Source organism: Bombus flavifrons, chromosome 5 (genome assembly GCF_040668555.2).
Source record: "Bombus flavifrons isolate JBK064 chromosome 5, iyBomFlav1_principal, whole genome shotgun sequence".
Classification (NCBI taxonomy): domain Eukaryota; kingdom Metazoa; phylum Arthropoda; class Insecta; order Hymenoptera; family Apidae; genus Bombus; species Bombus flavifrons.
The window spans coordinates 6,760,697-6,832,785 of record NC_138446.1 but is presented as its reverse complement, the minus strand read 5'-3'; the positions used below and the strand labels follow the sequence as shown (position 1 = coordinate 6,832,785).

The 72,089-nt window shown below is 36.9% G+C and overlaps 3 protein-coding genes across 4 annotated transcripts in view; all 3 read left to right on the top strand.

The window, feature by feature from the left end:
* The first annotated feature begins 20,902 nt into the window (after positions 1-20,902).
* LOC138179787 (uncharacterized) lies at positions 20,903-53,586 on the top strand. The gene is made up of 30 exons (XM_069112926.1): positions 20,903-21,284; positions 21,710-21,831; positions 28,466-28,539; positions 28,612-28,748; positions 28,836-28,924; positions 29,456-29,526; positions 29,631-29,686; positions 30,374-30,575; positions 31,214-31,618; positions 32,518-32,725; positions 32,813-33,001; positions 33,489-33,649; positions 33,900-34,001; positions 34,096-34,213; positions 36,739-36,871; positions 38,059-38,290; positions 38,360-38,569; positions 38,645-38,756; positions 38,892-39,063; positions 39,145-39,299; positions 41,284-41,412; positions 41,493-41,726; positions 42,228-42,479; positions 42,563-42,891; positions 43,006-43,268; positions 43,552-43,738; positions 44,164-44,355; positions 44,489-44,700; positions 45,599-46,441; positions 50,759-53,586. Exons 1-29 carry the CDS (start codon positions 20,903-20,905, stop codon positions 45,775-45,777), a joined length of 5,307 nt encoding a protein of 1,768 aa, XP_068969027.1. The 3' UTR covers positions 45,778-46,441; positions 50,759-53,586.
* LOC138179990 (F-box only protein 7) lies at positions 48,066-50,716 on the top strand. 2 transcript variants are annotated; one of them, XM_069113330.1, is made up of 5 exons: positions 48,066-48,365; positions 48,444-48,704; positions 48,776-49,042; positions 49,533-49,617; positions 50,383-50,716. In XM_069113330.1, exons 1-5 carry the CDS (start codon positions 48,190-48,192, stop codon positions 50,452-50,454), a joined length of 861 nt encoding a protein of 286 aa, XP_068969431.1. In that variant the 5' UTR covers positions 48,066-48,189; the 3' UTR covers positions 50,455-50,716. The 2 variants fall into 2 exon arrangements, with proteins under 2 accessions (XP_068969431.1, XP_068969432.1); XM_069113331.1 differs by lacking the exon at positions 49,533-49,617 and having other exon boundaries at positions 48,070-48,365; positions 50,383-50,709.
* An 8,578-nt stretch (positions 53,587-62,164) lies between the features above and the next one.
* The window catches only part of LOC138179967 (phosphatase and actin regulator 2), a 374,817-nt gene continuing 364,892 nt past the window's right edge, over positions 62,165-72,089 (top strand). Inside the window, exon 1 of the mRNA XM_069113276.1 lies at positions 62,165-62,610. Within this exon, the coding sequence (XP_068969377.1) occupies positions 62,562-62,610 (49 nt within the window). The 5' untranslated portion in view covers positions 62,165-62,561. The remainder of the gene's footprint in view (positions 62,611-72,089) is intronic.

The window sequence follows — 72,089 nt, the reverse complement described above, 5'->3', positions numbered from 1 at the left end:
TAATCGGTGCGCGTGCACCCTCGCTGCGTGAGCGTGGACGGATCGACTAGCTCGCTTGTTCGTCCCGTTGTCGGTGGCCGTTGTCACACCGCGCCGCGGCGACTAATTAGCCCTTGCAGCCGGATTAACGATCAGCCACGCCACGTGGAACGCCACGCTCGCGTACAGAATCGCGAGTACGCTATTCACTCGCCACCACCAGCTTCACGATTTCACTCTCTGCTGAGGATCACGTGTACCTAATCGCGTGCACGCGTTTGTCGTGCTCGAGGTCGAGATTTCCATATGGCAATCGTGAAAGGAAACGTGGCTAGCATTTTGCAGGGGGACGTAAGGATGGAGAGTGGACATTTTGGAAGAAGAATTAGGAATGTTGGCAATAGCCTACGAATTTTTATGCACTCTTTTTATTCCTATGAATATAACTAAAGAAATGAACTGCAAATAGAAATTTGTTTATCTGGAAAATATTAGAATAAATACTCTATTTTGGATATTTTATATATTCTTGTGTGCATTTTTGCATTATCAAATTTGCATTATCAAATTAAAGATTTTTACCATTGATCCAAAGGAACCCAAACATAATGTATATTGGAAAGTTTTTAAGGCAATAAAGCGATGTTTAATAGATATATAGATGTAGATGATAATTTGAAATGTTTGAATTTGACATGTTTGAAAAGGTTAGGATGTGTTTGAGAAGGGGAGAGTATCGGCGATATATTTTCAGAAATATTCTTGCAATTTCGAATCCATTTCGGTATGTATATTTATCTACAAAATGAATTTGCTAAAGTTAGAAATGATATTCTATATGGAAATGGTAATTTGAGTTTTCCATACTGTTGTTCATAATTATGAGAATGTAGGTGCAGATATTTTTAAACTATATATTTTTCATATTTTGCTGTGGGCAAAATTAATATCGAAAGGATGTAATATTTGTAAAAGCTTCGTGCTGCATATGCTCACACATGGATTACGGCAAAAAAGCACACTTTACCAGAGCTTCCTTTGTTATTTCCATTTACGAGATCCATTCTGCAAAATCTCATTCCATATTTGTAAAATCTGTTCCTTACCCCGTATAATACAGAAACCAATTAGTATATATATATAATCAATATTATATTAGCTAAAAGTGGGCTCACTAAACATTGACGTTTATTAACATGATGGATAATCAACTGTTTAAATACTTTCGTAACTTCTATGAAATGTATGTTTGTAGTAAATATCTTGCAATTTTCATATACATTTTCGTCAGCGTTTTCGTTCGTTTACGTATGCGTCAGAATAGTAATGTTTAGATTCCTGTGCATTTGAGCGCACGTAAGATACAAAAATCAATAAAAGAGAATATAAAGACATAATAAGTTACATAATAGTCATATTTAAGTTTCAAATTAATCAAAGAAGGATTTTTAAGGTACTCATATAAGATTTCTCTCAATCGAGGCAAAATGAATATCACTGAAACATTCAACGTGAGAGTACTCATATCTCGCAATTTTCTTCTCCTTTCTCCCACATCAGTGTATGTTCACCATGCGACGGTTGAATTAACGTGACAATGCTCGTGCCGTGTCATTAACGCTGCGGTACTCTGCAGCTTATACGACCTGCTCTCGACGTCGCTAATAGAATGAATACGCGATCGATGAAAACGTACCATCGCGATTATTCCTCTGACCGCTACGTGTGTCCATTTAAAACATTTGCCTCTGCATTTCTTTAAGCACACACTGATTACTTTTAACAAAAGTTAAAGAGCTAAACAGTTTCACGCGCTTATCTTAAATGACATTTAAATGGTATTAAATGGAAAAATGGTACGATTCGAATTGAAAGCCAATATGAACTTAAAAGAAATAAACGTCAAAGCGTAGAATTGTTTCTCTGTAAAGATCTTACTCTGATCTTTGTAAGGGAATCTTACAGTAATTAATGAAATGCTATCGTATATTCTGCTACAAAGAAGATGTGCACAACTTTTTGGCAACGAAGGTTTATAAGAAATTAATTAAAGCAATTATTAAAAGGTTGTAATATCGTATGCTCGACTGGTAACGAGACCTAATCTATTACATTTGCAATTTTTTTCAGCCTATAGTCGAACGGTATAGCGAAATCTTCTGTAGGCTACAAAAACATAAAAAAGGATGCCTCGATGGATTCAGAATAGTAGGAGGATAGGAGAAGAAGAGAACAGAGGCTGAACGACGGAGGCTGCAAATTTAATTATCCAATTCGGCTGCAATCCGTAGCTGCACTAATTTTCTATCCGCCGCCGCGCGTTGTCCACTTCCTCGCGTAACAGGCTGCACCCCTCGATCCTCGATTTTCCCCTGTCGAGCTACTCCTTCCCGCGCACCACCACGTCCAAACCTGTCGCACGCAAATTGGATTGGACGAGGACGCATTTCGCTTCTGGACCGATTCGTTCGTTCCGTCACCCCTGTCTGCCCAACCCCCTGACGATCAGGGGTGATTTGTCCATAGCCCCTCGTTTCTCGCCCCTTCCGATAAGCCAGGCCCATCCGCGGGGCCGATCTATCCAGTTAGCTATGCTAATGGTAATTATCTTCATTAACGAACCGTTAATTAACCGGCACAAAACCTTAATCAGTCTGCGGACCTATCGGTGCTACGGATTAACCTCGCGATGTTCTCAGTGAAGAGTCAGTAGTATGCCCATCCTGCTGCTTGCTTCTATGTCGATTATTTTAAATAATAGATATTTCAAACATCAATCTTGTTTTATTGATAAGCAATTTGGTAGTTCTAAATAGATTTTTATGCACTTATAGAAAATTGAAAAATGCAAAAATGCACAGAATGTATATAATATGCAAAATTATATGAAGAATACGCAAAGCTTAAAATATGGTAAAACAATGTTCTGCTTCTATTCCTTTATTATTCTACTCGTAATTATATATTATGTGGATTATTCATCGTTTCAATTCTACAAGCGTATAAGTGTAGAAAACTTTTAAAAATGTGACAATACGAAGGGTTATTTTATTATTGTAAGGATCAAATTATTGTAAAGAGTTTCCTTACTCACTCAAATTTGGCTTTGTGTTTTGCAACTTCGATATTGAGGGATATTTGGTTTTATTACAAAATTCTATTTTTCTTTCTTACTCCTTTTATCATCCTTCCGATCCTTATACGAATTTCTATGCGTACCATGGCTGTTTCTGTTATTTTAATACGTATATAACTGTTGTTTGGACGAAGTTAAAGCCATAGATTCAAAGCTTTAAGCGTTTAAATCACGTATATTTCTTGTATTCTCTGTCGCTGCAGGAATTGTTCGCCAGTTAGAAAGTTAGCGCTTACATATGCACTTTGTCAGAATACATGTAGGTAATTCCACTCAGAATAACTGAATATATTTCGCATGCAATTATTACAGAGTTTACTGAACGAGCTTCAGGGCACACAATGCTCTACAATAATATTATCTTGATTATGAATATGTTACAGAATATTGGTTGAAACAATATCTTTTTCGAGCAATTATATATTTTAACAATTATAATGCTTAACGAAGTAAATTTTATTCCGATAGATAATTATCACTAATTATTTTTCTGTAAAACTCCTTTTAGAATGCCCTCAGATGACAATATTGTCAATATTTCAAGGTTCTTAACGAAAATGCAATTTGTCAATAAATATTGACAATATTTTATTGACCATTATTGATCCTTTTAGTTGAGAACCTTGATATATTGACAATATATGTATATAGATAACTTGAGAGCAACAGATTTCAAAATTTCAATTTTAATTTCAAAAAGTACAAAGCACACATTTCATATTCATCTATATTTCGAAAAATCCCCTATCGTTGTACCTGATAAATAGTAAATTAATTAATTTTTTTCTAAAGAGCTAATGAATGATAAATTCAATAATTATATTTCCAAATTTCAAGAATGAAAGTAATAAGAATTTTATTACAAAACTACGAGATTTCATGAAATTATTCTAATTCAAATAGTCTGGAACCTCTCAGACATAGAAAAAGAAGAAGGCTGACAATTTCTTGGAAACTCATTGGGGTGCGGAAATTTTTAAATTCATTTCACCACGGTTAAGAAGCGAAAGGGTTTCTACAGAGTAGTGTGCTACTCCGGGAGGAAATCTGTAATGAGGAAGGATGTAATGAATATTTTAATTGCGATAATTGAAGCGACTCATTGTCCATCAGCTCCTGACCAGAGGGCGTAAAGAAATCTAAAATTAAGAACTCGTTAGGGCTCCTCGACCCGCCAAAGTGTCTCTGGCTATTATTTTTTTCTTTTCTTTTCTTTTAAAAAAGAAACTGGGGAAAAGCGATAAGTGACAATAGATGTCGACCTAACTCTTGGGCAAACTTTTAATGAGAAATTTCTCTGTAGCCTCCGGATAACAGTTTGAAACGATCCTACTAACTGGTATCGAGTATCGGTTGTTATTTCTTTGTTCATAAATCCCTTCAGTGACAAGTCTTTTTTCAAATCACTTTCTTATTTGTTTTGCTTCTTTTCCATTTGATAGTGACGAAAATAAAAAAGTGCGGAACTGCACTTGTATTTTTCACTTCTATTAATGTTTCATCGAATTGAAATTTGAAACATAAATTTCTTTTGCATTATGTAGAAACTATTATTCAATAATGGATAAAGAACATACCTGTTCTACACATATATCGATTTCGTTAAATAATACGCGCACTCAATACGCGCTCTGACTGCTATCTAATGCATTTTAGATAAGGAATCTACAGGTGCCTACAGTTTCATGTTCTTTGCCATGAAACTGGACGGTGAAACTAAGCAATACAGGAACAGAAATCAAAAGATAAAATAATCATGTAATTATATTGCACTATGACGTATGTGGCCATTTGACAACTATTGCATTTTTATACAGGTAAACCCAGCTTGGTTCATTGATCATCATCCATAATATAATTGAGAAAGAAAAATCGTCGAATTATAGAGAATCGGTGAGCCATATCCTATCCTGAATGATCACCAAAAGATTTAACCATATACACATATATATACTCAAATCAAACACACTCATACAAAAGTAAAGAGAAAGAAAGAAAAAGGCAGACGTATGGCAAAATGAACAGCGATCACGAGAAAAATCACAAATCGGGGCAGTTGTTGTTCTCTGCAATTTGTCGCACGCGAAACGGAAAATAATATAGCGGGACGGTGCAGGCGCGCTGGTACCGATCGGTTTCCGGTGACCGACTCGCAGCAGCGCCAGAGAATCAATGATAATCGAATCTGGTGGGCGCTCCTGTCGGGGTGGTTTAAAATGCAATTTCATACCTAAATTCATCGACTTCTGCGTCGGGACTTTACGTATTCCCGGTCGTAGCTCTATGTTAATAGCACACGAACGCGGAAGCTGCGAAGCATAAATCGGGTTAAGCCGCGGTTAGAGCCTGGTCCCGTCGCGAAATGGGCTACACGCTGATCCAGTTAACCCCGGAACCATCCACCTCTACTTCTGTTTCGACCGATAAATAGAATTCACATGCTCGTTGCGTGCAACTAACCCGCCCCCTTAAACCTGTTCATCAAGTTTGCAAACTAACACGTGAATTGCGGAATCGAAACTATCACCAAAAATCGAACGATACTTTCTTCTACTACTTTAATTTCTCTTTAGAACTTAAATTTTTATCCTGCGAAGACTATGAAAGAAATTTTATAGAACAGGGATAGAATTTTTTGGTATAACTTATATTATATTCAGACAAGAAAGAGATTGTTTTGTAAAGGGTTAAGTCAGATACGAGTAAAATTGTGGAATTAGAAAATAAAATTTGGACAGACTACTAATGTTTAGTTTGCTTGAAAACGCGATTCATCGACTGCAGATTGATATCTTTGTTAATATAATTAAGAAAATGGAAGTTAAATAGAGATTTGTTTTATTCGTTTAATTTCAAAGCATCACACGTATATGATTTATCGATCTCTTTACACGAAAGAGAAAATTTCCCAAATTAACTATCATTATATCCAATCATAAATATCCATCCAAACAATTACAGTGCCCTCTACGTTCCACCCCTATTTTATTACAGTCAAACTGGATGATCGTGCAGAAAGTTTTAAAATCGCATTCCACAACGGAAAGAATTCGAAACTTCGGGTGCGCTCCGAATTTAATACCGAGCAAATTGGCAAACTAGAGCTCAGCCAGTCATCCTAGATATATCTTGGAGTACGCTACACAACCTACACAGATTCACGCGCAACGTTCTCGTGCCACAAGTTTGACTTTCCGCTGTGCAAATACCGGGGACGCGGCTGATCTGCGAAAATCGACAGGTCGCGACAGGGGCTTAAACGTTCCGGCCGTAATCGATGTAACGAATTTCCATAAAGGCACACGACATCGCCCTATTACTCGTTTAACTCGCGCCGATAAATCTAGGAAAATTCACTGCTCGCAATATCGAGCACAATTACCACTCGCGCGCGTCCTCCACACGTGCGTGTTTGCCACGCGGGATGAAAAAACATATGGCCGTGGTGTTCGTTGATCGATCCTCTTGACATCCATTCGAGAATACCTGCTGGAAGTAGGTCGCCTGTGAAATCCCTGGGATATGGTCGCGCGATATGAGAAACTCTTCCGCCAACGTTAATTTACATTGGTAAAAATGTCGCGTTGCTAGTTCGACTGGTGGAATGTCAAAAGCGAAAGATCAGCTTTGCCGAGGGAATTTTCGTTCCTACCATGTGCACAACTCGCTTTGGAATTTTTAGTGACCCGTTAGAATTTTCAGCGTGGTGAAAAATCTGCGAAGGTCACTGGAAATGGTCGATCCGATATAACGTGGGATGTTGAAATTAATAATTCAAAAGGGGTTGCTGGCGACGAGCTACGAAGGGATGTGCAATACGTGTTCCGGAAACTAAGAGAGGTCTCGTTGCCTGTCGAAGGATCTTCAACAAAACCGCGGCACGGTATTTTCGCGAGATCCCCGTGATGTAACAACGACGTAAGTTTCCTCGAAGAAAAGTTTCTTTAGTGTGAATAACATGAAATGCTTTAGAACTTACCGCGTGTCTTTTCTCCTTTTTCTTACTCTGCTGTACTCTTATTTTTGATGAGCAATTCTTTTTTTTTTTTCTTTTTTTTGGTAAAGTATTTATTAACACTGATATTACTAAAACTATAGAAGTGATTTCAATTATAATCATTTATATGGAAGATTTTTGAACACACAGTTTTTTATTATCATAAAGATAAATACTTACAAATACCGCTCAAACACTTAATGATATAAAATAAAGAACAATGTAAATGTGACAATAAAACTCAATAACGGCAACGATTGAATTTTGCACTCTACTTTTTGCAATTTTGGTGGTAATGTTGCTGCCAGGTGAAAAGAGAATTCGCGTTTCGTCCCGGGACTACCGGAGGACTCGTCAATAAGGCTATACCCGGTAGTCCCTGCCTTAGACGTAGAGGACTCGTTGTCGTCGTAGTAGCCCTCTGGTGTTGGCGGTTGGTACCCGCGGATCGCCCGGGAGGTGTTACGATCGCGTTGATGCCTCGACCTGTCGGTGTCCTGTTGGTACCGATCCGCCACACAATTTTACAGTCTAAATATCTCGACAAGATGTCATGCTACTTCATTTAAAGGACCAATAACGCGGATTAACTACAATCTAGGAAATCATATTACGAATGAGAATTATAAGAAGATCATGATAAGGATAAGCACATTTTCGTTGACTTTTTTCATTTTTATGTCACTTTATAACTAAAAATGAATATTCTAATGGAAAATAAGTAAAATTGGAGAGAGCCTGCTGGGTTCGAAAATCTAACTTTCGAGCTGCCTTATTACAACAGATTCTTTTGTTTTTTTCCACAGATTGATTTTCAATAAAACGTGAACGTTATAGCCATATTTAGGATTGTGGAATTCAGCAGACGAATACCAGGAATATTTGCCAAAGATACCCGCTTTTATTAATGATTTTTGCGATCAGAGGGCGAGATAAAAATTGTCTGCGACGGCAATTACGCCGCCGGCAAGAAAGTGGAAATGAAAAACGGAATATCATATAAATCTTGGCCACAGGGAGGAATAATAATCCCGCGGGTCTGTTTTACATTCTTTTTAATTTATTACCCAACATAGAGAGCGTTACCCTCCATGGCACACGTTTCCTTTGTCTCGAACCTTCCCGCCGGCTTCTCGCGGATTTCATCCTATTTAAAAGCATCTTCTCTGCATTACGTTCCGCGATTTTTTCGCCGTAATGTACGCGATACGCTACCGTGGAATAAAGAAAAGATAGCTAGGCGGCTGCGCGAATGTAATTAACGTACTGCCAGCTTTCGCTGATGAGGCGTTCGATGATTAGAGAACACCGTGGTCGCCTGTAATTATCGTTCGGGTAATTAGCGCTCTCGCAGAATCCGCATTATGGACGATAATTTTATGTTTATTTAATGTGAAATTCCGAAAAATTTAATGGCGACAGAATGTTTTACAGTGTCAGATATGTGGTAATTAAATTGCTAATTTGTAGTTTAACCCTTTCACTGCTGAAACCGGAATTACACATTCTGTGAAATACGTATCCCACCACGAGTAGCTCGTAAATTTATGGATTTCACATAGTGTATAATCAAACAATTGAAATATTTATTTCATTCACCACCGAGCGTCTTGCCACAGAAATAAATATTCAGCAGTGAGAAGGTTAATGGAAAAATTCTACATTATCAATTCACTCAGAAAAGTTAATATAAAATTCTGGAATAATACAATAATGACGACAGAGCGTTTTATATTGTTGCCAAATATTTAGTAGCTAAAATGGTGAGTCGTTGTTTGATAGAAACATTCTGTATTATTGAAGATATAATATTAACAATATTTATAATACAGTGTTATTTAATTAAAAAATAATAAAACAATAAATACACAGTCGATGTGACTCCAATAAAACATGTTTTCCTCAAATAATCTTCATTTTACTAATTATTGCGTGGCATCGTTCTGTCTATATGACTTTCTTTCTTCAGTCGAGAAATTTCTTCCAAGATCAAAGAAGTACCTGGATACGTAACGCGTTGGCAGCGTTAAATATTTAGCCGCGCGGTCAGATTACCATGCTCATCACATTTTTCATCAGATTCTATCCCCGGCACTTTCCACGATCTTCCAACTATGGTGTTGTTTGACTAATAACACTGGCCTCGTTCTTGTTGTACTTGCAAATATTGTCCAGAGTCGGTAACCGCTCGTCGGAAGGACGGTGACAAACATTTTCACGCATGCAAAATCAGTTTGATTTCCCGTCACTTGTATTTTCCATATTCGATCGGTCTAGTTTCGCGTGCAACGTAAATTCCCGACATGGTTGACTATGTTTGCATTGTACTAACTATGTACATCGTAGCGAGACTCAAACGTTGAAGAAGAAGAAGAAAATGCATATTAGCATTCTTTTACAACGATTGTATTTATGGAATAATATCCATTTTAACGATCTATGATATTCATTTTATTTTATTTTCAATTGGAAATGTATGATGCCAATATATTTATTTTTATGAAGTCAATGAAAATTGATTTCTACTTTGTAAAGAGCAGAACATATTTTATGAATTACGTTTGACAAAATTTAAAATACTTTTTTTTTTTTTAATATTTTTGATAACTTTGAATATACACACCTATACGTTATTTTTGCGGAATTAATAAAAGTTAGTTTCTAGTTTGTAAATAGCCAGCACTAAAATTTTGGAGATTCCGATTTTGTTTATGGCTAGAATTATGGTTACGATTATAATTATGGCTGTGGCTAAGATTATGATTATGATTATGATTATGATTTCAAGACTACGAGCCTTTCACGAGTATACTTCAAACGCTCAGCTGCGGTATGAGCTTAGAAGTATGTTAACCATCCTTATAGACTGTGTGTATCATTAATCATGACTAGAAGTGGCGCTTCATGTGAGCATGGTGCACTCTTTTGACAACTTCTGGAACTATCATCGGTCATGTTCACGAGTCTATTGTAAAGACAGCAACAAGTAGTTCTTGGCTATTTGCTACAAAAACTTTGCACATAAGCACTGTAAGCATTGTTAGTATTCCAACTTTTAAAAGTATCATCCGTGCAATTTAATAATTAATTAAATTTATTCTCTGCCACGATATATTTTCACGATCCCAAAAAATAAAATCTATTTTTCATAATAACGAATGCAGAACACTATCTTATGGAAAGTAGCAGTGAACAGCTTTATACCACTACGTATATTACATTTCGTATTATACCAAGGTTAATTTTATGAGCAATAAATTACTACCAATAGATGATACTAGCCATAAACCTTCAAACTTAGGTATATAATCCAGCATTATGGCCGTTTAAGATATACTTGGAAATATAAAATATGATTCCACCGGCCACAAACGAGAAGCGATGACTGGTTGGTTACGTTTATCGTCGATCAGGTGACGATGAATCCCTCCAAGGCTGATGAAATCCGGCGACGGAACACAGAGAACGACAAAATGGAGGCGTTGTACGTGGGCGTTGCATCAGACGGAATATGCAATTTCCTGTGCTTGGCTGGCAGCTTCTGTTCTCGCTATTCCGTCGGTCCGGCCTCTTTTGAAGCCGACGTTCTTCGAATATTGCACGAGCGTCAACGACAAGTCAGAGAGGCCAGCAACCCCACTTTGTTCTCCTCATCTCGTTTTACGGCCGCTCCTCATATCGGGATTGCATGCTCCCGTCAGGAGTCATCGCGCCATTCTTCTCAGTTCGTCTGGCCGCCACAAATTTCAGGATTATTCGCCCTTCCGTTTGGCCCCTCGGTCTGGACGTATCAACGAAATTCGCGGAGAAACTTAAGACTGCCATTTGGGTGCTCGTAAACACACCGAGCGGTCCCAGGGAATGAAAATAAGCGCGAGAACATCCCCGTGTCTCCCGGACTCGTCCACCAATCCCAGTTACGACCGTCTGTGCCCCTTAATTTTTGTTTTCGTTTTCTTTCTTTCCTTCCTTTTGGTTACTTTTGTTTCGAGGGCTGAGATTGCGTCCAGAGAGGGTTAGGATTGCGAGAGGTTGGGTACGCGAAGAAATTATATTGTGTCTTTTGTATTTTCCTTAGCGAACGCTCGCGGTGGAGGCTGGAATTATACCGCAGTTGAAAGAACATGAATTTATGTCATGAAATGTATTTCTGTTTTTACCGTTGTTGCGAGGAATCGCTGTTTTATCGTCATAGCTAAGATGCGTATTTCTTTACCAAATGATAAAATGGTTTCGTTGAAATGGAATAATGAAAGCAATTTATTATCGTAACGCTTGTTGGAATATAAAGACGCTTATTTTCGGTAAAATGTGTTTTTATTCGGAGCTAGCTAACGATCCGGACGCTATGAACTAGCTAAGCTAATGTAAATTTAATAAAAAAAAAAGAACAGTTTTATCAATAATATCTAACAATGACTGACATTTATCCTAGAAAAAGGCGAATAAAGAATAATATAAATAAAAGAGAATCAAGCCTGTAAAAATATTATCGTATTCCTTGTTAAAAGAGAAGTTCATCTCTTGTTAAAAAGAAATCGAAAAAGGATCAATAGATCAAAGAAGTCAATGATTTATCCTTAGTCTTTATCTCACACCGATATTCTCGAAGACAATTCGTGTAATCGTTTGAAGGAAAATTCCCAAGAGAACGAGAGGATTACAGTTACTCCAGCGTCGTTGTTTTTATTCAATTTCAAGTGCACGGGATTACACGGTGTAACAGGGCGACATCGTTTTTTCTCTGGGGCGAACGTTATCTCATAACGTGTTATCTCCGCGAGTGATTCATCTTCATAAGTTGTCTCGTGGAACGTGTTCCAGGCAGGATCAGGGAAATGCGATTTAATCTGAAACCCTGGCAAGGATGAGGTTTCTATGCTTGAACGAAAGTGGGTCGTCCTCGACCTAGCTGAATTTCCCTGCAAGCACGTGCTCCTTTTTCATCTTGTCTCTTGTCCCTTCTAGGCTCTTCTTTCAGACGGAAATTCTCTTACCATGGAGATTGAGTTCAAGAGTTGCGCGCTTTGAACACGTTGAATAGGAGTTTCGCGTGATATTGACCCGCGAAAAAGCGAAGTGTCTTGATTTATTGAGAAATTCAATAAACAGCAGTAATATGTTACGTATCAATATATATCATACACATCAATATTCTATAGGATAATTCGTTGATTTTACGGTATAATCATATTTAATTTGTTGTTCCAGAGGAACATCCCTTTCAGGATTTGAGGTGAAGAACTTATAATCCAAAAGATTAAACAGGGTTTACATCTTGTTTCTTTTTTCAGCGAGTATGCTAAAACTTCGATGAAGAATAGAGTTTGTTTTAAAGTACAATAAGAAACTTGCATTGGAATTACGTAGTAACGGGAAACTTCGTTGTTGAAAGTTTTATAGCAGACGTGTTCTTAAGTTATGCTGTCAATTAGGAAATTATGCTACACTTGTTTCAACAGTGCTTCAATTAAGTAACAAAAACGAAGAAGATACTATGTATTTAATATATTATATTTTTAATATGTCGATAACTGAAATCTTTTATCTTCTCTCGTCTTTAACCCTTGATAACATCACATAACTTAAAAGTTATAGATCCATCTACCTACATTGTTTAATCCTTGTTTTATTTGTTTATGACTGTATCATTGCACCGTATTGTTAGCTTTTAGGTCACAATGAAACGCTATATAGCTATATAGAAGGTTAATAAAAAAGAAATACGTATAATATAGACCAACAACAAAAATTTTTGAGAACTTCAAGAAAGTGTTCATCGAACAATAGGAGCTAACTGACAAACAAAATTAAAAAGGAAAGGAAGCACTTGCATTCTTCCGCGGAAGTACTATTCGCGAATGATTCATCAGCGAAATGCAATAAGCCCATTGTCCGCCACATCGAAGGATATTACGTTTCCAGGGGTCCTGGACAAAACGAGCGAAGAGACAACAGCAGCGCACGTTGCACACAGGCCTCGTATATGAAGTGGAAACACGACCGACCGAGACACGTCATTTAAGCGGCATTCTTAGACCACTTTAGGAGATATTGCTCTCTTTTCTCGTCCTCGCCTCGTACGTAATTCGTCACCGCTCTGTCCCCTCCTGTGCCATCAGTAGCCTCCAACACGAAATTCTCCATACAGATAGAAAAGACGATTTAGCCTAGAACCTCGACGAGTCACGATATTTTTGTGCCATTTACGAAAGTAGACCTTTTTTTTCTCCGCCCCTTCGCTGCTCCTTTCTTCCCTACCCTAAATTCGACCACGCGATACTTTGTTCCTTCCCTTCCATATTGGTTCTCTCTTTGGAAACGCTTTCAGCGATGTCGTAATATGATACAAACCCACCGAGAAAGAAGTTGGAAGCTCTCCATCGGAGAGAGGCTGAACCAAAGGAAAATAAACACGATACCATAATTGGAAGAAAAATCTCGAGTTCACGGGGGATCGATCACTGAAACGCTTTTACTCTAAGATCTACGAGGAGATCGGTGTAATTCTCTGTTGTACATAGGTACACCGAAGATATTTATGCATTTACGACAATTGTAAATACATCGAAATGTATATGGATATAAACGAATGCAAAAATATACAAAATATCAAAAATGAAGTACATGCTATTATTATTGCATTTAGAAAATAAAACATTCTTTCATTCAAGTTGCAGGTGTTCGTCTGTATTTGAAAATATATGAATATGTGTAAACACTGACAGAAAAGAAAGGAAATTGCGCGAAAAGATATCCAGAATTTTTCCGCATCCAAAATAGCATTCCACGCAATTTTCTCCCGTCTTGAACAATTTCAAGTTGAAACTGTAGCTTTCTTCTCAAGGACTCTAATACTTTCATATTTCGCTCGAAGGGAAACTAGGCCAGGACCTTCCACAACGTGCAATGAATGCGAGCACTCGAAAGTGAGAAACGCGAAATTCGTCCGGTTGGCTCACTCTCGTTTTTCTTTTCTTCTCGCATCCCCTTCTTTTGTGGCACATCACAATGATGAACAATGAGGCGAGGCTGAAGGATTTCAAGAAGAGAACGAGACTGTTTGTTTGCTTTGTTGGGGAAATATGGATGCCGTCCTTTTGGTCTTTCGTTCGGACCAATCCTCTTCCTGTCTCTTTCTCACCCTCCCCCTCTTTTCAACCCCTCCCAACTTACATAACCCACCCTTCCCTTTTGGTTCACCTCTTTTCCAGCAAGTGTGGACCTGTCGGAGTTGCGAACGATAAATGTTTACCTCAAGTTTCCGGGAAGCAGCGACGCCATGATAAATGCATCGCATTCCACTGCTCGTCCGTCAGACACGATGAAAAACAACCTGTTTCTCCTGAAAGCGCGAAACCTCACTTGCGCCTCAAATCGGGTTCGGAACTTTCATCCACCGTAAAACTCGAGTTAATGGATACTATTATGCCAATATCCTCGGTGATTTAAGGGAAAATTCGATTTGACGCGGAATGATTACCTTCGAATTTTTATTGTCTTTGAAAATCAATAATTAAACAATCAAAAAATCGATATTTAATGATAAACGGGGCTTTAATTTATGATTCTTCAAGGAAGCAAACAGAATATTCCATGAAATTAATTAGAATTATTTTATGAAGGATATACATTATCAAAGATATTCTTTTCGTTACTAATCCTTGACGAAGAAGAAAAGAGCAACTCAATTTTTTTAGAAGCTCACGAGACGCTCTCTCTCTCTCTTTAAGCTGCTTACGAGATGCTTTCTTCGGCAGAGGTCATAAAGAAGTTAATTTGCTGCAGAGCTCGAGGCACTTCATTTAGCAGCCTGTTTTTAAGCCGTATACGGTCTTCCCCGCTCCGCTGATCATCGTGCCTTTAATCGCTATGAAATTTTCTTCTACGCCACATCATGCTCGAATAACTAGACTCTCCTAAGCTTTGAATTGCAAAATTTAAACGAAACAATGAAAACATCCAGCCTCCCTATCGTTATTCTTATCACCAATTTAATGTGATGAACAAAAGAATTGTATGTAAAATTTCATTCGTGTGCAATCGTGTCAACGAGAATTTCAAAGCACCATCTTTGCTAATCATCTTTTCTTTGGTAGCTATGAAACGTTCTTTTATGCAACATTACTCTTAATTCGGTAGACCTTCTTTCATTCGGAGTTCGAAAATCCGAATAAAAGAATAAAAATATCGAAAACCCCCATCGACATCATCGTCCTCCTCTTTCTCTCAAATTTTGCTCGTCGTGTTGGTGATAATTTCAAAAAACCATGGCCGCTCTCAACCCTCTGCGGAAGTACAAGTGTCGTTCGCACGTGACACGTCGTTTGAAGCACACACTGCCGAAAAGTTCTTTTGAAGCATGACAAGCGTGAAGGGTGCATAATTTAAATTTTAGCCGCGGACACCCGGCTAAAAGTTACATTTTTGCAGCCAGCAGCTCCGTGAGGGGAATGGGTATACGAGATGAAGCTCATGCAAATTCCCTAGAAATGAAAATGGAACGAAGCTTTGTCCTTTAATTTTCACCGTTTTAACGTGATCCGTTAGTCCTATGCAATCTTGCCAATTAAAACAAATATTTGGGTTTGAGTCTTGCAAGAAGAACATCATCGTCGGCCGAATCCATTCAGACACGGCGAAAGGCTAATCCCGGATTACTCTATCTCCGGCAGACCGATCTCCTCCGATTATCAATTAATTAAACCGGTCTTTCCCTTCGCCTGTCGAACAGCCGCTTAATTAATTGCCGATTCAGCCTCGACGTAGCATCCGCCTACAATTAAACTCGTAATCGCACGAGAACATATTTTAAGAAAGGCTGATTCATGTGACGAATTTCGTTCTTTAACGAATGTAATGGAATCTCCGTTTTCTCTTGATAAATAACAATGGATATAACGAATTTTTAGTAGAATTTTGTGGTTTTCTGTGTTTAAGGAAAATCAATTTTATTTTCTATTTTACTATATTGTATATTATATCTATTTTATATTTTATATTGTATTTTAATCAGGTATGCCCCAATTAATATCCTAATTGGGAAGAACGCTAGTCGATGTTTTATATGAAACTCTTATTGTGCATATTGCGACATACATATAAACGTTAGAAGCTCTTTGATTTTCGTAAAGGAATACGCAAATCATAATACAAATACATAATGTTGTAGATGGTAATAGCATATAACATCATACTTAATAATTATTATATATTATTAATCTAATTATTTTGTAATTATTAAAAAAAGTCTTATTGATAAAGTCATGAAGGAAGAATTATAGTAGCGTTTCTTTTTCGATGATTATTTGAAAGAATTTATTAAATTTTGAGAAAGCCCAAATTATGTTAACGCAAATTTTTCCGCGTCATTAACGGCCAGAAAAATTATCCCACCTTGTAAAATTGTTATTTCGGACATATAAGGATATAACAATCGATTTTGCAAGGCAACGTTATTTACATGCAGAAGAAGTTTCCCTAAAAATTGCTCCGCAGCTGTTGGGAATTGGGTCTTGAATATTCCTTTAAGAGACCGTCTTCCGACAGCTGCAAGCTAGATCAAACGTCTTGCTTGACTTATATCTTCCGCAGTCGTGTGGTTCGTAAACCAGTCGTACGTAAATGGAAAAGAAAATTCTACCTATGGTTCACGTACAACGATGTTGGCCGAGACATGACATATCTGTATGAGGTTATAAATATTAAGCAAAATCTGTCTCTTAAAATTACTATATCTTTGTAGAACTTTATATCATTATATAAATTGAGACATGACAATTGCCTTTTTTCTTTTTAGAATTTTACAATTTTACGTAACAAATAGTACGATGGAAATAATTTACAATTTGTACAAAATGTCATTTGTTTTATTATTAGAGTTGTTGAAATTATGTAAGAGAATTTATCGATGTTAATTAATTTTTAATTCGTGACTTGTAAAATGTAATAACATTAGCTTAATTGTGCAACAGGACCTTGATCGTTAAAAATGAAAAAGGTTCGCAGAGAAGCTTACGCCCAGGAAGATACTAAAGAAAGATTTTATCGTAGAAATGTTTTTAAAAGGGGAAATGTAGTCGTCGCGTCATTTCGAAAGTTAAGAACACGAAGACAGGATATAAAAGGAACTTTAAGAAACCAAGTGGTTACTGTCCGACATCGATGTTTGACGTTCTATAGAAGCTTTACTTTGCTCTCCAACGATGTGGACACTGTTTAACTTTATACAGGACGCTTATAATTTCACGGTGGCTCGTGTTTAATTAATCGTGGACTTATCGAAGATAACGCTTTGACGTAACGAAGGACTTTCCTTGGAAAAAGAAGACGAATGCGTTTAATTAGAGAGGGATTTCTTTGGGAAACAGTAGGCTCTCCCTTGAGGTAAGATTAATTATCTATAGAACTGTAAACAGTATTCGAAAGCAAAGCTTGCAGATTAAATCGTTATTTGCGAATGTTTGCTAATTCAATTTATTTTTCATTTCGTTGCTACATTTCCAAAAAATGTTAGAAATACGATACATAGATAAAATCGTTCGTAAATTAACGCGATAAAATATAAACGAAAAAAATATCGAAAATAAATTTTTGCAAACTGGATTTGCATGAAAAAAAAATCTATTCTACAATTCCAGTTCGCCCTTTCGCATCATAACTTTTCCATACGAAAAGCAAACGCTGAAATACATTTTAAAAAAAGCAGACCAATAAAAAATTCGACCTGCTGGCAATAATTTATCCGCAAACCGTTTATGAGAAATCGCCTGGTTTCACCTACAAATAAGGCGAGAAAGAAACGAACGACAAAACGATGTTACTTCGACAACATGAAGAGAGAGCCATGGCGAGTTTTTAACGAGCCAGGCCCACCATAAATCAGAATGGCGGTCGGTAGAGTGGGGGATTTATTGTGAAACTTTTAAGGAAAGCTTAGTAGACGCACATGGATAAGGGCAGGCCAACTACGATTCAGCGATAGGTTGGTGAAAATCGAAGGTACGTCAGTAAGAATTGAAGAGACAGGGATGGAAAATGGTCCAGAAGAGGGGGATGGTTAGTGGAGCGGCCATAGGGTGGTTATGACGTGGGTGTAACCTTGGCAACTCTGCATTCCCCTTTCACGTAGCTGGCATCATCCTCTCCATGTCTTTTCCATCTCTTTCTCTCTTTCCCTCTCTCTCCCTCTTTCTCTCTCTACTCTTCTCTTTCACACGCACTCGATATCCCTCTTTCACGCTCATCCCTTCTCTTTTTTCCTTCCCTTCTTTCCTCCACCCTCGCAACCATTCCCTCTTTTTCCTTCTCTTCCTTCCGTTTTGTCCTGCCCTTCCTTCCAACCTTACTTTTCCATCTTCCTTTCCTTATGTATGTATGGTTAGTCTCGTTCTAACTTCCTAACTCCGTCCCTGTCTTATCTATCTTGCCCGAGTCGCCTACCCAACTACAAATTCCAACCACCCCCACCCTCGTGTAACGCACACATCGATAAAGCAGTTGCACACGTTTGTCCTTTTCTCCCACGCAAGTCCACCTACATCTGCAAATGGAGCAAAAGTGGAGCGTGTTCTTGTTCGAATGCATACCCGTTTCGTACTATCCACTCGTCCACCCTTCTCTACCATCATGCATGCTCTACCAGCAACCCTCCACCTCCTATGACGATTCATCTGTCTCTATCCGCGTCTCTATCTTCTCGTGTCTCGTTTATCTTTTTCTTCTGGCGCTAGTAGCCCGTCTCCCCTCTCTTCTTCAGCCCCGTTTCTTTTTTAACTCGCCGCCTCGGGCGGCCGTGGGGTGTCGAATTGTCAAAATGAATTTCTACGCGAGCACCGACGCTGTCAGGGGAACCAAACTCAGCGAGGGAGTGAGACAGGGGTGGTAGAAGCGAATCTACCATTCGTGGAGAACACGACTGCGCTCTTAATCTCGCGGATATGTAAATCGCGTTTAAGCGGCGTTAACTTTTCGTCATGGCTGCTGATCACGCGCACCTCCGCTCGTTTCGATCAACGCAGCTTTGTTTCCAAGAATATCGCGCCCTGCCATATGTTATCGTTACCATTCCGCGAATGTATACGCGAACCGTGTGCTGCGTTCTCTAACGTGTCGATGTTTTCAGAGGATAACTAAATGGGATTAAAGCCACTAGGGAGGGGAGTGTTTTTACTGGAAATTATGGCTTTCAAAACATAAATTTAGATGCGTTGTATTATTATCCTACCCTTCTTTTATTTTCCAAGTTATAATCGCTTATAACGGATAATGGGATATCAACTGCATTTTTCATAAACTTCTAATTTCGGTAGCCAGTTATGAGGTTAGCAACAGTTCCTCAAAAAACCATGAAATTTCTTATCACGAAGAAAAGCCATAAATGATCAAGAAAATATTAATCTTAGTAATAATCCTAACAATATTACATTAATCGCCTAATTCATGGAATTTATCAGCGTAGCTTCTGCGTGATTTATGTGTCGACAGTGAAATCTTCCTTTTTTTCTCGTCCCAAAGCACACGTATTTCAATTTTTAATCCAACCTATTCCACATGTAACATAACGGTCGCAACTGCACTCTACTCACCAGCCATGATTACCTTTCATTAGAAGTCAACAGTTACACGGCCACTAATTCCGCTTGCTGGTGGAACTAGTTGTCGCTCATTACCAACATCAAAGCCGTCATCATAATATGCTCGACAGGGATCGCGAGTTTCGCCTCGCGGTCAACCGTTCGACGAACTTCATGTGCGCGTCTGTACATTTTCCGCTACTACACACGCTACGCAATAGAAAAAAAGGGTACTTATTTAGAGTAGAGGACACCTCGCTGATTTTGATCAGCTTAAAATATATTGTCAAGATCAACATTCTCAACTTCGCTTACACATATAATTATCGTTCGATTTCAACTTCCGAGATATGCACGAAAATCTGTTTCTGGAGTTTGAACTCGTTTATACCACGTTTTGCTTAGGTAAGAATTAAAGAAAATAATTACAATTTATATGGAATTTTATGGTACATTATCTTTAATTGGAAAAATGTTATCTACAATGTTACAAAATGCGATTGACGAAACAAAAGCTCTGCTATACGTATACCCAGCATAATATTCCTAGGATCAATGAAATCAATGGTGTACTCTCTTTTCTATATTATTAAATATCATTAAATTCTATATATATCGTAATTACCTTTTTCTTTATTATCTAACCCAAACCTCATCCAAACAAGTTCAAACCCAAAGACAAACCGAAAATTGAACCCGAAGGATACAATATACTACAGTGTCAAAATAATTTCTATTTATATCTCAGAAATTAAAGCTCAACGGTGATTATATAATATATGTGGCGGCACTTGATAGCAAATATCACCACTCGACACTAACTAGTATCGGACGACGGCAGCGCAGTGGTTAGCGCCAAAAGTAGACTACCGAAGCGTCCTGTTTTGCGACCAAGTTTTCAGGACAGAAAAAACAACCAAAAACAAAATCACATAAAAGCTCCGCTCCCCAGCGGCTTAATTCCAAAGAATAGATTATATCATAAAAAAGTATGGCTAGTATGGCTTCGTCGTACCGTCGCGTATCGGTACTTTTGCCTAACACATCTTACCGAAATTCACAGTTTATTGTGAATAACCAAATGTATTAATATGTATCTTGGTTTAAATGAACGTTATAAATAAAAACAGTGGTTAGCGCCTTAGGTTACAAACGTTCGGGACCCGGGTTCGAATCCCGGCGACCGGAGTCCTGTTTTTCTTCTACGCATCAAAAATGGAAGAAAAACAGCAGTATCCCATCAGCGACATCTACAGCCAGCAGCTACAATTATCACGGACAACACTTACTCCTCAAATTGGTGACCCCGACGTGATCGACAGCGAAAAGGGTGTGACCGTGATAGCGCTACCGAGACTTACTCCCATCATCACGAATCTAAGCATGTGGCAATCTGGACCTACCGCTACGACGAACACGGAAAACGGGCCGTTCCATCTTCAACAAACCTCGACACCTCACCTCCGATCGACGCCACAAATGCAGGTGACAGGATACGAGACGATGACTAAGCCAGGAGTGATATGTGACCATTGCAAAGTTCATGGGCATCACCACCAACACATCATACTAAAAAATGGAACAGAGGCCTACGACCGTATGCGGAACGCCCCGCACCGTACCGACAGGTGTATCCATCTCCACATCGAAGACTTCGCGTAACATCTGCACGGGTTTGACAGCAAGCGGTCGTCGACGCTTTTATCCAGCATCGAAAGACAAATCCGTAGATGCCGAACTCTCTCACAAAACGCACACGGAAACAATGAACGAAATCACGTCGGGGCAACAGTTTGAGATGTGATATATCGTGATAGATACTGAAGAAACACTCGAATATATTTAATAATAAATATTTATTAACAATATATTCTGTGTGGCGTAAAACTCGCGGTTCGCGGTTCGCGATTACAAGTTCAAATTCGGGTCGATACGTTTCGATATGCGATACAAGTTCAGACGATAAATGCCACGATACGAGCAACAACTGGGTGTTAGAAATCTTGCTAATAGTTTTATTAGGCATACGAATACCTATTAAGGAGGACCTGAACGCGACGGCAGCCGAAATGGTTTATGACACCGGCATACGATTGCGGGCAGAATTCTTTGTACCAACTAAGCAACAGGCCAATTCGGAATACGCAAGTCGTTTGACGCCTGTCCGAATTGATAGTTGGTAGTTGGCAGCAATCACGGATCCGAGTTGCTCGACATCTCTTAGGCAATCATCGTTCGAATTTGTATCGCATATCAAAACGCATCGACCCGAGTTCGAACTTGTAATCGCGAACCGAAATTAGTAACCGCTAGTTTCACGCCACGTGTACACACAGAATATATTGTTAATAAATATTTATTGTTAAGTATATTGGACTGTTTCTTCAGTACCTATCACGACATATCACCTCATATATATATAATTAAAATTACTCAGAATGCTGACTTCGACGACACATATCAAGGCCAATGAAATCAACGAGACGTGAGCCTTTTCTATCATCAAAAGAAGAAAGGAGGAAGTACAAATTGAAGGGGTAGGTAGAATCGATCGATCATAGACGAATTACTGCGATGCAACGGGATGGACACTTTCCATATTCCAGCAGCGTCATGGTAACGCGCGTCTCATCGAACCGTGCGAAATTACGATGCCCTATTGTTCATAGATACCATTATTACCATTACAAGGTATCATTATCGATGGATAGATCGCGCAGGCATTCATATTCATGGACGATCCGATAACTGTAGTCCATAGAAGCTAAACGAGAGAGGGTGAAAGAGGGATTTCGATGGGTGATCAGCCTGCTCACTACGAAAATCGTTCGTTTTCAACCGTATCGATCGTTACCTCGACTCGCATTAACGGCGTCAATCACGTCCCTCCTGGCTGATTAGGGATGCAGTTACATGTTTACCATGGACTATCTATTCATGAAACGATCGACAGGGAAACACTCGCTTCCTGCTCGATACGAGTGGAAAAATTTCAATTCTGTGCAATGTCGTTGCGCGACACGCGACAATTTCGCGTGATTTGTAATAGATCGAGATGAGTGTACGATTTTACGAACATACGTATAACAATTGTCGCGTGTTGACGCGAACGGAGATTAGAATTAACCACTGAAATGACTGTACAGTACTAGCCGTTTAATCAACAATCAAAATTTATATTTTTCATCTGTCTAATAAAATTGAGAGACTTCGATATTGCATAAAATTAATATGTCGTATATTTTGAGAAATTTGGGACTTTTCTTTTCAAATTGTAATGATGTGGACAGAAATAAGCGTCAAAGTGATTTGTGTAAGCATCGGATAATTCTAATGGGGTCTGACTATGAAAGGAAGATTTACGTCAAAAGAAATCTGTGATAAATTTGCGCCTGTGGTATGGTTAATCGCTATATATACATGATCGACTATGTGTTTAATAGTAATTTGCATAATCAAAAACAATTTGTCGCTTATAACATAGTGTAGCGGTTAAAACTTTTACCTGTAACCTTTATTCGATGACTAGGGACTGTGAAAGTCCTCTAATGACGTTTAAATTTTATTGCCGCGGAGTATAAGATTATCTATATAGAACGGTTCATAAGCTAATACATTTGAAAGGTTTTAAAACTTTTACTATCCAGAGAGACAAACGAATGAATTGAATAATTAAATCATTAAGAATTTCAACAACGTACGCTTAAAACCTTGCTCTGCATTTCGATAGTTCAAATATTCCAAGAGCTTAAACCATTCAAAAATTCCACTCTCTATCATTCTTCATTCGCAAATCTCAATTATCTGCATACGTTCCAAAATCTCGATCACCTATCCTCCAACAGAATTCCACGAATATTCCAGCTGAAATAAAGCAGAATTACCCATTCTGCGTCGATACGACGAACCATAATCAAAACGATCCTATTATCCTAAATATACTTCCCCTAAGTCTCTCGACCAAATAAAGTACGCATTATTGTTAAATGTATCTACATAACTCCGAAATTATTAATATCTAAATTTATGTTCCTGAAGTTTGACGTCAATTTATTTATTTATTGACGTTACAATGTGTGAAAATGAAAAGAAAATTGGAAGGAGGACAGAAAGGATAACCTAGAAAAATCTTTGGCAGACACAAAAGTCAAGTGACTATTTATAAAGAGTACAAAATATTTACAAGAATGACTATAATAGCTGGCTTCCACAGTAGATAGTAACGAGATAAGCTTACATCTAAACTGCAGCAACATTTCTGATTGCTTAACAACGTCGACGAAAACACAGTGGTGGTTCCGCATGGCAGTGCGCTCATCTGCATAAAGACCGACTGCATGGGATGACGAGGCCGAATGAGAGCTGGCGTGTAATAATGTCGTCAGTTTCGCGAAGGTTTATTGCACCGTCGTGTAGCCGCTTGCAGGAGAGACTTAATATCGTCGGCTGTAAGCCGGTCCGTAATATCGAGCCGACTCGTTTTCTACCGCGTTTCGTTTCCGCGGCAATTCCGCTGACACAACGAGAATCGCGTGCACGCCGCGTGCATGCCTGCCCGGAGATATTTGTCCGCTTCGGACGCACAGCCGAGGAATTCGTGTCGCGGACAATCGGGACCTGATCGATACACGAACACGAACCAACCACCAACGAACGCCTCGTTGTTACCCGAACGAGAGTCAATACGACGGGGAAATTGGAAGCTGTCGATGCGCGGTTCGTTTTTCAACGATAGAGAGACTATTTTCGATCGTTTTGGGATATTTATCAATGAGAATTTTGGATGGTTATTTAGTGCAAGTGATTGAGATTTGTAGATGGACTGGGTATCTGACGTTAGGATGTCAAAGAAAAATGGAAAGTTTGAGGTTGATGTGACTAGACGTCGTTGTATGTTTTGGGAGTGTCTGCTGAATGTGATTTTGCTGAAGTGTGTAAAAGAGATTGTTAAATAGAAATACGCGAATATTAGAATCATACCTACTGCGTGGAAGATACGTGTCTGGCGATATAAAGACAGATCTTATTACGTGAAAATGATTCGTTAGCACAGTAGAAAATGAAAATCGTATCCGCAACCTCGTTAAAAAAGTAGTATACACTAACCGAACATAATATAAATGAAAAATGAAATTTTATCGATCAAAGCGTTTATACGTACAGATATTTGCAATTGACGTTCCGAGAAGTCTGGCACATGCACCTGCAAGTTTTTATAAATAAGCCATGTGAAATCCAATTTCTCGTCAAATATACCACTTTAACGATCCTTCATTACCCAACAAACTTTTCATTTCTAGTTACTTCATCGAAGCTCATGAAACTTTCCAGTAGCCTGTAAATTGGAAAAAAAGTGAAATGGAAAACTGCTTTGAAAAATCGAACAGCCACTACCAGTTCTATGGATCGATCCCGGAAATCAGCGGACCTCGACCAATCGGCATAAAGAACCCATCCCGTGGTTCGATCGCAGAAAGCTTTGATACGCTTCGTTCGTCGGTTGGTCGGAAAGTACGCTTCACACGAGTTGCTGGGTACTTGCAACTTTTAAAATAGCAAAGTGTACTGTATGATTAGTAAAAGTATGTGATTAGAACGAACGGTGAGTATAACACGAGACTATGCGATGTTACTAGAAACGTCGTTTAGCATTTATTTTATCATGGACGAATTCTACCGAGGTGCGAAAAATCTCGAACCAACATCCTCATTTTCCTTCTACAAGGAATAAGAAAATTGTGATGCAAGAAAATTTTATTCCTGATAGATCGAGGCTGACCAGTAAAGAACTGTTCCATTTCTTAAATATAACGACCACCTCAGAATATTGGAGCGACATACTTGACACTAAAATTGGTAGAAATTAAAGGTAACAGTAACAATTGGTTGCATAGGTCTCGTGACTTCGCGAATGAACGTTGCGTTGATTGCTATCGAGGTACAGAAAGAAATTCCGAATTCTTCGTTAATCCTAGGAAGAATAATTTGTCTAGCTGTAAACGAAATTAAAACGAATTATGGTAAAAATACTTATAAAAAGTCTAATACTCAAAAGTATCAAGGAAATCGTATCCGCGCCGTACATTCGGCTTGGAATTAACTATTGCTAACACTTTCACGTGATTTTGTTCGATCTATTAAAATTAACGGATGACATTTCTTAGTTGAAGCCTCGTAACTTCCTCCGCCCCTGGATACTTCGCGATTCCCGGGGCTTTGTGTATTTTGACGGGGGTGTTAACTGACCCCGTGGCTCACGGAGGCAGTGCGAAGGAGGGGTCGTGCTCAAGAGCAGAAGAGGGTGGCATTAGGTCGAGGTCACCAGGACGCCGAAGCGATCGATGCAGCCCGCCAGGCAGCACCACCCACGCTTCAACCCTCTCCGCTTTCTCCCTCCGCCGAGAAATCTCCACTCTTCTCTCCGGTGGAAGCCGAATACACCGATCTCCGACTCTCGATTCTCTCACTCTCTCTCTCCCCTCGCCATACACCAGACTGGTTCATTATGTTTCTATTTACGTCTGGTTGCATTTAGGCAGAGACGTCCGGGAAAAGACTCGCGCGCGGGTTCAACACGTGGATGCTCCATATCCGAGCTTCGATCAGCTGTTTTCCCGGGGCGTCGACGCTTCCAGATTCTGCTACGCTTCGAGAGAAACGAATGCAAGCTTCGAATTGGAATAATTTTTAAAGGAACGCGGAGCGTTAGGAATTCTTTGTGATTCCCTCGCAGATGTTGACGCATCCACTGCGTCGATTCAAATATCGGGAAAACTTTTGTATTTTAATTTTTGTATGCTTGGGCGAAATAACTTAGAGAGTCAAACAAAGTACAGAGCAGCGTACTGAAACGAAGGTTGTTACTTAAAATGAAGATATTTTTAATGAAAGAAAAATGCACTTTGAGGTAGGTATTTGCATTTTAATAGCAGTGAACGTGGAAATAAGGAAATATAGTGGATATTATTAAATAAATTATCGTGGCAATATTTCAATGGTTGTTCTGAAAGCAATAAAAACTACTGAAATATGTACAAAGATGCATGTATCAGTGACTTTCTATTTTAAGATATCAGTTTACGTATCTACATTGAAAATAACTTGAATATGAAATCTTATTTCAATAATACGAAGTCTGATCGAAATTGTTATATACATAGGTACAGAATCAGAAGTATGTCACTCTATGTTGAATATCATATTGCATGGCGATAACGTAGATATCGCTATATTTGCTATTTATGTGTAGTACATCGAATCAATACTGTTCATATTTGAAGATATTCCGAGAACAGAATCCGAATTGTTTTAAGACTCTGCTTCAAATAAATTCCTACGAATGGAACAAGGTCATCCAAATAGAGTAGCTCAACTCATACAAAATTCAACGCACAAAAAATCAATTCCCTTCTTAAACTAATTTAAACTATCCTAAAATACTTCTAATTTCATATAGATGTATCAAACTTTCAAAAATCTATTTAAATCAAAATAAATAAATACTACCTTCAAAAATTCTTTTCTACTCCAACTTAGTCGCGTTTACGAACTGTCGATCGAGTAGAGTAGTTGGCAGGAGGGTGCGCATGATTCGCTTGAGCTTAAGGTGCGCTTTCAGAGCTAGCAAATAACTTTACATGAAATTGACGAGCAGAAGAAGCGATTCAGCCACTCCTTGCGTTTGTAATTTCAAAGCGCCCGTAAAACCGCAATTTACGAGGAAGAGAAACACTTCGATTTCGCGCTGCGTAACGTCACGATGGTTTTCCATCGAATTTACGCGAAACCGCGAAACGAATTCATCACGACCAATTACCGATTGGAGGGACTCATTTCGAGTCGAATTTTACTTGAAACAAACGAAGGTCGCGTCCCGTCGTCTTGCCTGCCGCGTGTTGTTTGGTTTCCAAGGCCTCTTCTCCCAATACTCGCGACGATCTCCCTCTTTTCTCGTTCTCTATTATCTTGTAAATGTCCTGATCGTTTCGAATCAGCCGTTTATCCCTTGAGAATTGTTAACGACCTAACTCCGCGGAGATCACGTTCACGTTCTGCGATGATGCCGGTTCTCCGAGTGATTTCTGCGTGACCTAATGCGACTCATACCATGCGAACAAGCTTTACGCGTTATGACGTGAGTACGCTTGGAAGTGTTGAACGAATGATTTATAAATTTTAAATGGGAAATTGCTTCGACTTTTTTGAAAGTAGAGGAATCTCTTTGATTGTTTAAGAGGATATTTTTAACCGTTTCTACGCACGATTGTTTTTAATTATTATATTTCGCCGACTTGAGAAATCGAAGAGCATCGCTCGAACAATATACAATATATAATACAATAATTGAGAAATTGAAATGATAAATGATTTGTGTAAAATAAAAGAATGAAAAATTATTTTCTTAGTGAAGGAAAATGTAAATTTCATGTGGAGTATGGCAAAAGAGGTTATGCTAGTTTAACTTCTAGAATCGTAAGATAAAGATATGATTATAAATGATTGAAAAACATGAAAGTATAATTTCCAAATAAATAAATTGACTACTCCGATATATTCAGTTCCTATATCTGCAGAGATGGCAAACGCTGAAAATTAACGTTACGTTTTTTATGTTGTTTCTATTGTTTTTACTTTTGACGCTAATTAAAAATAAATATAAAACTTACAGAATGAATCGCAAGTCTTTGTGATAGTCGTTAGGTCAGTAATTTCACAATCAGAGAATTTAAAATTCTCATGGAAAGATTATGAAAGATTAGAGACTTTTGACATTTCTAGGAGGAATCTAGAAGTTCTGTATCCAGTGAAGACGATTCTTGCTTCTTCTCGGAACTCGATCTGTTAAATCCGAGGTACCATCCAAGATATCCAAGGAAAATCTTAATAAACATAAACAATACGTTTATATAAGTGATTTTTTACAGACGTTCTTATCAAAAGTCGCGGTATCATAATATAATAGGAACTAAGAATCATTCAGCAAACCATTTCGAAGCATCTAGAAGGAATTCTAATCACTGTTGCTGTTTTGCAAGCTACGATCACGTCGAAACAAAATTACGTAAGTGATGTAAGTGGAAATGGGATGCCATGTATACATTTTTTCGTACATTAACTTACACGTTAGTTTATTCTGAATATGTTTCAGTATACGATAAAGTAGTTAAAAGTACCAAAAACAATCGTGCATCGAGTTTTCAATATTTTCCGGATTGTAGTCATCGAAAGAAGCATGAGGTAATTTATTTCTAACGAACTATATCCTGAAATATCGAGGAATTAGCCAATTCGTAGAAAACGACACAGGTTGTTAAAAATAACAAGCAGTGCGACAGAATTGTAACCATATTCACAAGCTTCCATTTACGTCACTCGACATCATGTATCGGGTTTTACCAGTAAAAATATCTAGAATCCGAAAGTGCTCCGAGGTACATTTCGGGCTTTGAACTTTAAAACCGTTTTTTGTAACGTATTTCCGGCCCTGTCGTCGTTGCAACTCAGTTTTCGAAAGAATTTTAGGCCACGAATAGAAAATACTATCGAAGTGTACAATAAAAATAACTTGGAAAAAGAGAAATAATTAGTGGAACACATATGTATATAATATAATACATATTGCAGTTCGTAGTTCCAATTATAGAAGATATAAAACTCAAGATATTTTTATAGAAATTTAATAAGAACAATCACACAGAGAGATATTACATTAAAGACGAAAAGTTCCATTCTTTCATTTACTTTCATCCCTATATTCTCACGACCCAGGTAACCTTTGCCACAAAGAGGTCTTCCAGCGGCAGCAAGGATCTTAGCGCCAAATCTCCTACGAAACTTGGGTAATTATCCAAAAAGTTTGGCGAGTCACGTGCACGTACTTAAATCACGTATACTTGTAACACGTATCGTTATAACAACGCCTAATGTATTCCCTTGACAACAGGAGGGGAAAAAGTACGCCGCGAATAATTCGTGCGATCCGTCAACGAAGTAGAAAATGTAAGTTGTTAAATGTAGAAATTTTCAGTCTATCTGTACAGTTATCGCGCATTATTTAACTCATTTAACTCGCGCGTTCGAGTTTTGGGGTGACTACGGAATGATCGTTGGAAATCCCACTAAAAAGATATCAAACGTACATGAATTGTTATTAGGCATTAGTTTCAATCAATTTTGTTTTATCAAATTTTGGAAATTGATACAATTCACAATAAAAGATTTTTATTACATAAACGCGCATTCACATATCTGCCAATTAACGAATTGTAAAATAAGAATACAATGATAGAATATAATTAATAATGAGATTACATCTAATAGAAATTTTTGTGTAGTAAACGTTTGAAATTTCAAATTTCATAGGAAAACGTATAAAATAAAGAAGCTTGAATATTCCGAGCATTTTCAAAACAGGTTTTCTCGATTTTTATAGCAGTTCCATGATTCTGGTCATCCCCAAGGCCCGAAAACCCTGAAACTCGCGTTCCTCGATCCGCTGCCCCCGATTCCATGTACTTGTTCCTCTTTGCATTATTCCTCTTCGCCTACGTGTTCCTCGGGAAGGAACGTGATAATACACAGGTGAACAGAAAGGGGCCAGCGGCTCGAACAGCGGCCACGCACCCGGAACTCGCGCGGCCAGCATCCTCGCGAAGAGCATCGCTTTAATTCCTGGGCGGTTCGTAGTCGAGCCGACCGAGGATCGATCGGAATCACCGCGACCCGGAAACAGCAAGAGCAGCGTCGTTGTCCTGTATCACGAGAAATCAGTCGCGCCAGCCGCAACAACCCCCAAACCACCCCTCAGAGCCGTTCAGTCGGAACGAACAGTTACGCGCGAACTGACTCCATCGGTTGTCCACACTGTTCGATCCCCACGTCACCAAAGGTAATTATGAAGATAATGATCGTGGATATTGCGGCTCTGATATCGGGATGTTAGGGTTTTCGATAGTTCGCGATCCGTTTAGGGAATAATTTACTATCAGGTGATATAGGTTATTGATCATGTATGATTTGATGATATTTCGACAAATAGCATAATTAGATGACTTGTTGTTTGTACAATTAATTTGTAAAGCTTAATTTTTTTATTATCAGATTGGTTAATGTTATATAAGATTACTTACCAATACTGGTCAGTTGTATTTTATAAATTACAGCTTCTCAGATCTTACGAATGATATTAGTTTAATTCTTAATTAGGGTTCAAAATGTTGCTTCGACTAGCTGAATGTTCAAAACAGTGAAACACGTTATTATTATCGTTAGTTAAATATGATTAAACACACAAATAGAGCTCTAAATATCAAATAATTTCCCCTAGGAAATAGATTCTCTTAGAGTTGCTTCGAAATCTTCTTAGGAATTTATGAACCTCCTAAGTTAATTAAATTTCCGACAATTCCAAGACGTCCACGCGAGCTTAAGTCGAAAGAGGATCAAAGTTCCTCTTCCTGGTATCAAAACAAAATGATCGAATTTTCGAAGAAATCCGAGAAATTTCTCTCTTTTCCCTTCGGACAGGTCGAATCTGGTTGGAAGTCCAGAGCACCGACCTCCCATATATCTAACTGACCGAAGAAAAGCTACTTTGAGACGTCGACGTTTATCGAAGCGGCGAAGACCACTCAACGTGCACATTTATCAGGACAGCCGCGTAGTACAGGCTCGTTCCTTGTCGGAGGATCATCGTGTCGGACCTAAAGAGGTGCAGCTAGCGGAACAGAGATCCGATCTGGTTAAATATACGGTCAAGTCTGCGAAAAATTTGATTAGATCCGAAGGGGACTCCTCTACTCGACAGGACGACGATTCGGATGACCCCGATCAAGATAGAAGAACGAACAAACAGTGGAAACACGATAAAATCTTCGGGGAACGATGTTGTCCCTCTGATAATTTCGTTTCTAAACTAATGGCTCGTTCCAGGTAACGAAATTATATTGTACTTTGATATGATGTTAAGGAAAGGTTATTTCAATAGAATATGATTTTTAATTTTGCAATGTTACGTTCTTTAACTCGTATATTTTTCTGAAACATTGGTTACTACTGTTTCGTATCTTTGTCTTATTGGTAAATTCTTTGATAAAAACACGAGTGAAATGACGGAAGTAAAAATAAATATTTGTTAATATAAAGTACAAGTTCTGCTCTACTATTGTATACGGATAACAAATTGATCGTAATATACAGTAAACCTTGATAATAATGTGAAGTGTCCGTAAATCAACGTTTATAATCAAACTTAACATTTGATAGCCCTTGCTATTAGTCTGAACTAATTACTACCTACCACGTTTAACGATCCATAATTACAGCATTTAGTAGCTCTTAACCATTACCTTTAGAGATCATCAATTGTATTCAACGTTAATGGCGTATACATTCGACCAACGTTATGAATTATAGACGTTGACCATAAAAATATACAAAATAGTATCTTGATTTATGAAACTACCCTCATGAAAGATAAAGACATACATAGAAACACTATACTATAAGGTCACATAGCATCAAACAACATTAAACCTTATCTACTTCAAACAGTGCGAAGGAGCAATAAAATTATTCGCACCGTGCAAATTAGTTAAGGAACATCCAATTTTATTGTCTCAAACTATTGAAACGCGGGACAAAATTATTGATTTCAAGTTAATATAAATTACATCATCCAAATTAATCAAATATTAAAATGGCGATTAAAAAATAAACCAATTTGTATGAAAGAAGAAATATATGAAAGACTAAACGACAAAGAAGAGAAGCTAAAAGAATAAAAGTACATAAAATAAGATTAGTAAAATATCAAAAGATGCGTTTCGCAGTCCAGGAATAGACGGCGATTGCAAGCAACGCAAAAACGAAGCAGTCGGCCCAAACTTCAGCTATCTAATGCAGCAAATGCATACAAGGCCAAGGGAACGAGGTGACGATCATCGTGTATTTATTGGCGTAAACGGCGGCGACAACTCGAAACGAGTATTTCCATTCCAGGCAACCCCGAGCGGTAACCTGAAGATTGTTCCTAATCAGGTAAATGTCCCAATCGGTCCTTGGGTCGATAGATACTCGTCGAACCTTAGGAATGTTGGCCTCAAGGCAGACGCGTAGTCGTTCTAGGTGGTGTTCGAATCGAAAAAGGTCAGTGTGTTGGTTGCTGATCCCAGACATACAAAGGTTAACGTCAAGGCCGAATTGAATACAACCCAAAAAGAGCTTGGTGAACGCATATCTGAGTCTTCCACACAATCGAGGTCCATCGATCTTCCACTAGGTGTAGTATCGTCATCGACGATCAATCAGTTGCAAGTAGGTTCGGTATTATAACTTTCGTTCGATACAAACTGGTATCAGTTGTGGCGTGGCTATACAGAGTGCAAGCGGCAAAACAAGTGATGCGGCCAATTCCAATACTCTAAATGCCAATTTAGCCGCTTACCGCTGACCGCTTCTCTGTATAATTACGGTCTTAATCGATCGCTTTCACGTACACGAATGCGTGTATGAGGTTAAATTTGGATTAGGTTTCTTTCGACTAGAGATTAAATACTCTAGAAGCCAGTAAAACCTATTACCGAAAAAAGGTTTACAGTTTCAAGGTGAAGTTATAGATAAAAAGGTATTTGATTTTACTCAAATTCTTTTAACTTTCAACCGAATTCTCTGAATAACGTCATTGACATACTTCGACCAAAATTAAGTTGTAATACAAAAGAAACCTAACAATATCCTTATCACCACCAACTACCTACCATCCATCATAGCTACTTAAAAGTAATGTATCGTTTCTAAACAGAGTCACAAAAAGTTTCCGGTTGTCGAGGACAACTATAAACCAGCAATGCATTCGTTCAAAGCTAAATTCGGCCAAGTGGAGGCGATGGAACACAAGCAACAACAGTCAACGTCGTCTGCGTCTCACGAAATACCAGTGTTGCAAGATGTGCCACTGTCCACGTGAGTTTTATTGGTCGATCAAGCTAAAACCATGTTAGCCACGAACGTAGTAAAAGGAGAATCAGGTCGACGTAACATTACAAGGGAAAACGATACAAAGTTTATTTATTACCGCGAACCGAGACATTTCCATAAAATTACGTCGTCCCGTATTTTTCTTTCAATCGTAAGGAAAACCAACTCGCCCAACGCGAGGTATATACTCGATGTTTCTCAATAAACTGTTTGATCGTCGTGTAATTTCGAGCAGACTCGGATTTACGAGTGAACAACCAATCGATTGGGATAACATAATTCTCCCGGAGAAGACTGACCTGTATCAGGAGCTAGCCAGGCGTATCACAAATTACAAGTAAGCTTATAGTTGTACCCGATCGATGTAACGAAGTCGAGCATCAACATACGACATGATTACGGGCTAAATTTCATTCGATCGATCTTTCGAGGAACGCTGACTGTATCGTGCGAATCGATCAGGATGAGTTCCATTGCCATCTGCTGGTGCTACAGAGCTATAGTACCTTTTTCGACGAGAAGAATTGCAAGGAGATCGATCTGACCGAGGTAAGTTATTGAACTTTTTATCCTGTAAGTAACGTCACCTCATCTTCCAGCTCTGCTGGGAATCACTGATAACTGCGCATTGCCCGTGTGAAGGTAACTAAGCCACGTGTTTTTTACTTGAAAAGTTCAATTTACTAAAAAGCTGGTACTTCTGCTATACAGAAGATACTGTAAGAAACTTAAAAACGATTGAATTTTTATATCAGTTCTTTAACTCATTATTAATTGATCCGTCTAAGAGTCATATTGATCAACTCTAGAAATATGGAAGCATAGAAATGTGACGATAGTATACACTTTATTTTTTGGAATTTACTTTATAATCTATTATTACCTATGCTATCTTCTTACAATAAGCAAACTCGAGCTGTTTTTAATCGTCTAACTGCGTAATGAAAATAATACATTTGCAAAATGTGAAGTCGATCAGTTTGGCTTGCGAGAGCCACAACACAGCGAAACCCAATCCTTTTACTTCCATTTTCAATTCCGCTCGCCAACTAACGATCCTGTGAGCGACAGAACGATCCGCGCGATTTTTCTTTCCGTGTGCTGTCATTTATTCAGAAAATGGAAGGCACGCGAACGAAAATTCCCCGTAGCTTTCACGAACACTCGACCGTCATCGATCTTCATCCTTTAACGAGGCGCGTTAAACGAGTCGTAACCACGGATCGCGAGACGTTCCTTCGCCCACTGATACCCTGAACGCTGTCGTATCGTTCCACCGTGCAATACGATAGCGTTAAGGGTATCCTATCGGGAATTTATTACCCGACAGAGGCGGAAAACGACGCACGTCCCTTGAGTTTACCCCCGGAAAAAACGACACATTATACATGCTTGCACCGAGGAAGATATATTACGGACTTATCGGTACACAGAACAGTCTAGCGAATTCGGAATAAAGTCCTTTTGTTCGCGCGATCCGATTTTCCGCTTCCCTTTCCATCTCTGGATGTGTATCTGTGGTCCATGTTCGATCGTGCGCCAATCGTCGTTCATCTTCGCCTCCTCGCCTTTGTCCACGTTTTCCCACTCGAACATCCTCTTATTTCGTTTCTTCTTTAATGATTTTTCCCGATAAACCGGCCGTTTACTGTTCTGTTTGCTTCCACTCGAAATTCGTTGATCTTTCCAGGTATACGACATCTCGGAGAAAGGATTTTTTATGCCAAATTTTTAGTATAAGGAAGAAATTTTTGAGTTTGATTTTATATCTCGATGTTTCTAGTACTGAAAAGTTTTAGAAAAATTTTGAATCTTTTCAGTATTTAACGTTCAAATGGTGTAGTGCAGGCCAAATTACTGACAGGCATATCTTTTTCCATATGGTTTTTATTCTTTTCGTCAGAATACATAGTTACGTGATAAAATTGAGAAATTGGTAAAAGATGAAGTTGGACAGTTTGGCTTTTGAGAGGATCGATTTAATCCTAGATTCCAATCATCTACAACTTTTCGTTATATCACATAAATACCAGAAATCTGTCCTCGATTAAACTGGCCTATATTCTCAAAAACCGATGAAAGTCAGCGGGATTTAAGCAAGTTGCATTATTCTGCCTTTCGAGAGACCCACCACTAGATATTCATAAATTACTACTTTCGCAATTGTTCGTCGACGATAATGACAACCGAATGAATATACGAGGGTATGAATCATTGGTGGTGGAAGCGGCGAGATTCAATAAATTTCCCGATGTCGAGACTTCGAGATCGCCAAGTAGGCAACCAGCGAGAACACAAGGGGTTGCTAGCGACCCCAATCTCTCGTGTCAGCATCCTGGCCCCTCGTTTTCAGTTCTCCACCGGTGACTCGGTGGGCTTGAAGCCAACCGACCTTGAACTCTTTTTTTGTCTTCCCTAGCTACGGCTATATTTGACTCTCTTTTAACTTAAGGATGAATAGCAACGTTCGAGTAACAGCACCACCACCTGCCGCTCTTTAATGATTACTGCGAGAGCCTCCGCCATTTCTATCGTCGCGACAGCTTTCTCCTTCGCCACGTGTCAAGGAGACGTGTAATTAAAAATAGAAGGACACACGTGCTTTGTAACAAAATAACCAAGCTTTCCTCTCTGCTGAAAGATCGTTATTCCTGGTGTTTCTTACATAGATTGGCCTCTTGCTCTTTCGCATTCGAATAAAGAAGTATAAAGAAAGGACGATGGAATTACGTATCAGCTAAATTTCGACCTTTATACAAAAGTTACACTTTCATACGGGAAGGATGATAGAATTACTTTAAAATTATATATGTATTTCGCACATTTTTAGTTTTTTATACCTTTATGCAGAAGTCTAAGTAAAGAATGACAAAATTATTTGAAAAGTATAATATTAAGTGTATTTTTGTTCTTTACGAAATATTTAACTTCTTTAAGTTAACGTGTATGTTTTACAGATCTCTGTTCTCTATAGGACGTTTAGTTTTTTCAAGTTGATATATTTAGTCTATAAATATAAGAATTAATAGGTATAGAATGACAATGATTTGAAGAAATTTTGTTGCATCTAACAGAGTGACGTATCTTCGAAGGCGTTTTCGCTCATTTACGACTGGATGATCAGTCCACAGAACGAGAGCTACAGGCTTTTGCAAAGGGACAACATCCTGGAAATTTTTACCGCGGCCCAATATCTCGGAATTAAAGGTAAGAGTGGTAAAAAAATTATCTATCGCTTCCATAAATTTCAAAATTATCATAGCTCTTCGATACAAGCCATAGAAATACAGTGATAATTAAAATTTTACGTGAAATATATATATATATATATATATATATATATATATATATATATATGTGTGTGTGTGTGTGTGTGTGTGTGTGTGTGTATAGATTATTTTTGATATATTCTATATTTGATAAATTTTGATATAAAATTCTGATTTCAGTATTCATTAATGTACGTTGTAGAAATAATTACAAAATGTACTAAATAAGAATACGGATAAGAGTATAGCACTATAGCGATGAAAGATTTCGTTATCGCATAAATCGTATAAACGTTCTTTCATCTTCATCAACGTGGAAGATTCGTGAACAACGATCCTGTTTACATCGGTGCTTCCAGCATCCTTCCCCATCTCCATCAATCTTTTAAAACGCGACTGCACGCATAATATATAGCCGATGCTTTCTAGCACAGTTTAAAACTTCGAACTCGCTACCGGAAAAGAATGAAAAGTTTCCAGTGCCATGATAGGTATCCGGAAAAGTCTCGACGGTGCCGACCTCGAGTTTCGTTGAATACGTCACTGTCCAACTTGAAACTTCAATAAACCATATGAGATCTCGGAGAAAATGGTGGTGCATCGTGTCTTCGAGCAAAACACGAGGAAATCCAAGCTTCCTCTCTAGGAACTATGTTGCTAAAATCTATATTTTTCACGTTCAGAGAATGTATTCTTGATAGAAAAGATATAACGAGGTCGGGAAGTTAATAAAAAATACACGAATTTTGGTCACCGAAACAGAAATTTGAGAAAATCTAATGGAATATCTTTTATCAACGCTCGGGTCTTTACCACAGACATAAGATGTCAACTTAAAACTATATGTATACCTGTCTTTTTGCAAAAACAAGTTCATTTTTACTATTATTGCAATTAGAGTGGAGTATAGTTAACGGAGCTATTAGTATAGCTACAGTAGGAGGCGATAAATGGTTAATAAAAGTAATAAAAACAACTAAATGAATCAGTATATTCATTTAATGCTTCAATTTATGACTTTATTATACCTTTTCCATTTAGCGTACAATGAACGACGAACCATGAAAAAGAGAAACATCATAGTGCAATCTTTTTAATTCTCGTGCCTTTCTCGATTCTTAACAGAACTGGAGGAACAATGCTGGGCTTTCATAGACAATGACGAATTATTCGCCGAAGACACTGCGTTTTTATTATATCTGGAAGCGAAAAGAGTCGGAAATACCGCAGTTATGGAACTGATGGTGCCGAGAATTATGAAATTCTTTTTGATGCTGGTCAGCACTAAAGATTTCCTCGAATTATCCGTAGATGAACTATGCCTTTTATTGAAGTCTAACTATATTTGTGTCAATAGGTAATCGATTACTGATGTGTACAGATAAAATAATATATTTTTCCTTACTTCTGAATTTTTAAACTCTAGTGAAATGGAAGTTCTTATGTCTGCTGTACGATGGCTGATGCATGATTGGGCGAACAGAAAACAATACATGTTGGAAGTTTTGAACTGCGTTCGATTTGGGTTGATTGCCCCATGGCAATTGGTAGATGTGAAAAGAAATCCAGAAAACCCAGAATTTATGGAACTAATGTCTTCTCCTGAAGTACAGAAAATGGTCGATGATGGTCTAGCGTAAGATTCAAATTTCTTCTCATTTATAGATAAAGACAAAAAGGAGCCTTTTTGTATTAATTTAAGCCTTTTCAGTTTCGTTATTATAAAATATTGGTACGGTAACCAGACGGAAGATTACTATCACTGGATCGATCTGTTAGGGCTTACGGAGCCAACCAATCGAAATTGGGCTGGAGAGGACAAGGTACTTAAACCCTACGGAGATCGCGATACAATAACTTTAATCCATACTATAGTAGCGAACTTTGCCTAAGAACATCAATTTAAGTGTTTTTGTTCAACGCACAAAGAAATTCAAAGTTATATTTCTCCTTTCAAGAACTACGTAACGTATCGAGAATTTTTGCTTTACCTCGAAGAATATCAGAAAACAAAAATTTCGGAGTTGAAAATGCGAAAGAGTCGAGCAAAACCCAAGATAATCGATTCACCTCACAACGATTACACATTTGCTGCTCCTAAAGCACCAAACAATTATGTTCAAAGCTCAGGTATATTGAATGTCACATTAAAACAAAAAATATATGAAACGAACTTTTTAACGTGGAATTTAACAAAATTGAATTCTTCAGGAGACACCGGTGCTATTCACAATGGGCCAGCAATGCATTCAAGGCACACGAAACCACTACCTTCAAATTATTTACCATTGGAGATGCCAGAGGGCATGATGATGCCTCCAAAATTTATGAACGAATACTTAAGCAACTTGGAAAGAAGCAAAGGGGTGAGTAACCCTGGGGCGAATCGAAGATCGACGCAGAAACCTCAAGATGGATCGATTCACTAACCACCTCGTTGAACGAAATTGCAAAATCGTGGCAATGATACTTTTAAATAATTTTAGACTTCATTTTATCAATCGAGAATCAAAGATTCTTCGTGTCATAACTTTGCATAGACAACAAGCATAATTAATGAAATTTTGATATTATATGTCAAATATTTAGTCAATATATCGTATATCGTATTTATTTATTGAACTTCAACTTATATAAGAAAATATACGTTCATACGTGAATTTCATAAGAAGTGCATACAATATTTTCACAAATTCACGCGATCTCGAGGTGATTTAGTAAAACAGGTATTGAAAGTAATAAAAGTTGTCGCGGTATAGCTGTGAACATTCAACGGTGAGTCGTTTTGCAATTGAGTATCGAAACAAGAATCTGAGGTCAGATTTGTGTCCGTTTCAAAAGTTGCTCTGCTTACTTTCCAGGAATTATTACGCGGTTATCGTCAAAAGAAATCTCGAGGTAAGCTTACGTGCTTGTAAGTGGAAATGATAAATTTCACTGAAGGAACAAAGTTGAATCACGGAGTAGGGTAAAAATCAGGGAGCTGTAGTCAAAGGTCAGAGTTTATGTCGTTCGAAAATCCGTGCTTTAATTTCAAAACCCTCGCGTACAGGGTACCACAAACCATTATGCACCACGCTACTCATGGAAACAGCACTTACAGCGTATAAGCTCTTACCTTGAGATTACACAGACCCCGTACCAATTTAGTATTTGTTAATTGAGTCAAAACGGCCGCATTTGCATAAACGTTTGGGATCGTAGGTTAAACTGGAGCACGATGATGTGTACTTGTGCTGCTCTTGTTATACATTTACAATTGTCAAGCAACTATGTGAATCTCGCTTTTGTGATATTTGGAAAATTTCCAACTGTTAATGTAATATTTTCTTCTTTCTTCTTCAATTTTTGAGGTTGAAAAATTTCCAAGTCTCAAAGTACTTTTAGCTCTCTATTTTGAAATTTATTGTTATGCTCGTTTCTTAATAGATGAATTTTGTTTGTTTTGTTTGTTTGAATGAGTTTCCATTGAAAATGAAGTTGATCAGTTCAATTTCGAAAAGACTTTATGCATTATTCAATTATTGTCACTCAATCATTGTTACAGATAGAAAAATTGCAGGCACATGATTGTAACTGTTAAATAATTTGAGAACTAAGTATCACTGAATGACCGGCTTGTTAAACGAAACTATTACCACCACTGAATCACGAACAACTACAAAATGATCTATAAAATATTTATGGATCATAGATTACTTAGTTAGGACATCCCTGACCCACATATGACTCGCCGAACAGTGAACGCGTTGAGCTTACAACAATGAAAAATGAGGACAATCTTTGTCATCAATTTAACACGTAACTAGCTAAGATATGCCAACAGTCTGTGCCACTAAGTTTTTAACAAATCATTTCATGTTCATCCAAATATCAAATCACTTTAACAACTTTCTCGTTGCTCCAGAAATAAACCAACGAATTCCAAAATAAACTTTATTTACAATTGGATACTAAAATTTGATTTATGATTCTATTAGGTTGTGTAATAAATTCGTTCGCATTTCGTTATAATACAATTAACATTATGGGTATAATAAAAATTATAACGAGTATTGTACTTTGTATGTCTCTTTTTATGATATATGCACTTTCCAATTTCGCATAAATGCATAAAAATGTATAATCTATTAATATGTACAAATACTAACAATCAATTTTTGCACTGAGAACTCGTAGTATTATTTTTCTTCTCTCATTATTATATCTACATCTATATTACTATATTGTAACATATTCTTATAATGCGCCTCAAAATGTAAGAATGAATGAACCGAAAGATGAACTTATTGCACAATCTAACGTTAACCTGATATTTTACAAAAATTTATATTAAGTTTACTGATTTAGAAAGATGAAAAGAACGTTGCCTTCGATACGAGATTCACCGGTGGCGGAGAATCGCTGAAACTGTCCTGTAGGTTGCCTACTGTAGAAAAATACACGCATGAACACTGTCAACGCGGCGTGAATTCACCGGTAAAGTCCTCGACGAGAAATCTCGTTCGTGAGAAGAAACTTTCTCGGCTCGACGAGACGTTCCCCCCCTTTTTTTTCAGGACGCCGATAAATTGGATTACGAGAGCCGGCAGGAGAGGAATGCGATGGATGTTTGCCGGTGCCAGCAGCAGCGCGAGTCGAATTTCATATTTTCCGTAAGGAAGCAGAAGACGAGATGTAAGATACCGAGGGAACCGGAAGAACGTACAGACTCCTGCAAATCCGAGGAGGAGGCCGCCACAACGATACAGGCCGTTTATAGAGGATACAAGGCTCGAAAGAGATTTGACGAAGTTAGTGGATACATTCGGAAACTTTTGGATTTTTGCTGTTGAGAAAATGTGATTGATTCTTTGATTTCGTCGATCTATTTGATTGGAAGAAGGAAATAGTGGAACTACATCTTGCACAATTGAATTAATATTATTAGCAAATTGTACAATTCACAAATATCAATTTATTAGTACCAATAGATTCTCTTATACAATTGGAACAAATCTGATAATGAAACAAATGAAATTTCATAAATTACAAATTATCCGATATTTAATGCATACAAATTTCCAGTCTACTTATGAATTTTCAAACCTTACTGAATATATATATTAATAATAACGTATTTTAATGTTCAAAAGCACAACAATTTTTCTACTAAATCGTTAAAGAGATATAGTCTAAATAGTAAGATTATACATATTCAACGATCCGTGGCGTATTTCTTCGAGAGTCGACGAGACTATTTTACAAAGTACAAACACGAGTCGTTTTGTACACGTTGTTCCCTTAAACCGCAGATAAGGAAATCAACATCAGGGGAGAAGCAGAATATCAAGAAGATAGCGGAACTTTTGGCCATCCCGATGGACAAAACGCTTCGCGATCCTTCGATGGAGCCCATCAGAATATCAAGCAGTTCAGTAAACCAAATGAGAAATGAGAAGGACGAAACGCCACTTACATTGAAATGCTCACCTAGAAACAGGAACAGGGAACAATCGGTCCTTCGAAATCAAAATCAACACTACGTTGAGAATCAAATAAATCAAGTAAAAAATTATATTCCCCTTAAAATGTTTTTACAGAACAAAGAAATTTCATTTATTCGAAGAACTCGTGTTTCAAATTATAGTTCAACATATGTCCTCCTTGTTACACGACCGAAGAAAAACGAAAACAAAATATGACTCACCGAGAGACATTAAAGTCTATAAAGACCATAAAATCGCCGATGTTTTTCTCGAACTACGACGAAAAAACCAGTTCCCCATCGGATAACACAGATGCGGACGATCCTTCCTCTCCACGAATCGGTGCAAAATCAACGATGCTGAATCTCGCCGATGTTATAATCAATGAAAAAAACAGCGAGAAAGATTATTCGGAGAATGATAATATTCAGCGAGTGAATCCTGCCGCTAGAAACATTCAAATTCGATCTACGAATTATAAACGACCTCTGTAAGTGCTTTAAAGTACCTGATAACTAGACTGCGGATATTAGATGAATTTAAATATATATCATGGTATCAATAGAAAACGACTATAAAATTTGCAACTCCGTATTATTTGCAGTCCACAGAGGATAAGCAACAGTATAATAGCTTCGAACGAAGACCGTTACTTTCTCAACAACTCTCTGTTCTTTCCTGACAGAGAGTCGATTCTCGTGTTCGGCGGGGTCGATCCTCACGAGGAATATGGCCTGTCCGGGAACACCGGCAAGGACATATACAGGTTTAAACCTGACCAGAATATTTGGGAATTCGTGGGGGAAATTCCACGAGCGAGACACCATCATTCGGTCGCTTACTTAAGAGGCCGCATTTACGTAGTGGGTGAGTCGAACAGTGACGAAATACAATTGCAAATGCAGTTTATAACGTTGCCAGCCAACGAATTGCATGTTTAAATAAAAAGGAAAAACTGAAAAAAGCAGGACAATACGGATTCTCAGTCCATTTGCAGCATTTAACGAAAGAGTCTGCTACGGCATAATCTTCTTTACGACTTTGTTTTCGAAATCGCGAAAGAATATTCGTTGTGCCTTCCATTGTGCAATCCTTTCCGTGGGACGGATTTAAAGATACTAAAAAAAGCCAATGAAACATTTTTCACCAGGTGGAGCCGATCCCCTGGAAGACAAACTTCACAGGAAAAGCATTGCGGTTGGGAACGTTTGGAGTTACGATCCAACTACCAGGACTTGGTTCAATGAACCTGGCATGCTGACAGCTAGAAAGGACTTCGGATTGGTGGTCAGCCACGGGAAAATGTACGCGATAGGAGGGCAAGGCAGGAACGGGATGTGAGTTGTTATACAGATGGGGAGAACGTAATTACTTTGCTTCTTTTACGTTTTCTTTCATTTTTCTCGCTGTTTATTTCAACGCTACGCGACGCTAATTGCCACTAATTTAAGTCTTCTTAATTGTCATCAGCATCGCGGTTTAAACGAAACAATTCGATTTACGGTTACGTAATGACGAAATGGAGAAAAACAAGAGATTCGTTTCATATTCCATAATAAATAACATTAATGTTCGATAATATACAGAGTGTCACAGGGCTTAAAGCCAAATTTTGTCAGTGTATTCTGAAAGTATAATCAAGTAAAAAATGTTGTATAAACTTTGGTCGTTTGAAACTTTATTAAAAAGTTACAATAAAAAATAATGTAAACATAAATTCCTCTATAAGAAGAGAGATTGAGATATATTTTTTTCGTTATAGAGCTTTGAAAACGGTGGAGGCATTTGATCCATCGGACTCCACATGGAGGGAAGTGCAACCAATGCAGACCGCGAGGGTTGGACCTGCCAGCGTAAAATATCGAGATCTTATCTGGGTCGCTGGCGGAATGACAAAATCGAAAAAAGAGCTATTCTCGAAGGACGTTGAGTGCTATGACCCGATCAAAAATTTGTTAGCTCGATTCCGTCTCTTAGAGTTCCTTCATGCATTCCCTATTTCCCATTACCTGGATTAAACGTTCGATTTATCGCGTGTATACACGGTAAATGCAAGAGAGAGCTCTGTTATCGATGCGATCTTTCAGATGGCTGAAAGCGATACCTTTGAGGTCACCGAGGTGCTTTGCCTCCTTTTACGTGGTGTCCGACTGTCTTTACATGATCGGCGGAGCATCGACTATGGAAAACGTCACTCAGAGCGTCGATTGCATTGACGTGTGGGATGGGAACGATTGCGTTTGGAGGGAACACGCGAACATGTCGATCGCGAGACACGGACATTCTACTGGCTCGATAGGTTGGTTTTTATAGTATCAAAAGACGTGATATATCCTGAGAAACTTCTTCTTTTATAGTAATTATCTTATAGCATTTTTCTATGATATCTGTCATTGTAAATGCAGTAATATATAATCATAAATAGTAAATTGAATAATAAGTTTGTACTATTTTCTTATGATATCAAAGAATGTGATGTGTCCTGGGAAATTTCTCTTTTTCCTTCATATAATAATTATTTTATAACAGTTTTCTATAGTATCATACGATAGTGATATATGATTATATTACGGATACAGTAATGTATACTTATAAATATTAGGTCATTGAATAAATCTGTGCCGTATATTTCTTTCTATTATATCCATTTTTTTAAATACTACTAAACGATTGATTTATAACATTCAAGCAATATATAAAAGCAACATTTACATATTACATATAAATAACACAAATATTGCTTATGATTGTTGTTTTCCTTTTATGAAACTCAGAAAATACGAGGTGCTTGAAAGGGGCATGCATCTCATTTATAATTTTTTAATATATAGAGATCAAAATGCCTATTATTTTCTGATTGTTCTTTTTAAATGTATTTTCATATTAAATTCGATCGTATAAAATTAGTCATCTTACTCGTTTGTTATTTTGTATTTACAAAAAGCAGAACCAATATATTGGATAACCTAATATATATAGTAACTACAAAACTAATAACTACCAACTATAATATAATCTAATAACGACTATTGTATTAAGTACGGTATAATATATGGAATAACCATTAAATAAAATATTATAGTAGTTTCTTTAGCGTTTGTACTGAAAACTCTACTGTATCAGATTTCTACGTAACTACGTAACGAAATAACGTATTGTATTTTATAGACTCACTAATTGAAGTCTTCTTCCCTTAGGTGATCAATTGCTGATAATTGGAGGAGTAACTACGGTGTTCATGAAGACCTTGAATAGCGTCGAATGTTATTGTTGCGATATAGGAAAATGGATGAAGGGCGTATCCGCGCTGCCGCATCCGGTTTCCGGTCATGGAACCGTGTCTTTACCGCCAGCAAATCTTCTGATAAATCGCTGATAATTGTGACATAAAATACATCGAATTTCCTTATATGCTGCACTTGATAATCAACACACATTAAGTACTTATTCGATCATGAACGAATTTGTATTTAATTACTTTTTAATTATCGTACTTTATCGTACTTTTTACAAATATTGCCTTACAATTTACACTTGTTTATATAATTCTATACTCTTACAATATATATCACAAAAAAAAAACAATATCTTACAAATTACGTTCAGTCTAATTACATGGAAGCTTCAGTAGAAGTAAGTAGCTTGGGTAGAAGTAAGTAAAATCAAACTCGAGCGGATAAATATTTATTACAATAAAAAATTTCTTATAGGGGTTAAAAGATATTCCTTTCAAATGACTTCTTTAGCTTCCAAATTAGCCACCAGATGGCAGTAGCATTCTTCCCATCCGGGAGCCGCCATCTGTCATGGGAGTCGAGTGTTATGAACCGCGAAGCGTGTGTGGAAGTTTCGAAAAAGGATTCGGATTCGAATGCGGCGAGGTAACTAGCCGTCGTGCGGATAAACGCGAGTTAACCTGAAAATGGCCGAATCGTGCGAGTCGGTGGTGTCAAGTGTAGTGACTAGTGTTGTGTCCCATGGGCAGATTAAAGTGGCTGAAACACCGAGCCAGGAGGACGCTGAGATATCCGGTTCTCCCGGTATGTTAGCCCTGCTAAAATATCCCGTAGCAGTTTGAGAGCTATTTTATTCAAACGCGACTGTCGAGCGCGGCCATGCAACAAGTGGTACAGAGCGCTCTCGCATGCCGAACAGGAGCGTACAGGGATATTTATGGGCCCGTCTGGGCCTGTTCACTATCCCGGTATTTTCTAACTAACATGTCGTCGTCGATCACGTGACTCATCGTTCACCTATACGACTTAATTTTCGCGCGTACTAAGTGTCAAAAATGTCGGCGAATCACCGATGACATTTATCACAAACTGGTACCCGTAAAAGGTTTTGTTAAAAAATTTGACGCGTTACTTTTAAAATGACGATTTCTCGATGACGATTGATTGCAACACTGCATTTTTAATCTTATCAGTCCTTTCTCTTACCGATAATAAATTGATATATTTGTGCTTTTTTATTTGATTCATATCTGATAGGATTTTCTGTTTGATCAGTTTGCGAGTATTAGGTTTCAAATATTATATTTATGCATGAGTTTTATTGAAAATCGTTATGGCTGAGAGATTTAACAATACGTTACTGGCGGAAGGATTATTGCTAGACAGACAGATGGATAAGACATCGTGAAACAACTTTCTGAATCAGAGTAATTATTTGTATGATTGAAATTGATCGTAAACGCACAAATCTGGTTTGCCTCAAGCAGTACGCAAGTTTAAATTTAATCTATGTACACGTATAACTGGCAATGTGTGTAATTGATTTTGTTCACCGTTAGCGACGAGTTCGTTGAGACATTCCCATGAAAAAAACGCAACGAGTTCCTATACCGGTTTTATTTTATTTATTTTATCTTCGTTTGACTGGCTTCGAATTTTTAATTTTCGTGGTGGCGCTGTTAAACAAGAAAGCTGTTAACGCGCTGTTTATCGAAAGCATCGCAGAAATCTATAATTTCTGCAGTTAATTTCGTTAATTTTGTTTTAAATATCGAAAAATTGATTTAATAAATACAATTGCAAATGAGTACAGTAATTTAATCATTAAGAAAGTGACATGACAAATTCTCTTATCGACGAAAGAATGACACACTCATAAGTTATCCGCGATAAGCTGTAAACCATATAGGTATTAGATACGCGGGACTTCTTGCACATTATCTATCTACATCACTCAAACTGGTTGCACTCCTGTAACGTGACAAAACATTAACCATAAGTTGTCATTTCTGTTACCATATACCGATATGTTCTGACATCTGTAAAATTGCTGTGCTGCGCGACTGCGTGTGTCAATTTATACGTAATTACAAATTAAACTGCATTAGAACGTATAGTATATACAAATAAATTGCTATTCATTAAATGTATGATATTTTTTTGTCTTTTCGATTTTGATCTGTTACAATCTGTATGTTTTCTTAGAGAGGTCGCCACAAAATATAAAAAATCCAGCTATTTTATAATCGGACCGTTTGAAATACACAAATATAATCATAAAATTAATATATTCCAAAATAAATATCTGACTTTGTAATATTCGTTTAGAAAATGGATATTTTTAATAAATATAGAAATAAATATTGAATAAACATTTATTTCATAAAATTGAAACAGATGGCGCGGTAGGATCTTTTAGTATGAAATGATGGCGTTAGTGGCGCAACCATGTAGTAACCTAACTTACTATAAACAAAACATTACAAGTGCAGTGATAGACATTGTACCATAACTTGTGTGTTGAGAGGTTAAAATTATATTAGGAAAATATAATGTTGAAATCAGTTTTAGCGGAAGAATGTACCAAATTAGCACCATCGTTAGAAAGAGTATTAAACGATTTAGACAGAGAATCCACGCATCACGATTATATTGTTGCTTTAATAATAGTATTGTTAGCAGAGGCTGGTTTTTATTTGTCATCGTCATATAGTGACCGGCCACAATGGTACGCATTATCATCGATAGCGTGTATTTTTTAGTCATCAATTGTATTATTGTGTGTTATAAAATGCATCTGTCACAGTCAAAAACTACTCTATATACCAAAAAGTTGGAAATCGCGAGACACGGGAATATATGAAATGTATTTTCAACTAGAAAGTGTTCCTGATATAGAATGCAAACTAGTTGTAGTCCCTCTGGGAGACACATTGATTTTGAATTTTTTCCCCCTTATGGATGGAAAAACGACTTACAGTATAAGTGTACAGACTCTGAAGTATGTTAATCCTTACTCGAGTGATCTTTGTGGACGGTACATGAATCTTAAAGCAATATCTCACAGGTATAATAAATGTATTGCTATGTTAATTATTTAAAAAGGATTATATTTGTTCTTATTAAATTATTTAATAGGTTTAAGGATCAATTGTCTACACCAGTGCGTAAAGATCTATTTATCAAAGCTGGTATGATGGGTCCTAGTCTTCAAACTATTCCAATTGAGTTGAAGTTCAGAATTTTAAGACTGCTAGATGCCTATAGTGTAACAAAGATGGCACAGTGTTGTAGAGAATTCCGTGATATATGCTCAGAATCACAATTATGGAAGGATTTACTATATAGGGATTTTCCAGGATGTTACCGTACAGTATCAAATGGCAAAGATTGCTATTGTTTTAGGTACAAAAACAAGAAACTACTTAAACGGTTAAACCTTTAACTATTTAAAAGAACAAGGGAAAAAGCACAAGTCATGTATGATAAGGGCAATGTTTTAAAATGGTGTAATAAATATTTTTAATTTATTATACTTTGTATTTTGTAAAATATGTTTGTAAAAAATTCATGATGTTATAAACATAGTTGTGAAAAACATGTGTGAAAAAAAATAAATTGTAAATTAAAAAGTCCTGTAATATTAAGGTTATTTGTAAATACTAGGACGTTTAACATTAATTTATTATAATTATTGAATTATATAACAGGTATATGTGATATTTCCAAATGCTTATGTTTATTTGTTCAACTTCGTTTCTATATAATAATTTGATAATACTTGAACTTTTACTTATGTATAGCATTCACATGTATTTAAAGATTATAACTTCACGGTTTGATTAGCTTGGATGCATCGTTGCACAGATATGAGTTTCATAAGCGCAATTTACAGATTATCACTGAACTGTTGTTCCAAGGAACTAATTTCCGGAACATATCGGAAAAACTATTTTGCTGGCCGTAATTACCGCAAGAAGGTTTTATTTCAATTTTCGATAAAGTATAATTTGAATTAATCAATCAATAGCAACACAAATAGTCCTAGTATCATTAACTAACTATAGGATAGACCTGGCATTATATAGAATCTTGTGTCTAGCTATAAAAAACGCAAGAAGATTTTCTATGAGAATTGTTTCACTTAACAGGAGAAAGTTAATATAATATCTAAATATTTTGAAAAATTGAAATCATCTATCGTGATTAGGAAATTTCAACATCAAAGTAATTTTTTAAAATGGAAGTACATATTTTTATTGTTATAAATTTTTATTCTAAGCAAGCAAATGAGCACTGTGATCTGCAGTGTGATATGTCCAGCATGAGTATATTTCTAATGACATAATGTATACAAGCATGCAATCCTATTATTAGAAATAAAAATTTGCCGAATGGTAATCGTTTATTTACATTAAGGATTAGATCGATAGATGGCGAAAACCTGTATTTAAAATTTGTTTTTTTAATTACATGTATATATTGCATATGCCTATCATATAAGTAGTTAAGACTAAAATGCACGCCTTCCACGGCATTCCACGTCAAGTACTAATAGTTCACTTGTTAACGAGTAACTGTAGTACAGGCTAAATTACCTAAGATATTTATGGGAATTTTTTGCGATCTACACTGAATTATAGAGAGCGTAGTTCTTAGCGTCATATCGTGTTCTAAAGATTAATTTGTTGATATAAAAACATGATTGTAAAGATTAATCTTTGGAAAACAATGTTAATTACCAGGTCTCACCACGAGGAGGTGACTACGCATACGAGACCCACCCTGGACCCCTAATCCCATTGATTGGAAATTGAATATCTTGAAAAAGCTTGTGGCATTTACACAAGCTTGAGTTTAGTATGATATCTACTGATATACGTGAGCATAAAGATTGTTCTTAAAATGTATTGCACAAATTCAGACTCTCTAAAATATATATCCTATATACATAGATATGTGTATATAATATGTATATATACGAAATATTATATCACATTATTAACTACAATTTAATATATAGTTTATTAAGGAGAGTAGACTAGAGTATATATATGAGAATTCTTAAGAACACTTGTATTATATTTGAATTTTAAATAATTTTATTCTTTATGTTCTCAGGAACACGGAATACTACAGCTTACAGTAGTCGATTGAAATCCACTAATTGTAAGAAAAATAAGTGAGAAGCATGCATACGAAGGTAGATTATTGTGACGTAAACTATTGAAAAATATTAATTATCAAGACCTACCCTGCACGAGTGTGATGACACTCGCTGCAATGAATGGCTTTTTAATTCAAAATTGAGGTCGCATTTCAGTTCAGATTATCATATTTGAATCTTTAACCAATCACCGAAGAAACCAAACCATGCGACTCACCGTCGTAGAATTGGAAATTAGTTGCCACAAATTCTTTGCTCAAGTCTATGAACGTTGTTTCTTTTCTTCTCAAATTCTTCTATCGGTTTTATAATTTTATAATGGACACACTTTGGTGGCAGAAAGAAACAGAACAGAAAATAAATTATTAAAATATTAAATAGTGTTTTGAAATGTTATAGAAACAGAATAATTATTTCACTGTTATAAGGAATTTATTAAAATTGTTAAATAATGTTTAAAGGTAGTGAATAATTAAATTAATGATTTTATGTTGTTATAAACAGATTTTTAAAATTGTTAAGTAATGTTTGAAAATATTATTGAAATAAAATAATTTATTGACAATGTTAAATAATATTTAGGAATGTTGTAGAAATGAATCCGTGATTTCATTACTATAAATAAAGTATTAGAAATGTTAGATATCGCCCAGCTTACGATAATATAAGTTTCCGTGTTGTCGATGTGTACGCTGCGAAGGTTCAGGTAGTAGTAACGATCTCCCGCTGTAGTATCACTCAAAGTCATCGTGAATGTTTGGAGAGAGGGCAAAACTTTCGATACGTCGAAATCTGATTTTCCTATTATAACAATCAATAATTTTTAGATTATTAATGCACATTTATACTTTCGGCGATTTATTATAATAATTAACATTATAATTTACATATTTATTGCAAGTTACAACTACATTTAAAGTTTCATGTCATTAGTTTTTCACCTGTAATTATATTAATATTATATTAAATGCTAGTTTATGATGGAAATAATCATGTTATAAAAATGAAGTTGACCAGTTATCGTCAATCATGCATGGCCACGGTAAATGTACATATGAGTGGGGCAGATAAAAATATTACAAGTTGTTTTCTTCGAAGCCATTGTAGATATCTACTTGAAATTTTTTGGTGTTAAATAGTATAGAGGGGTTAACACTTTAGGCTGTAAGATATTGTGCGGGTGAGTCTTTTGGGAATGAAAGGGATGTTACCCCATTCTTTTTTAATAGGCTGACATTAATTTATCGATATTCGGACAGATGTTATCAAATCTAACAACTTTTAACGAAGGTATTTTTTTTTACTTTACACAGTTAAAGAATTATAGCGGAAAATACCTTACGTAAGGAGAGTTTCGTGACGATGTGGAAAGATATCAAAAGAAATATATTATGCTTCGAAAACACGCATCTATTCTTGTGATAATAGCTTTGCCAATATTTGATAACATTATTGGAATTATACATTTACATGCTGTCTGAATTCATCTTGTAATATCTTTTTTCATAGTCAGTGTCGTTGCAATCACTTTTTCCTTTACATAGCTCAATAAAAAATAATCAACTGACGTTAAATTAGGTGACCTATTTGAGAAATAATTTTCAAAGTAGAATAAATTTTTTTTAATGTTTTCCGATACCTTCGTGGAACTTTCCTTGCATAAGATATTTTCTTGCATAAGATAAAATGAAATGGGGATAGTACATATTTCTGCCTTAAGAAAGTCACAATATCTTACACTGTGAGATGCTAGCCTCTTTGTACCATTTAACGTTTGAAAACTTCAAGTTGATATCTGTAATGGTTTCGGGAAAATAGCCTATACCTAACACTATCTATTCCACGCTGTATAAAAATTCTACTTGGTATGAAATAAAAATTACAATACTACATCTTCCAAAGAGGAAAGAAATGATATATTATTTAAATTTTAGATTTTTAGATTTTTCAGAGTGTTATTATAAGCTTCGAATTTTTATTATTTACTATAATACTTTATACTAATTTATAAAGTTTTTAACTTATTTAAGCGTATACCGTCCTCCAACAATTATGTAGTAAATATATATATGAATCTACTATGTTTATACGAATAGAATTCTGCTTTATGTCATATAAGACTACGTTAAAGCATTACTTTACTCTAATTATTAATTTAAGTTATCTTCTTATTTTGAATTATTTAACAAGATTGGAACATTATATCTATTACTGACTCTAATCGTAAGCCAAAAAAAAAAAAAAAAAAAAAAAATAGGTAAATACAATACGTTATAAGCATGGTAGCTTCTATTCAAAATTATCTTTTTATCAACCGCTCTCCATTCAGTTTGTATAACGATGAACAGAAATGCTATAGGCATACAGCATTCTTTATTTTGTAATTACAAAATGTCCTGTTCTATAGTGTATTTGTAGTTTCATAGAAAAATTAGGTTTCGATTCAAACCATTACTATACTTAATTGATAATGTCGTGTGCGACACCAAAATGATAAGAAATCAGGTGATCCTGAAACGTGAAGTACAAAAAAGCATTGTCAGATTTATTCTCATCTGTACTAATACACATGTAGTTCACTTATTAGTCAATGACTGAAATCTAGTCTAGATTCCAGATCACCTGGAAACCTCGACGAGAATTTTGAATGATCTAGACTACATTGTAGAAAGCGTGAAATCAGTAATCTCTGACAGATACTTTATCGATGACACACAAAGAAGTGTTAATCAAATAAAATTATGTATACAGAAGATTTTTCTTAAATAAATATTTTTGAAGATCCAGTATAAACATGTGCAAAGTTCTTGTCTTCATACGCCTCTAATCTTTACTCTCAAATATTTATATAAAATTTTCAAACATTTGTTTCAAATAGAATTAATTATATTTTTTTAAATATTCTTTAATTATTCTTGATTTTATAGCATCATTCCTTCAATTACATCCTTACTGTCATTTGAATTAAATTTTTTCTAATTAATTATACAAATTTATAATGTTCGTAAATTATTTTTCAGCAGAAGAGATAACGAAGCCACCGCTGAGCAACGATGATACCCAAAATGAGGAAACGACGACACAGAGTAATGGTGATACCGGTGAGTGATAACCAAGGCAACAACTGTTTCGCTCTTGCTCTACTGTGTTTCACTTCTGGTCGATACGTCAGATGGAAGCACACCTGGTTGCACCTATCGATCTGGTGTATCAGCAATGAAAATTTGTCTTTGTACACCGTGGAAACTAGCGGCGGTTTACGACAAAATGGAAACGATCGCCTCCATTGTAGTTTATAATATTATTATGGTCAATAAGCAATCAATTAATTACGCGGCAACTTCTAACGCGAGATTATGCTTATCATTAACAATCCCCGATATGAGTTTCGATTTGTCATTATGCAAGTGGGAATAAATAATTTGCTACGTGCATTTACGCTTCATATGTTTAAAATGCAACTCTGTTATTGTTGAAAAGCAGACTGTTGCATCTCCGACGCTAGATAAAGCTACAGAGATTGATACATCCGTCCATCAAATATTGATTATCTATCTTGTACTTTTTAAAAGGGCACGTTAAAAAACACGTGAATTTTTATTATAAACTCGTTCGAATTTATTTTGACATAAAGTATTCGGTTCAGAGAATAAAATTAAAAATTAGGAAGACGGAATCTTCAAGATGTTGGAAGACTTTCTTCACGATATTTCATAAAAATGTTAGAATCGCCGCAAAGAGATGAGAATTTTTATTACAAACTCCTTCGAATTTATTTAAACGAAAAATATTTGTTTTGGAAGATAGAACTAGAACTAAGGGTCGTCGAGATGTTGGAGTAGAATAGGATGTTGGAAAATCTTTTTCGTGATATTCCTTAGTAGCTGTTTGAGGGATTTGGTTCATCGCAGTTAGAATCTACTTCATGAAATAAGATATCATTTCTGGATTCGTGATTTTTATGAGTAGGGATGCGAAGTCTCTGCAAGTACGCAAAATCTTAGTGATTACCCATCGATTCATAACTTTCATATTTTTTTCGAAATGGTGCGGATTTTACACTTTTGTCAATTGTAACTCTTATTGAAAGCGTATAGATATCCATATCTTTTTGCTTCTGTACAACATGTTTATAAAATTTCCTCTTTGTCTCGATTGATGGTACAGTATAATATTATACTGAAATATTGAAGCTTTTCTTGAATTCATCGAACGTCTCTAATTGAACTATATAATTTTTATATAAAAAATTTTACAAACATTCACACGAAAAATTTTAAACGTTCATAAATTTTACACCACGAATTTTAAACACTCACAAATGTCATATTACATAGAAATATTTGTTTTAATCATAATCTTTGAAATATTAATATGTCTTGAAATTTTAATTGTAAGTAAATATCTTACTTTCAACATAAAATAGTGAAATACAAAAAGATATCTGCTTTACATTTCTTTTTGTAAACCGTAAACCACTCTGTTCTCTCCAACGGATTTTTTCGTTTTTATTTCCAATAAAAAGAAGGAAAAAGCTTCGATTTTGACACAACAACGCTATTATTCGCTGGTTGATGTCCGTGACGTTGTACATCGTTAATCCGCGAAATGCAGTTGGGCAAGTGGATTCACATGTTCCACGCGATCCCACAAATTCGAAGGCTGAATTCGATCGTTAGATACGGGATGGTTGATAATTGTTATTACGCTGCCGTTAGGCTGTCAAATCGCAGTTGGAAAATGATTGAAACATTTCTGTAGATTGGCTTTGTCGTATGCAGCCTATAATAAATGTGTCTTGTCGTTTCGGCGCTTGATTTGTGTCCGTTAATTTTACAAAATCGGAGTAAGGATTAAATTGGAAAACGGATAACTGATTCGAATGTCTGCGCAATATATGAAATTTCGGGATTAATTTATTATTATAGTTTTCATTCGCAGAATTTGATTTCGCTACGGTTTTTCGTCAAAGCGAATATTTTATTTTCCATTTTTTTTGACGTTAATGCGTAACGATGGGTGTTCGTTAATTTTATCAAAGAATAATATATAAAGAACCGTATATGTAATTTTTATTAGAAACTGTGAAAGCCCAAGGAACATTCGATGAATTGTAAACGAAAAAATTTGTTTGTTACTAAATAATTGGAAGAAGTTCTATTTCAAACCGATTTGCTGAAAAGTTTACTTTGCTTAGTTGCGCCACTCTTTCAGCAAACAGACGATATAGTTCCAACAGTGTCACAGCAAACAGACATCAATATGCAATTTCCCAGTAAAAATTTCCCTAATAACGATTTTCCGTCTGTCCTATTTAATTCTCACTAATCCACTCTCTGATAGCAAAAAGAAAATCAAAAAGAGGAAGGTGATAGGTGTTTCAATATTTATACGATTCTGTCGCGCCGTCACGTACGAGCGATTTATCGTTGTCCCGTCTTCCGTTTCTATCCCGAACTGTTCCGCGCCGCTGCGAGCGGCGTGACTTCTAATATTCTTCCCTTCTTCGACACAGCTTAACGAACTGGGAAGTTTTGGCACGAAACCGTCGAATAAACCTAGTCGAGCGTAATAGCCAACGATGTTCGCCACCGTAGCCCCGTTTCGCGACATTTTCGATCCTGGATTCTCATTTATTGTTAGTTTCACTCTAAAGGTAATTAAGAGAAAAAGGAAAAAGAAGAAACAATCTCCTTTCTCACCATTACGAACAGTCGTCGATTCATAGGATGCATCGCGTTGCCGAACGATGCTGATGCGAATAAATAGCGGACAATTAAGCTGGTAGATTCGCGTGCGAGTTTTAATTATCGTCGTACCTAAACGCTCGCCACCGCGGCACCGATTAAAACGTTTGCCCTGCACTCGACTATTTTTCTTCAATTAGAGATTCAACTGCGAGCGCGATAATAATTAATAACGGCGAGGCGGGGTTGTTAACGCACGAATTTAGGACGAACCGCGCTGTAAGGTCGCCTAGAGGAACTGGGTCATAGCAGGTGGCGACTCGTAGAATGGGAACATCAGCAAAGGGAGAGGGAGAGAGGAAAAGACAAAAAGAGGACGTTGGAAGAGTGCACTTTTCAAAATCGGCCGCTAAACGTTTCGTTTCCGTGCTTGGGGAAGATGCACCCTCTCTCGCTGTTTTGTACTGCCTATGACTATCTTCTTTCCTGCCACCTCGTTCGCTCCATTTATCCTTCATCCGCAATATTCTACGCCAGCTTCGCTCTTCCTATTCCTCTTTCCCTCTTTACTTTCCTGCTTCTCTACACCACGCCGTCTCTCTGCTCCACTCCAAAACGCAGAATTTTATAGCTTAAAATTCGAACAATCCGGAAGAACACGAGGGAAATGTCAACCGGAAAATTGTCATTTAAAAAAATAAAGCGAAAACGTAGCTCGCGACGTTTATAGTATATAGCGAGGCCTCTCGGAAACGGGACAACGACACGTCGCTGGAGCATTCGTATTCCGGAATCGGGACTCGTTCACGGTTAGCTGGTGTGCGCTACTATGTCGTATGCGTATTTCGAAGCCCGGTAGCGGGCTTAAGCTTGCGCCGTTTCGCCTTCCTCTTTCTCTCTCTCTCCCTGTTGCACCGCCCCCTTATCCTCTCGCTTGCTCTGACAGCCTGGCCAACCCTCTTTGTCGCTCGAGCGCGGATGTCGGCGTTCTCTGTTCTCCGGGTTGCTCCCTGGCTCTCTCTCATCCCCAGTGCGCGCATCGAACCCGTCCTGGACGAAAGTCCTTCCCGCTCCGTCGCGCGTACCACGCACGTTTCTTTGTGATCGAACCCTTCACGACCCTACTCGATTGACGATCGTCGTGACACGCGTGCACGGCCCATTCTCCGCCCTCGTAGATCCTATAGATCGCCTCCCGTCGGATCATCCTGTCGTCGCCTTGATCTCGTTCAGAATTTCCGATTCGTGGCGAATCATCGGACGCGCGCGTGCATCTGAAATCGCGTGTGGTGTGATCGACGTGGCTCGATCGAAGGTTTTTGCGTAACCACTGCAAGTGAAAGGAAGATTGTTGGCTCGAAAAGGGTGACGAGGCTGAGCTGGTCTTGCGAACCTGGACTAAGTGCGTGGTAAATATGTTGACAAGTTCACTCGTGCGGATTGCAAGTTTGGAATCGTGGAACGACTCGAAGTCGAGAGATCGAGAAATAGAGGGTCCCTTAACTCGACCGCTCTTTGCGAGCCTTTGTCTTCGTCCTTACGGATTGTCCTCCGGAAAAGGTTCACTTCGCGTACAGTTTCGTCGAGCTCGATGCTTCACGTGGTCTCTCTCTGCGGATACTTTCAGTTCTTTCTTCAGTTCTCGCTTTTCGATTGTTTCGTTGGGAGTTAGGCAAGATTTGGTTAGCTGAATGGGATAATTGAGATTTTAGGAACTGATATGAAGCTTTTTATTAAATTGTGAACAATAGCCTGTATCACGTAGGTTGATGAATTGATGCGATGTTTGCACCACGCAAACTTTAAAAGAAATATCGTGTTAATTGTATGCACAGTGGTATTGCTGCTGATGTTTGATCTGCAATCTGATATTCAGTTTGCTCTACAAATATCATATTTCCTAATTGCTTTGAATGATCCTGTATAATCCTGTGATGATTCGGGTACAAATAGTACAGACTGTTTGATAATAATGTTCAGCAATTTGCAAACGTATAATCTTTACCGAAAGATGGTATAAAAATTTGAATTTATTAGCGATAATCGATTATGATTTACTAGATACTGATCAAGGCAGAAATTATTGGCACGAAAATATATATGTTTTGTATTTGCGGAGCGTACAAAGAAAGACGAAAGCCAATAAGGGAATTTTACGTCGTTAAAGACAATTCCCTGCTTCCATATAAATTCCAGCACTCAATCTTTACTCGAACAAACTCATGCAGTTAATATACGGTCCATTATATCGCTTTTTCCTTTCACCATTTACGATATTATATAATCTATCGAATCGTACGATTTTTAGCAAGCAAATATTTAAATGTGCCTTTTGAAAAGAGTTCGTACTTCCCCTATGATTCGCCTCGTTTATCATAAACGAATAATACAGCAAATATTGAAATGTATCTCTTGGCAAGAACCTACATTCTCTGTATCATTTATCTTATTTATCACGAACGATGTAATTCAAATTCTGCCGCATACTTTGTACCGATAACAATATTGAAATAAATTTACAAAATTAAAAATTGATTGATCTCAGGAAAGAATAGATTGATAAAACATACGCTGCGATACTTTAGATTATTCTTTCTTTTTTTAATTGACGTATCTAAAAGATCATTTCGTTCTTGGAGATTACGTGATCATTTTGGTTATCCAATCGCTGTGTTATAAATATATTTTAGAAAAGTTAGCGTATTTTATATAAATATATCTTACACAAGAAATAATTCAAATTCGCAAAAATACGTCGCTATAGATTAACAAAATTCCGTCACAAAATACCATAAATTGTCTACCTTCACCATTTTGATAGCTCCAGTATCAGAGAATAAAGTTCTAAAGTACGAAACTAATGGCACAGAATGTTTTCCACGTCCAATATATCAACTGTCGCGGATTTCACGAAAGAAACATAAAGATACGCATTCCCGCTGTTTTTCATCACGCCGAAATAGTAATATCGATTTATTGCCGGCGGCGAGCGTGGTCGAGTCAATTTCAATTTCTCACGGATACGTAACGATAGCGCGGGCAGATTCCAATCGCAAACGGAAAATAAATTCTAGTAACGAACGAGTGAAGGTAACGGTGATCGCGAATCGAACCGGGAGACACGGATAAGCTTGGCCGTGGGGCCTCGTTATTAGCAGAGCAGTACTCTCGATTTATCTAAGGGAAAAACTCGTGGCCCTTCACCAACAAAGGCGCGGTTCAATCTTTGCTCGCAGTCCCTTCCTCTTTCCCTCGAGCGATCGATCAACCCGCGAGGCCCGACGTATTAATAGTCGCGGTATAAATTTACGTGTGCAGAAACGGACGAGCGTCGCGACGCGCAGAGACAGCCATCCTTCTTTTTTCTCTCTTTGCTCTTTACTCCTTTTCACTCGTTTTGTTTTATTCTCTCTTCGCTTTGTTGTTCAGACCGATACGCCGCCGGCTGGACCGTTTCGATGACGACATCTGATGCTCTTCGTGACTGCGACGCGACGTGGGAAATATCGCCACCCTGCGATGTCAGTTCGATACATTACTCCCTTTGTTTTTTCATTCTAGAATGCCCAAGCTGTATTGTTTGCCACCATCAGGCAAATCTGCTTTCACTGAGACGAAAGTGAGTGGATGCTTTTGACTGAGTTTTTAGTTTACATTTAGGGGATCATCTTCTTTAGGGGTAGAGAAATAGGGGTGGTAAATGAGAAGAGGGCAAGCGAGGGTAATTTTGCTGAAACGATTTTTGTGTAGCGCCGTTGAGATTTTCGATGGAAATGGTGTGTAAACATTTTGCTACTTAATTAGGTATTAGGATGTTTCTTAATGATGTGAAGAGTATTTGCATTTTCGTGGTACATTGTTTTAAGTAAATGAGGATTAAAGTAATTCAAAAGTGATTGATAGCAATTATTCTTGGATAATAACTTGTCACATTTCAAGTAGAACAGAACTACAAACGTACCAAATTTGTAGAACAACTGTACTGCTTATAATTCGTGTGTTCCGAATTATTGTATTACGCGCGTTAAGAAAAGGAAGTTTCGGTATATTGTGATGATACTGAGGTTTAATTTCGTAACAAAACACTATAACGCTTCAACTTCTGCGCTGAACATTACCCGCCCCCTTCTCACACCTCTATCAAACAAGAGAGATAATTAGGGAGATAATTAGCCTTGCCTCTGGTAGATTATGATGCATAAAAACAGCTAAAATTTTGTCAGTGATTAGTAAAATGTTGAGCGTTAAATATACATAGTCCATAAAGCGTTCTTCGTCATTATATCTAAAAATATATAAAATGTGATCGATAAATGATATTTGTATGTTTAGTAATATTTTTAGAATTAATAAAAATCTTCGAAATAACGAACCAATACAATCGCCGTAATGATTTTCAGATATTTTTCTAGCAGAGAAAACTCGAAATAGTGATTAAAAAGCTCGTAGTCATCACGAACCTGTACAAAATACGATCAATATATAATTTTTGTAAGTTAAAAAAATGAGTTCGGCGAAATACGACCATTTCCTTAGTTCCCTCGGAATTAATTTCAATTTTCGACCTAATAGACCAATACAGCCGCGATAGTGATTTTAAAAGAGTAATAGCCCGTTACATTATTGGCAAACTTTTCGTAGAAACTTCTATTGAACTCTTGCCAACAGAAATGTCCAGTAGTGTAGGTATATAACTATGCAAAAATTGCTTTTGTGACATTTTTAATGTAGAAGCGTAGCTTGTCCTACGATCGATTAAAACGGCTTACATAAAGTAACTGCTTATCGAATTACAGAGATTGCGGTAGTTGGATAGCGACGTTCCAAGTAAACGCTTTATGCAGCGGTCTGCTCTATCGCACTAACAGAACAGCCTGACACCATGCAACATTATTGGGATTGTAGCTTTATTTTTCTTTAGGGGATGTTTAGTATCCTAATTTAGATAACCTTCGTTTGTTCTTATTATTTAGCGGCCCACGTTCCTGTCTCATCGCGCCACTTCCTTATTTCAATTCTCAGTTCATAAAGCCCGATAAAGCAAAATAATGTGTTCTTAAAAATCCAAACAGATCTAACATTGGAAGTACCAGGGTAAATTTAACAATGGAATTATCGAAATAATCAATTTGTAATTTTTTATAGAAATGTATAGTTTTTTAGAATTTGAGTGATTTTTTGTAAAATATACGAATAGAAGCTTACTTCCCATCTTACGTTTGTATTTTTTTAAATACTTTACGTTTTATTATTTTCCCGTCAAGTTCTATATTTTAACTCCTGATAATTATAGTATCAAGCAAATGTCAGGATGGAAAGAGCATTAACACGTCTTATCCGATATAATGTAATTTATCGTGCTTCTTTTCTTGTAGTCATCATTTATAAATATTATCATACATTAACACAATTATTAAGAAAGGATACACGCCAAACGCTTATACGTCTCACGAAACGGAGTCAACATCGAAGGTAGAGGAAACATGCTTCGCCAAAAACTAACTCAGCACAAGTCATCTGAAGCTTCGAAGTGCTGAGATCATGCAAAATCGATGTCTCGACCTCTCTTCTTCGCTTCGAGAGGAGTCTCGTTCCACGTTCCTTAATCGATCCGTCTATTGCCAGCATCATTGAGGAGGATAGAAGAAAAGAAAACAAAAAACCGCGTTCGTAGGTGGTGTGTGTGTGCGGGCCAGCGAGAGGCAGAAAGAAAGGGAAAGTCGATGATCGGCCCGGCGATAGTTCAAGCTGGTGGTGCGTTCAACCAATATTCGCGGTGAATCGAATACCAGTGTACGGTGGAAACGCGAGTTTCACGCGATGCCAGACGAGCATCGGTGAGACGAGCGTGATCGCGGGAAAAGTGGAACCCGACGAAGAAATCGGGTATCGTGCGTACGAACGATTACGTTTGCCCCGTCGAACTGTTCGTCGTGCTGAGGATATCAACGTCAACCTGTCGCTCTCCGAGGTGTTGAGTCTGCTGGACCACGCCGACGACGACGAGGTCCTCGCTGGCACGTCTGAGGAAAACCGGAGGAGAGCCCTGTGGCAGTTTTATTCCACGGGGATGCTCACGCACAGCCACAGCGACGGCGAGTTCCCGATTTATTCTCAGGGTGAGTTCCCTTACGAGATCTCGTTGTCTGTGGTTATCGTTGTCGCTCATGTTGCACGTTATATTTAGTTTAATTTCATGATGCTTTATGGTAAGTATCTTTGGAAAAAATTCGAGGATTTTATTTCGTACGAAATTTTAAATAAGAATGTCAGTTAAGAAAATGATATGGAAATTAGAGTGTATTGTGATTAGGATACATTAATTATTCTGTTTTTGTTAACAGATTTATAGAACTTTTGATGGATAGGTTTCGCATGAATTTGTTGTATATGATTGATGTTGATTGTTGAATGTTGATTAAGCGAAGAAATCTAGTGAATTTAGTGTTAGTTTCTTCATTTCTTTTTTTTTTAATAATTTGTAAACTTTTGGAAAGTATCATTTCTACTGTCTTTTATTGTGAATTTTTTGTATGATATGATTGTTGATTGATAATTATTGATTAAGCAGAAAGGTGTAAAGAAATCAAAAAGTATAAATTTATTTTTTTATCTTTGTCAAGAGCTGTAGTTTTTGAAGAGTGTTATTTTTGTAGTGAGAAAGAAAGAGGATTTATAGATTATAGATATTGGATAGTTTTTATTGGATAATTCATTCTTGGCGATGTAAATTTTTGAACTTCGTTTATTTTCCTGATTTATAATTATACATAGATGTTTCTTGCTATTTTCTTTTTATAAAAAGAAGTTTTATTACAAAAAGATCGATGCTTGCATTTCATAATAACGCTTTAGGTTTTTATCTGCGTGAGTAAAATGTCTATCATTTGTTTAAAAGCATAGGAATTATAGAAAGCCGGGGACAAGTATATAATTCAGAGGAATTGCATTTGCTAAACAGTGAGATTTGTGTCTATATATGTGTAATTAACAAATATGTATATCATTTAAATAAAAGATTTAATACGATGTAAAAAAGATTCTATAGCATCTGCTCGAACATTTAAAACACTTTTTACTTCCTTTCACAAAAAATATTTGATACTTTTAACGTTCTAAATTCTTATGTTTCAATGTATGTAATCGTTATATGTGTACCTCTCGAAGTGAAAGTACAGGGCGTTACACACAAGGAAGCAAAGTCATTGTGATTTATAAAAGCCGTATTATGAAGTAAAAGTTCGCCATTCTTTTTTCCATACGTGTAGTCAACTGCTACAACATTCATAAAACTTTCAGTATCAGTTGTATACGAACTGAATCAAAAATTAAGAAATATACATTCAGTAATATTTAAAAGGTACTTATTTTTCATAATTCCGTTTGAACTTGTAACTATTTCTCTAACTTTTCCAGTGAAACTTTCGTTGCCGTATCTTCGGCTTTTTTTCTATAATTTCTTAATTGATCTTCGTGCTATGCTCTCCGCATCGATTCAGTTCGGTATTCGTAATGTATAGGCAGCAACACTGAAGCACGTCTTGAATTTCCATCATTAGTCCAACCGGACATCCAGTCACACCGATTCTAATGAGTTTATCGGTATTAATGCCAACTGTGTTTATGGGTCATCGGTTGCCCTAATTCTAACTCGATCGAAACAGTAACGGGTTCCTCAAATAATTAAGCCAAATGAGCAATCGTTGGATTTCTATCGCAGCTAGAGCAAATATTAGTATATCGTGACCATAAATTAAATATTTGTAGTTTTCTAATAATTTAAAAATACACATACTATGTAATCCGAAGGCATTTCCTGAAAGAAAGTTCTGTTCTAACTGCACCATTTTTTTAATTAAACCTCCGTAGCGAAAGTTTATTTTACATGCACGAAGCTGAATTCATAGTTATACAAACAAAAGAAGCAGACAGCGAGCAACGTGGAATAATGTTATTGGGAAATGTGATAATTTCTATTATAAGATTAAATAAAATAATTCCTTAAGTTTCTTCTTACGTTACGCATCCATATGTTTCATAAAATGTTCGACACCTGCTACAAAAATCTTTCACGACGCTCGATAAAATGTACAGAATTAACAATCCACTTAAAAAGTTGCAGAAATTATTCCACAAATTTTCCGACAATTATTACAATATCATTGAAACACTAATTCGGAACTTTAGTTTCCAACTTTAACTGTCTTGTACAACGAATAATTCATACATCGTGAAACGTGCTGCAGAGGGTGTTCTTCGTCGTGTTATAGTTTCACGTTGCAGCCTCTTCGCGAGGAAGCACTGCCAAATTCGCTCCGCTCCAGATGCGTGCGTTCCGCGGTTCCGGTAAAAATCCAGGTTCCACCGCAACGAAAATTTACGTCACTAAGAGGCGAACGTGCGCAGCGATGCGCTTGCCGTAACACTGTTTCCTGCATCCTTCGCCTCGTCTTCCAAGCCGACGACCTACTGAGGGATAAGCAGAGGATGTGACTGCGTAATCAATTTTTGCGCGGACTTTTAATTGCAGAGTTTTACGCAACGGAAAATTCACCGCCGACGATCGCCTACTCCCACAATTGCGTCACGTGGCTAGGTTACTCGCTTCCTAACGCGTTATTAACCATCAAGATATAGTGGCTTGTAAAAGAACTTGGCTGTAAAGATTTTACGTGCTTTTTTACTGTATATTCCGTTCTTAAAATGGAATCCTCAAAATTTACATTCTTTGATTCGTTCTTAATACGTTGATTGATCCGTGTTACTAAATTTGTTGATAACGATTACAATAAGATACATTTCATAGAGTAAATGTAATTAACATAGCGTGAATTATGTAGCTAATATTGTCAGAAAAAATGCGCAAATATAATGTGATATTTTGCAAAAGTTAAATGTTATGATATGGTATACTTCGGTCTATTGCAGCAAAATATATATAATTCAATGCGTAACAGTCTATGTGTTACATTCAAAGATCAATACCAGTTAGGCGTAGTATATATATGTATTGTAGTGAATTAAATTAGTTTATTTAAGGAAAGTAACAAAAGAAAATCCAGAGATTCGTTTGAGAAACTGATGAGATCCTGTATGAGAGAGGACGAACTTTCGTGAGATTTGTGCAAATGAATTTTTGTGCAGTTAGGCGCGAATGGATAAATGTTTTCGAAAGTTCGAATGATGTTTAGTTATTGGAGTTCGAACGAGACATGTGTTTCATCGATTTGTGGAAGTTTCGGTGCGCTTTCGGCTGTGAAATAACACAAATTTCACGCGATTTATGCGTGTCTGAGAGGTGATGATAATTGGGATAGTTGTTAATTGGCGATTTGGCGTTAGCTAAATCATAAAGTTATATATATATAGTCAGTCTCTTTATTAGGAACTTACATCTGGTACTTGCAATTGTAAGATATTAAATTTAATAGCTGACAAAATAGGACGATTTGATTCAATAAAAGTTTTTGGACTCGATAATTTCAAAGGTATCTCTGAAAATTCGATAAAATAAAAAGATATAACGTAAATGATTAAGTTATGAAAATTAAAATCGCTATTAAACTTACCAGAAATAATTATGCAAGAAGTACAAATTTTCACAACTCGATAAATTGAAAAATTATTGTCAAATTATTTGAAAGCCATTGTTAATTATTAATTTGGAGAATTGATTTAAAAAATGTCAATCTATTGCACTTAGCATTTTAGGGTTTTCAATAAAAGCATGAACCTAAAAACTAGAATAAAGGATTTCTTGTCAGCCTTTATTTCCTGGAACATGAAGATACGTTACACGCGAATGATGTTAGATTTGCAAGCTGGAAGAGACACAGCTTCCTTCTCTTGAAATCCAGTGTTCTCGCGAATTTATGGTAATATGTATGTCAGTTTTTATTGGAATGTGAGAAGACACTTCAAGCGCTTCAGGTTTTAATTGGAATTTCGGAACTCTGTCTAACCATAGATAAGCGGACCAGGTAAATGCAGAGAAATTTACAGAACGATTCGGGGTCGGAAAAATAACAGAAAACTTCGTCTTCATATTTGAAATTCAATATTATAAATTGTAATTCTTATAAATTCGATAGTCAACTGGAGAAGGTTGACGAATAAAAATTAGTTTTCCGCCGTTTGATTCAATTTATTCGTATCCGATGCTCATCGAACGTAATAATACTATTTTTAATTAATCGTAAGATATTGACCCGAATATCGAAGATAAATAAAATACAAGAAACTCTCTAGGTGGAATTGCTTTTATGTTAAACTCCCAGCTATAATCGTAACTTAATCATAGTGGATAATAATGATTTTAAAGCAAAATCGTAATATATAAGTTAATTTGTAAGATTAGGCTTTTACCCTATTACCCGTTAAATTACAAAGAGATAGTACACGCAAATACGAGAGAAAATAAGCGTTAAATTTTAAAACATACATACAGATATCACTATTTGCAATCGAATTAAGAATAACGTAACTAGTAAAGCGTAAATGTTTTGTTTGTTAACGAATGCTTCGTTTTCTACCATTTGTAGAAACTTTCGCACCCGAAGATAAAATCCTTTTCCTGACATTGTACTTTAAAATATTGTCAGATATTTTAGAGATTTCTTCAAAAATTGCATAATTCACTTACTATTCACACGTCACCGAATATCATTAACCCATTTTGTATTAGTCTCGTTTCAATGTTTCAATACTTGGCAGACTAATGGACTGGGAATTAAGTGTCGTTCTATTTATTTTTTTCAAAATGGCCACCTTTATGGCTACATATTTTAATCATAATTTATTCTATCTTTAAAATAGGATGGATCAATACAATTTCCCTGAACTGAATAATTCATATGTAATCAATAGCGAATGTGTTAATGAGTTAACCTTCTTCATCTTCCATCTTCCTTCTTCTTATTAAAAAAAAAAAAGAAATAAAAGAAAGATAAAAAGAAAAGCAAAAGCACAGTAAAGTACAGTATGTCATGATGAAACATATCCAGCGCAGACCTCCAAGGAGTTCTAACATCGCGTGAAAAATTTCAAACAAAGGCGATATATCAAGATCGCAAAGCTGTTGGTTGGGCAGGCCCTTATCGAAGCATGGCAAGTTTCTTGTATGATGTTCGACGTGTTACTTATTACTCGTCGACACTGAATGACGTTGAGAAGTCCCGCGAAAGAAGCTTGATTTATCGCGGCCGGAATCGGCGTGTGGATAGCATGAGAAAAGTTGCAGATGCGATCCTGCGACGTTCCACATTCGAATAGTCGATAAATCGCGCGTCAAACGCGGCCAGGTCGAAAAGAAAAGCAATTTGCATTTTGTTTTCCGCGTCGTTTCGTTGTTGGCAGCTAAGCGAGACAAGTTTCCGAGCAAACTCGCGTTTCCTTCCCTTCTATCGCAGGAAGTGGATTTAGAATAACGTGGCTGTTCGTCGGTTTATCGTTGTCCTAGCCATCAATCATCGTCTGCGCCGATTTAACGTCATTCTGACTCGTATTAACAGAAATAATGGATCTTAATGAGCATAGAATGCCTTGTTAATCGTGCCATGGGTCAAATAATAGGGGAGAATTGCGAGAGAAATGCAATAACGTTACTCTTCTTAGTTGAAATTATATTTCTTTGTTGCTGCGTGTCACCTTTGTTTCTCTTTATTTGATCTAAGCTGTTTAGTTATTATTTTGTAACAGCCTGTATATTGTAATGTAATATATAATTATAACTTTACTTGAAAGGCAAAAATCGCAGGGTTCTTTAAGTATTTGAGTATATCTGGAAAGATGGAAAGATGCCAGATAGTTTTTGTTAAATGAAAGAATTAAATACATAAGGATAGGAAAAACATAAAACGTGAAGTTAATAGCATTAGAAATTGCTGGACTTCAATCAAGTTAAAGTGCATGACGGAATAGTTCTTGAGTGGTACTGTGTTTGATAAGATAGAAGCACAGTAATCGATTCGAGGGATTACCGTAAGATAAGGGAATTAACTTTCCTATAAATTGATGCTCTGGAATTCGATTCCAATTGATTTACACTCAATAAGACATGTTCGATACCTAAAATTTTCTAATTAAATCTGACTCAATGCATCACAGCAGAAATATATAATTTGTTAATTCATTATTTCCTATAAATTTGTTTGTTACAAACTTCTTCTGCGTATTCTGAGTCGTTATATTCAATGTTTCCCTGATAATCTAAATATAATAAATTAGCACATTTTCTTTTTTTACGAGATTGGTAAGTGTCCTAATAATTAATAATATAAGTTAAAAATTTATTCGATGGAGTTTGATAATTTCTTCTATTATTTAAGGGAATTAATTATACACAGTCCTGATATAAAATTGCCAGGATACGAATTATCCTTTTCTACAGATCTCTATCAAATATTTATCAAACATGTCTGAGTGTGATTTCAAAGACAACAAACTCTCACAACAACAGAACAAAGAGTATCTGGTATCTATCTGGCAAAACTCGTACGATTACTTTCATTGATCATCGCGATAGATTTGCAGAATGACGTAGCACGTATTAGAAATTACGACAGAATATTGTCAGTCCATCATACGCCACTCGATTAGTATTCCTCGGGCTAAATCTGTCGCGGTAAATCTACCTTCGAATTCCCATCGTAATTTCGAATAGAAGTGACTGGTTAAACGCGTCGGATTGCCGCAAACGGCATTCGAAGTTTAATTGCGCGAGCCGTGGCCGCTTCGGTCCGCGTCACGCGTTTTCACGGAACGTCGCGAACACCGTTTCTTTGTTTCCGCCGAACCTGGTTATTTTCTATCGGGGTAGACACTTATCGATTCAACGATCCTCGCTTCACGCGAACTTCCACCAACGTCCGAGCTTTTATTACGAGTTTGATGCAGACTTTGATTTCCCGCGTGACGAAAAAAGATTTAAGAGTTAAAAGATGAATCCGTGGGATATGAACGAATCCTCTTTTCGTCTTAGTCTTCCATTCGTCTGACCATAGCAATGGACGATTTTTCCTGTCGAAGCATCCAGAGATGGAGTAAGATCCGAATCTCATTCCTCTGCATAATTTCGTCCTCCATTCTTTAGCTATTTCGTATTGAAATATTTCTTTCTAGTCATAAAACGATATTAATATAAAGAATTTCACGAAACCGTGCTTTTTCCCCCGCGATCTTTGTACGAGCAATTCACAAGTCAAACTTGAACTCCTAAATTTCTGAAATTTTTTAAAATTTTAATGCCAAAGGACTTGATCCATACTTATCTTGTATTATAATTTCATCAATGTTTCCTACTTTTACTTTGTCGAGTTAACCGATTTGGCGACGCATATGCTGCAAGCTACTATCATTGAACGACTTATCGATTCTACCACTCACATTCATCGTCGGAATACCTTTAATAGTCACTCCATCATAATCGCTTCATAATACAAAGGCGAGCACGTATTCCACACGTGTTTCGAATTGAATCGAACAAGCTCATTCACTGAACTCTGAAAATCCCGGAAGTCGTAACTGATGTTTAACCTTCGAGGAGACTCGTTCGCGTGAAACTTTTTTAATATTTCGAAATTTTCGCGACGTCTGCTCAGAGTAGGGTTTTTTGTAATTAACTGATTAAACGAAGGGGCGCTACGTTATCCGTGGATTTGACGAAAAAAAGCAATTAGCTGTTCGTTCGATCAGCCGACGAAGGTGAAGCACGTTTTTTTGTCGGGACGAAAGTTACGTAGCTGCCTCAATTGAAGGTTGTTCGTCCTCGGATTGGAAATGTAGAGAAACTGCGGACGCCTTATCGAGCCAACGACTTAATTTTCATGACGAGCGTCTGTGTTATTTCGCGAGCACACGAGGGATTCGTCTTCCTTCCGTGCGGACGAGAAATTTAGCTCGCATCCGCGGGACGTGACACGCGTTCAACATTATGGGAACGTGTTCTCTGGAGAATTTCATTAAACCGGACTCTGGAATCGGCGACCGTGAAACGTTGATTTACGTTTGACGCCTCGTTGCGATACGGTGACTTCAAACGCACCTCCACTAACGATCATCATTCCTTTCAGGTGTTCATTACGGCTTTTTCGCGTTTCCTCGAGATTATTTGCTGAGCGTTAAATTTTATTTTCGCCCGTTAACGTTCAGATTTATCTTAAATTTATTATTCAAAAACATACAAATATTTTTGCATCTTAAACGTCCATAATTTCTTTCAGATGTACATTATGGCTTTCTCGTATTTTCTTAAGATTATTCCTTAAGCACTCAATTTTATTTTAATCTTTAAACGTTCAGGTTCGCTTCAAATTCATCATTTCAACACAAATCTGTTTGCATATATTCAAACAGCTACTTTTAGGAGTTCATTATACCTTTTTAGTGTATTAATTATTTTCCGATTACAAGGCGGTCCACTATTTTGTTCAACAATTTAATTTTTTCCAAGAATTTATAAATTTATCTCTCTCGTCTGTCGTTGAAATATAAACAAAAGGCACTCTCTACAAATAATGTTCTGTAAATCTGTAGAGAAGCTTCTTAAGAAAACCGCGGAGAAGTGAACTGATCGACGATGCTCGCGTGTTTCACGTGCTAACACGTACTGGTCGCTTCAACCTGCTCTTATGTGTCGTAAGCAGAAGTATCAAGGTGCTATTTCTTTCTTTTTCCGGTTTTTATAGAATACTTCACCATAGGAAATTGAAGTCAGTAACTAATCTTATTTCACCTTGAATCACAAAACAAAACATCTTCAGAAGCTGATTTTCTTACTAATGGCAACAAAAACGAAGTTAGCGGAGAAACGAAACGAATCTTAAGCTAGGGGTTCCACATCATCGGATGCAGCAGCAAATTAGCAGGTTCGTGTCGAGGCGACGAGACTAACCGAGGGGAGGATTAATCCGATTTGCATTTAATCAGTACGCGAGCCGTGCGTTGAATATTCAAAACACACATTGAAGGGTTTTGCTGGATCGTCGAGTTGTTGCATTAGGCGGTCCGCTGCTATACATTTGTCTTTCTTCATGAGCGATGCTACGATGACCTATATATCGTGTTTTTATTCCGTTGTAAAAATATAAAACACGGTAATAATTTTTTTTTTGGAAAAAGAAATAAATCATAATGAGTTATTATCGTTATAAGTTACCGTTTCCGTGGCAAAAATTGATTAGTTGACAAATCAAATAAAATTCTAGCCCTGTATTTGTTTTCTCCAAATTTGTATTTTTATTGCGAACAGTTTTAAGAATTTGACTTAACGAGAGATCTTACAATGTAATAGAGACACGTACGATGTGTAATTTTTATTAATTAGTAAATATTTCAGAAGTATGACTTTAGAGTATGTTTGCTTATATGAATCAGTTGAGAAACAAAATAATCAACTACATCTTGTGATACCTAAAAAAAAAGAAGAAATAAACACTGATTAAGGTTTACAAATTTTCAGAAGATGAATTTATTTAGTTTGGATACTGATGGCTTACATTTGAATTGATAATGGAATCTATGATTTTGTTTATCCTTGTCTAGAAGATGATATTAAAGATAATTATCGAACAGAATGGAAAAGGAGGCAAAAAATATTGAA

What these genes read in the sequence shown, in the direction of transcription:
- LOC138179787 (XM_069112926.1), top strand. Translation starts at nt 20,903, where the DNA reads ATGGAAGAAAAACAGCAGTATCCCATCAGCGACATCTACAGCCAGCAG. An exon ending in TGGAACAGAGGCCTACGACC is followed by an intron (nt 21,285 to 21,709) that starts GTATGCGGAACG and finishes TAGTTTTATTAG; the next exon opens with GCATACGAATACCTATTAAG. An exon ending in CAAGATGTGCCACTGTCCAC is followed by an intron (nt 33,650 to 33,899) that starts GTGAGTTTTATT and finishes AATTTCGAGCAG; the next exon opens with ACTCGGATTTACGAGTGAAC.
- LOC138179990 (XM_069113330.1), top strand. Translation starts at nt 48,190, where the DNA reads ATGTTGAAATCAGTTTTAGCGGAAGAATGTACCAAATTAGCACCATCG. An exon ending in TATAGTGACCGGCCACAATG is followed by an intron (nt 48,366 to 48,443) that starts GTACGCATTATC and finishes CATCTGTCACAG; the next exon opens with TCAAAAACTACTCTATATAC. An exon ending in AAAGATTGCTATTGTTTTAG is followed by an intron (nt 49,043 to 49,532) that starts GTACAAAAACAA and finishes CGCAATTTACAG; the next exon opens with ATTATCACTGAACTGTTGTT.